Source organism: Rhinolophus sinicus, linkage group LG01 (genome assembly GCF_036562045.2).
Source record: "Rhinolophus sinicus isolate RSC01 linkage group LG01, ASM3656204v1, whole genome shotgun sequence".
Taxonomy (NCBI): Eukaryota; Metazoa; Chordata; class Mammalia; order Chiroptera; family Rhinolophidae; genus Rhinolophus; species Rhinolophus sinicus.
The window spans coordinates 69,062,122-69,134,210 of NC_133751.1; the positions used below are offsets into that span (position 1 = coordinate 69,062,122).

At 35.6% G+C, this 72,089-nt stretch overlaps 1 protein-coding gene across 2 annotated transcripts; it reads left to right on the plus strand.

Moving 5' to 3' along the window:
* Positions 1-3,092: 3,092 nt before the first annotated feature.
* Positions 3,093-38,140, plus strand: CD200R1 (CD200 receptor 1). Of its 2 annotated transcripts, none has more exons than XM_074331927.1 (8): positions 3,093-3,575; positions 23,509-23,583; positions 28,856-28,903; positions 30,818-31,009; positions 31,130-31,378; positions 35,679-35,793; positions 36,332-36,374; positions 37,069-38,140. In XM_074331927.1, the coding sequence occupies exons 1-8, from the start codon at positions 3,509-3,511 to the stop codon at positions 37,192-37,194; spliced, it is 915 nt and encodes a 304-aa protein (XP_074188028.1). In that variant the 5' UTR covers positions 3,093-3,508; the 3' UTR covers positions 37,195-38,140. The 2 variants fall into 2 exon arrangements, with proteins under 2 accessions (XP_074188028.1, XP_019590440.2); XM_019734881.2 differs by having other exon boundaries at positions 3,106-3,575; positions 30,698-31,009.
* Positions 38,141-72,089: the final 33,949 nt, after the last annotated feature.

Here is a 72,089-nt window from a genome sequence, read left to right on the forward strand (position 1 = left end):
ATTTAGTGATTGTGCATGGAAGGAGATCCAAGATTTCATATGAGTCTTTAGAACGTGGGTCTGTGAAGTTTGTAGAGAAGTGAATTAGAGAATAGGTAAATAGGATATGGCCGGAATGAGCAGCCATTTTATGCAGTCATTGAATTATAGTGCCTCTGCAGTAATTCGTTAGCCTCATAGCTCTAATTATTGTGTCATGAGGGCAGGGAGGAAGTAAAATAAAGAGTAGAGTGTTGTGGAATGTGAGTTCCTTGAAATTCTTCACGTTGTTAGTCATTGTTCTTTCACCTGTGTGAAATTGTAGCATTAATACTTGGGCAGCAGTAGGACAGGGTAGATTGAGGGACTTGGGACAATTGTTTAGTAGTGTGTTTGTGTGAGTATGCACGTGAGTGCACACTACGGAGGGTAAGTGAGGTCATATGTCTAAGTCAGAGAGCTCACAGGAAGGAAAAATTATAAAGCAAGTAGGTATTGGGCAATTTTTGCAAAATACACATCCAGAGAATTCAGCTAAGCTATGAGAAACAGGCATGTACTTGAGTTCCAGGAAGTCAAGACTCAAATCCAGGCAGTGAAAGATCAGACGATGGAGAACAAGAGGTCAGGAATAAAAAGGTCGTTAGTGTCTGAGCAATAAGTATTTAAAATCCATGCAAAGCATCTGCATATTTATATTGCAAGACAGCAGTGGCTTCTAAGTGGTTTCAGGTGGTGGCTAAGTCTGACTATGACATTGGATACAAAGAAATACACCTGACTGGAAAAAATTTACTTCAAAAGCATTTATAGGCCGATAAATCAATTTGTGAGTAAACCAACAATGCAAATTTGGGGGCATTATGTCTTAAAGCAGCTCTGACTTATTAAAGCTTACTAAGCCTTTTTGTTTTGGCCACCACAACACATTAATCAGCACATTATTCTGTTAGTCTCTCGAGTACACTGATTCTTCTTCTTTTTTTTTCTTTAAACCTTTGGTGTACACTGATTCTTACCTGGTAGTATTGATGATTATTAGTTGGAAGACTGTTGGAATAAAAGTGTTAGATTTCTGGTTTGAGCTGCACATTTCTCTTGGTTTGGCTTGATCTTCTGCTTTCGTTTTTGAGTTCTGGTGCCCAAGGGACACAGCTAAGGAGAATCTGGGTCCTTTCGATTTTTTTCAGAGATGTGCATTTACTAGACAAGCACATTTTTCTCTTAATATATTGACTTTCATGGCATATCTTTGATGGACGATTATGCTAGCAAACACTCAGTCCCATTATTGTTCTTTCAAACCCCCGCTCTCCATAAGAGGTAAAGGTGGGAATTGAGAGTTTGGGGAGTGTGGTTTGGGGGAAAGGGGATAACAGAGTGAGGAGAGAAAGTCTCTTCTGCCAAATTTATTTCGAGAATTCTATGGTGTTTGACACCACTCATTTGACTCTTAAACTGCTGATTGTAGATTGTGGTCTGACCTGAGATGAATGAGTGCATGGGAGTGTGTCTATGAAAGTTGTTGCCCGAAATTTCAAACCAGAGGAGTTGAGTGGAAAGAACACAGAACGAGCAAACATGAAACATGAGTGTGACTCCCAGCTGTATCACCAAGTCACTCTGAGACAATAAGAAGGCCATGTAGCCCTTCTGTGCTTTAGTTTTGGCTGTGTCATGGAACAGGCATTAAAATAAATGACCACCAAAAATTTTTGATGACATAAAATGATGCTCATGTAAGTATAATATAAGTGGAAACAAACATTTACTGACTTGATTAAGGAACTTGCCTGGTATCATCGGACTCGTAATTGCCCAGCAGAGACTCAATCCAAGGCCTGTTAGAAAAACTTATGGTCTTAACTACTATGTTCCTTAACACTAATGTGGTAGAAGTCAGAAAGTTACATTTCAAATAACATTTCATCACTGATTTTCTGACACCTGGTAAAATATTAGAGGGCAGTGAAGTTGTTTTTTTCTGTAGTCCACCCTTGTCATATGCCTTATGTCTTCAGATATTCCGTATCTTGAAGCCTTGAAGCACCTGATTTCACTGTGTTAATCAGATTGGTTCACCGGAAGGAAAGCTGGAGAAAGGAAGGGGGAAATCTGTGTGGGTTACTATTTGGCAAGAGGAAAGATGAAACTGCTAACTTAAAAGAAAAAAATGCATGTTGTTTAGTCTTTTTCCTGTTTTCAATGTTTTCTTCCCCTTCCTGGAGAGTTTTGCATTGGGGTAGGAAATTCTTAGCACATAGAGCATTTCTTTTCTCCCAGACATAATCTACATGAACTAGTGCATTAAGGCAGAGGGTTTTTTTTTTTTTTTTTTTAAGTCCCAATTCTAGTTCTGTGACAACTAAAGATAAGTGTTTATTTGTAATTTGGTTGAAATGATCAGTCTAGCTCTTGAAAAGTGAAAATGAATGGACATCAGTACCAAATTGTGATAGGGTAATGGCCCCCCAAGATGTCCATGACTTAACCTCTGAAACTTATACACAGTAATCTTACATGAAAAAAGGGACTTTGCAGATGTGGTTAAGTTAAGGAATTTGAGATGGGGTGATAAATTATCTTGGTGGTCCAGTATGCACTTACACAGTGGAAAGTTTGAGAACTTAATTGTCTGGCCTCATAATCAGAAGGGTGTTTGTAAGAGGGAAGTAGAAGGGTTACAATCAAAGAATGTGACGATGGAACAGAGGGTAGGAATGATGTCACTACAAGCCAAGGAATGCTGGGGCCTCTAGAAGCTGGAAAAAATCAATGAACTGATTCTCTCCATGTATCCAGAAAGAACACAGCCCTGTGGAAGCTTTGATTTTAGCCCCATGGTGCACTTCTGACCTCTAGAATTCCAAGATGCATCTGTGCTGTTTTTAGCTAATTAGTTTGTGGTAATTTGTTACAGTAGCAATAGGAAAGTATTACACTTATTGATGCTTCTAGAGTTGTAAATATTATAGACAGTAATTTCATGCAAGAATTTTCAAGGGAAAATATCTTATTACAAACTTTATTACTGAGGCTGTTCACCTCTTTCTTCAGCCTGGAGAAAACTTCTAAAAATGATCATGACTGTGAAGTTTAAAGGGATAGACCAAAAATAGGTAAATATCCTGGTTTGTATTTCGTCCAAGTTTAGACAAATCCTTTTATCATGGGCACGTTCAATGCCTTACTGTAAAGTTTATCTGTCTACAGCAGAAGTGAGAGAAGGACCAATGAGCTGAAAGATAATCACTCTGCTTCCTCCGTCTTTGCTTCAGTGCTTCATACAGGAAATCTATTGCTGTGTCAAGCTCCAGAGGAGAGTTTCTTCTGCTCCAAGTTACTAATCAGGCTGAAACACAGCGAGTTGAAGGAAGGCGCTAGGAGCAAAGGAGTGTCCACTGATGATGGGCTAAGAGGATTCAGCACGGAGAAATCAACCAGAGAGAGCGTCACCATGTCCACAGCTCCTTTTGTACCTGTGGGGAGGAGAAGTACTGAGTGAAGGACAGAAAACAATAGAACAGAAATGCCCTGCACTTGGAAAACTTCTGATCTACAGTTACTACTGATTTTGACTGTTTTCTTAGTGGCTGGTAAGTTCGAATTCTCTTTGGGAGAGTGACAGGAGAATGACTGGCGAGAAACTTAATCTCAGCTTTTCCTGAGCTTTCTTTTCCTTTTTTATTGAGTAATATGACATAAATGCAATCATAGATATGGGGAAAGGGACTACTCCCAGATTTGTTTCACTTTATTATCCTTATTTTCCTCTTTGTTTTACTTATTTTGCTTTTTATCCTACTACAGTATGCACATCTCTATGATTTGCCGCACTGCCCACTTCCTTATTCCCTCCTCCCCCTTTTTTGAATGAGGCAGAATAAATTACATAATTTCTGGTCACAGTCTAAATCATCTGGGTTCTCTTTCTCTTCTTCTCCACTTATGGAAAAAATTTAAATAATGATCCCAATTTATTTAGGTCAATATTGTGAACAGTATAAATTAGGGGAGTTCATAGCTTTCTACCACTTTCTGTGACCAGGTGCTTGTTAAAATATAACATACTCATGGTTTAGTGGTGCATCTGTGATGTATCTGTATTTATTTTTAAGATGTGTAGACTATAAAAGACACTTTCTGTGCTAGAGGACACACTCTTCAACATCTAGGTTGCTGTAGGTGCTGTAGATAATTTAGACTATTGTGGGGGTGTCCTGGTTTCACTACAGAAGGTTGGTAGGAGTCGATGTGGGAGGGAGTTTTCGGGTTTCACTTTTAGTAGATGGGAGCAGTGGCAAGGAAATAGTGTAGTTGGTTTTAAATTTTATAATTTTGTAATTGAAAGATAAAAGGGTTTCTTTTTCCTTATATGAATGACTTGAAAATATTGCCTACCTTCCCAGAAAAATAATCTGTTTTCCGCACGATAATCCTACTGGTGAGCACACACAAAATTACCATACTACATGACTGTATTTTCTATGCAGAATTTTCACATACTTTTTTTCCTTTGATCTGCACAGCAAGTCAGTGAAGTACACGCGGAACACATTTCTTTATGAAGGTAGAAACTGAGGCTTAGAGAGGTGAAATGATTTGTCCAGCACCACTAGTATATGGCAGGGTCACACGCCATCACATCTGGAAGCATCACTGAACATTTGAACAGGCAATTTTCCTCTATATTTAGCCATTACACTTTTCACTGAAGAGCATTATTATTTATAACTCCACTGAAAAAAAATGTTGAGCCAATGCTTGGTTATAAACTTAGTGGACTGCTCATTTAAAAACTCATATGATCTGAATCTTTCAATAGTTGAGGCCTTGTTGTTGAAAGCTCTTACAGAAACCCGTGCAGGGCCCAACTTGTCAGGGAAGCCAGCTAGGCAAGGAGTTATGTACGTCAAGTTGTACTATGACTTTTCAGTAAAGGAAAAGAAAAATCAAGGTTAAAAAATAGTAAAGTCAGTATTAGTGTGCGAACTTTGCATGATGACAGACAGTTACTACACTTAGTGTGGTAAACATATTGTAAGATATGTAAATGTTGAATCACTATTTTGTACACCTGAAACTAATATAGTATTGTGTGCCAACTATACATTAAATAAATATTTCACTCCAAAAAAGATTAAAACATAATTGATAATTTTGAATTTTAATAGTGTAAAGTTTTAAATTTTAAAACTATTTCTAAACACAACTAGGGGATACTACATATACCAAATCTCTGAAGTCTGTGCTTGCATATAAAGTTATCTAAATATTTAGAATCAAGATATATAAAAGCAGATTACGTTACTTGCAGTGATTTGGCATGATAAATTCACCATGAAGTCATTTAGAATAATGAGAAACAAATCACTTGAGGCATGAATTTACATCTTTACTCCCAGCACTGCATTGTTATTAATACTGCCAAACAGAAATAACTCACTTTAATATACAAGATAAATTCACAAAGGAGCAAGGGAGCTAATGACCTCAATGGAAAACATAGCATTTAAAAAATTCTACTTACTTTTTTCTTTACTCATTTGCTTATAAATTCAAGCAATGTGGTAGTTCGTAGACAAAGTTCATTCAGAAATACCTGAGGGGAAAAATTAAAACATCCTAAGTCGTCCACTGCAGAGCAAATTCCCAACCCTGCTCTCTTTTCTCTGCATTCCCTTCACTCCACACCACTTCTTCCTCCTTATTTTAGCCAATTATCTTCTAGTTTTTTTTGTGTGTTCAAATTATATTTTTCTATTCCCATCAATAGTCTACCTTTTATAACAATCCCTGTTATTGAGATTATGAGTTACTGAAAAGAAAATCCTCTTTCTTTGGCTAATTTGATCACTTGTCAGTATCTTCCACTAGGGGGCAGGCAGTAATAAGACGAGGAGATAAAAATCAAGACAGGGCTATTTGGTAGCTACAGCCGGTTTGCAAAATATAGAAAAAAGGGTTAAAAGCAATTGAAGCAAAGAAGGGGTTTGTCCTCATTAATTTCTTTTTTTTTGGTTAAATTTATTAGGGTGACAATTGTTAATAAAATTACATAGATTTCAGGTGTACAATTCTGTATTACATCATCTATAAATCCCATTGTGTGTTCACCACCCAGAGTCAGTTCTCCTCACTAATTTCTGCCCTACATTCCTTTTCTACGTAGTTTGTGATAGTTGTGAATTTATATATTATAATAATTTTTAGGTGTCTTTTCTCTGGTACATCCACACTTAAGCAATTTATAAATAACCAAAAATCTTTATTAAGAACGTTGAGTATGTATGGAAGAGTTACGTGTGTGTGTATGTGAAAAGTGCCTAAAAGTTATTAGCAATCTAAATTAGGGAAATCCAGTTAAGATGACAACTTAAGAGAACATTTTAAATCAATCAGTCTTGAAACTGTCTATGAATCTAGGAAAAATCCAAAAATGGGAAAAATTACAGTGGGTTGGAATTGTTGAAGGCTTTATGAAGGAGGTGGATCTTGAGCTGGGACTTGATAGGTTTGGATCCATGAAGAAAGGCAGAGATACAGACTGGACGTGCAGCATGAACAAAGGCAAGGTGGTTTGGGGAGAGAAAGAATTCTAGCTTGATGGAACAGGAATTGTGTGTTATATAATCAGATGAAATAAGGCTGAATTTCGAGGGTCCTTCATAGCTAAATAGAGGAACTTGGACACTGCATTAAGCCTTGAGGAACTATCTGTTGTTTTATGAGTGAGAAAGTAATATAATAAAGCAATATTTCTGGAGAATGGCACGGCAGATGTTTCCCCTTCAGTGGGAGTGACAGTTGGTAAAATATTTATTTGGAACCAGGAGTCAAGAGTTCCTATCCCTGAGTTTCCATTTTAGAAAGTCCTGTGATTCTGCTGTGAGACATTGGTGGCTGAGAAGGGAAGTTGCAGAGGAAGATGTCAAATTCAGTACAAGGAGGGAGGACAATTAGCAGGAAAATTCCTATAGGTACCTGGACATATAGCACAATCTGTGGATTGCGAATCATTCATGGAGTGGAGGAGCCAACAAAGAGAGTACTCAAAGAGATAAAAATAGTACAACAGGGCACTAGAGATTTTTGTACTTGGGTCCTAGGAGCAATAATGATCTTTCCTCTCAATAACAGAGAGGAAGATCTGAGAAGAGCTCAAAAGGGAGATAATCTGGGGTACAAATGGAGTTCTTAACCTTAAATAAGAAGAGGGCAACTCTTCTGAAATGAGGAGTAATATGAGAAGTTAGATATAGGGGTGCTAATAGGTTGAGAATAGAAATAAGGAGATGAGAGAGTTCCATAGTAGCTAAATTGCCTCCCAATGAGGTCACAAGTATTTCAGTTAATGGTGTTCGTTAATAAGATAACTCAGTTATCATTTAGTATTATGTTGTGTCTGGAAAAGCAATCTACCCAGTGACTATCATTCAGTAATCAATGATATACTTACCCTCTTCTTCCTCCTTATCACTGACACACATTTGATAACTCCTTACCGAGATTAGGGAGCAGGACTGTGGTTATGAAATAATAGCTCTGGACTGTGTAACAAACTCATGTAAGAGTCACAATTAGCTAATTATTTCTGGGAAGAAACAGCATTGCTCATGCATTGACATGAAGCAAACAATTTCAAAGTTTTCTTTGTTATATACCTTATCTGTTCAAAACAGCCTAGAAACCATCTTAAGAACAAAATCTTATTTGTGTTTAAAGAAAGCAGTATAGAAAAGTACCAGAAACAGGACTGGAAGGTTTTAGAAGCAAACCATTTTCGTTAAAAATACCTGTTCCTTTGAGTTGTTGATGCTGTTGCAGGCTCTCCAGGAATCCAGAATCTGAGAAAGAGTTTTGAGTAGAGAATATTTATTAGGGAGGACACTTGGAAAAAAGGGCAAGGTTGCAGAGGGAGAAGTTCATCTGCATTCTCAACACCCTTGACACCCTCATTTGACCTCCATGGGGAGCTGTGGGTTTAGAATGGCCTTAGACAGGCCCTGTATTGCATCAACATGGCTGGGCCTTTATATCTTAATCTCAGTCAGTCATTGGATGTGGGGTACCCTGAGAAGGATCTGACTGTGGACAAAGTAATTGAAGTGATCTCTGAAGATGCTGAGAACTGAAGACTGTCTGCCGATAGTGCTCCTAGTAGGAAGAACAAAAAGTTATTCCTTGAAGGGGATTCTGAGTGCATATGCTATGCCCACCATAGCTGCCATTTCCACTGCTCTTCATTCCTTCCTGAATTTCTGCGTTTGTCTGGTATTATTTCCCTGCAGCCTAAATAATTTCTTTTATCATCATTAGTAGCATAGGCCTGCTGGTGAGGAGTTCTCTTCATTTCCTTTTATCTAAATATACCTCCTTCTTCTTCTTTTGTTTTTAATTGGGGAATATTGGGGGAACAGTGTGTTTTTCTAGGACCCATCATCTCCAAGTCAAGTCTTTGTTTTCAATCTAGTTGTGGAGGGTGCAGCTCACTCGTCCATGTGGGAATCGAACCAGCAACCTTGGTGTTATAAACACTGAACTCTAACCCACTGAGCCAACTGGCACACCTAAATATACCTCATTCTTGAAGCATGTTTTTTTCTGGATATAGAATTCTGGGTTGACATTTTTATCCAGACTTTAAAAATGTTTCACCGTTCCTGATGAGAAGTCAGCAGACACTCAAATCATTGTTTTCCTGAATATAATTGTCATTTTTCTTTGGCTGCTTTTAAGGTTTTCTCTTTATTGTTGTTTTTTAGTACATATAATGTGTCTATATATGGTTATTTTTATATTTATCCTGCTTGGGGATTACTGAGATTCTTGAATCTGTAAACTTACACTTTTTAGCAAATTTTGGGATTTTTCAATCACTATTTCTTCCAATAAATTTTCTGCCAACTTTGTCTCTCCTCTTCTTATAGAACTCAAATTACACATATGAGTATGTTTAAAGAACTTTTTCTACTTCATCACAGTTCTCATAGTTATTTTGTTTTTTATTTAATCCTTTTTCTCTCTTTTAATCAGATTGGATAACTTCTATTGATATATTTCAAGTTTGCTAACAATTTCCTGTGTCATCTCCATTCATCTCTTAGGCCCATCCAGTGAATATTTTATTTTAGATACTGTATGTTTAATTTTAAAATTTCCGTTTATTTTTTAAGGTTATTTTTCTCTGTTGACTTTTTTCTGTCTTTGTGAGCATATTTTCCTTTACATCACTGAGAATAGTTCAATATCTGCTTTAAGATCTTTGATAATTACACCACCTGTGTCACCTCGAGGTTGGTCTCCCTTTAGTATTTTTTCTCATAAGAATGGGCCACATTTTCCAGGTTCTCTGTATATTGAGAAATTTTATTTGGATAGCGTATATTGTATTATAGGGACTCTGAATTTTGTTATATTGCTCTGTTGATTTTTCCCCCCCATAAAGTGTTTAACTTAGTTGAACTCAAACTGCAAACTCTGTCTCTTGGACAGTGACTTAAATCTCAGTGCTTTTACCTTTAGTTAGTTGGCTTCAAGAGTGCCCTACTATACGTGGCTTAGGGTCAGCCAGAGAGATGTTGGTAGAGTTTACAAACAGAACTTAGAACTTTTTCTCTCTGCTTCTCTCAATTTCCAGAGACCAAGGTTGCCGCAAAATTTGTCCTCTTGTTCTTGAGAAACTGTGGGTTTTGTATTCGTGTTTTAACTGTCCAGTGTGGTGTCAACTGCATCCTTCTCCGAAACTAAAAGTGTTAAAAATGGGAAGAAAGGGGAACCCACGCTCCCAACCCTTCTTCTAAGAGCTGAAACTCTTTAAGAATCTTCTTGCTTTTTTCCACTCTCTAGTGGCTTCAAATAGTTGCTTTTATGTTTTGTCCAAAATTTATAGTTGTTCTATGTGGAAGCTTACTTTGCCATAAAGGAAGTGGAACTTTCTTCAAACCCATATGTTTTTAATATAATTTGCTTTTACCAATAATAATGATTTGGTTGGTTATATTGTCTTGGGCGTTGAGATTGAATGTATTGTATTATTAACCTTTTTTTCTTTCTTTCTGAATTTCATCCATGCATTGAATGTTTTGGTGTTTTTCACATTCTTAATAAAATCTTATTCCTGTTTCCCACAATTTCTAGATTCTTATATAGGTCTAGATTCTTATATAGGTCTTTGTTGGCTTTAAAGATATGCCATGGGATATAATTCTAAACACTAGCTGTGTCATCTTTAAGAAATTGCTTACTCTCTTTAGACAGTAATTGCCTCATTTGTGAAGTAAAGTAAATGTATTGAACTATTGAGAAGTGCAGAGCTTTCAGAGAGGAAGGAGTTTAGAAACCTTTAAATTAATTTTTTAATTTTGTACATGAGCAAATAAAGCCCATGAGTGTTCAAAAAATTACTAAAGACATCACTCAACTTTTTAGTGGATGAGCTGAGCTTGAAACTCTCCCATAGCACCAAAATAGGAGGGAAAAGAGATGTGGCAAGTATGTGTGGAAAATCTATGATTTTTAGATGTGATGCCCTTGAAATGACAGCAGGCATTGGAATGGAAAGAAATAGCAACTAAAGTGTTGAGATTCTTGTTTGGGAAAAAACAAGTCAAAGCTCCATATGGGTCAGTTGTTCTGTCAGTCAATAAGTAAGGGAGTATCTGTCATGTGTCAGACACTGTGCTTCACGCTGGGGATTCTTAAACAAGACAGAAACAGATTCTGCTCTCATGGAGCTTAGAATCTGGGATGAGAGATATGTATTAAATAAATCAGTACAAATAATTAAATGATATATGGTATGTAAGGAGAAATAGAGGGTGACATAGAAATGTGTAACTGGTGGATCTAATCTGCTCTGAGGGCTAGGGAAGACTCCCAGGGGGAAGTGATGTTTAAAATAAAGACGAGCAAAACACAGCTAGGCAAGAAGAGTTGTGGAGATGAGAATTCCACACAGGTCAAACAGCCTCTATGAAGGACAGGGGGAGTTAAGCTGTGATTAAAGTGGTGACACAAGGAGAAATAACTGTGTAGAGGCCCAGTTGAAGTTCTGGGGTTGGGGTAGGGGGTGGGGAGTGATGAGAGAAGACATAAGGAGAAAAAGGAGCAGGTGAGACTTCAGGGAATACTACATTAAGGTGCCTGAGGAGACAAGCAGGTTGACAGAGAAGATAGAGAAGGAGACAAATAGAGAAAAGGGGAGGGTCGTGGTAGAGGTGAAAAAAAGGGGTTTTAGGAGAGGAAAGTGGTGAATTGCATCAGAATATGCCAAGAAATCCAGGACAACAAACACTGAGGACCAAAAGTTTGACTATAAAGGTGCTGGTGACCTTCAAAAGTATGGTTTGAATGGAAGGGTGTGGGAGCCACAAGATTGCTGGTATCACGAAGAGCGTGGGTGGGGAGGAAATAGAGGCTGTGGGCACAGATCACTCATTCTAGAAGTTGGGCAGCAAAGAAAGAAAAATGGATCATAGCTAGAAGGAGAAAGCAACATCTAATATGTTTTCCCTATCAACATAGGGGAAACCTGAGTGTGTTCAAAGAATATCATTTGAGAACATTCAGTGATTCTGTAAAGGTATTTTTCCAAATTGGGTGTGTGCATATGTAGCTTTAAATTGTTGAGTGATTTCTTTTCTATGTCCATACCATTGTGTCAACTTACCATGAAATGCTGTATTTCCCCAAAGGTTTATCTACTACAGAATATAAGACTATCTCATTATGTGATCCATTTTGTGGTACTGACGAATTTTCAAAAAAATATCCAAGTAGGAAATAGTGGTAGATTCAAAAGAATGAAATCCATTTATTTTTATTCTCCAAAAAAATCATTCTGTCTTATCTTTCATTGGCTTCCTCCCCAGGGGTTGTTTTAAACCAGTAATTTTAAGCAGATGGCCAAACAGAGTTGCCTGTAGAGCCTAAATTATTATACTGTGGTTCCAATTCAAGCCTACTTAATCAGACTTTTCAGGGTATAGAGTCTGGGCAGATGGACTTTCACAAACCTTTGCAGGTGATTCTAATGGAAACCAGAGTTAAGAACACTGTCCTTGGTTTTTCTTCATCACCCAGCCTCTCCCTATTGTCCCTCATACTCAGGGCCTGGCTGCTCACCTTCTGATTTATCCATCATCCAATGTGGACTTCTTCAACTCCCCTAGATGATGAGGTTTCTGAGGGCAGAGACCTTGCCTCATTTATCCCATATTCCCTAAGCTCTGCATAGCTGCCTGATGCTGAGTAGGAATCCTCAGAAAATGTCTGTCAACCTGAACTTCTTCAGCATGTCTCTTGCGTCTATAACCACTCTTGCCTTTTCTGCTCCTCTTTCAGAGGCCGAGGATCAGTCTTTTCAAAAGCAAACCTCCTCTTTGTTTCATCTTCTCCCGCTGCCTCTAGGGTCCTGCTTTACCAGGTGGCCTCCTTCATTCTCGTAACCTTCTAGCTCACCCTCTTTCTATCTACAAATAGGCTGTATTTTCCTCTATTCTCAAATACCCTCTCCGCCCTCATAGTTCCAGATATTGTCCCATCTCTGTCTTTCAGGTTTGACATGAAAGGGTAAAGCCATCATCTCATTCTCTCATACTTTCTAGGTCAAAATTCTTGAAAGCGTTGAGTCTATATTTGTTGACAATTGCTTCTGCTTGGCTCCTTGCAATCTGGTTCTGTTCCTCCCTCTGTACGAACACACTAGTACAACTCCTAAAGGTCTCTGGCCCCTTCTTGTTAGCAAATCATAAAGCTTCTGACTCCTTACTTTATGACTTCCCCCACATGATTTGATCTTGATTATTCCTGTCTTAAAATCTCCTCTTTCCCTGGTTTAAGGAAACTGTGTTTACTGTCTACATTTTTTTTTCATCATTTTTACTAACTCCTCTTCTTCCAATAGATTCCTAATTTTAAATGTTTTTAAGACTGTTTTTGACCTCTTCTCTGATTTCCTGATACATTAGAGACTGCAATTTGGTAGCCCATGGGCTAGCTCTGGCTTGCAGGCACTTTTAGTTGGCTCATGTAATATTCTTAAAAATTTGAATTAATTGCCAACATTTTAAAATTAGGATATTTTACCCCAAACCCCTGACCTAGTGTCTAGGGTTGCTACGAGGATTAAGTTAAGTGATGTACATAAAGCACTTAGAACTGTGTCCGCATTTTACAAACATTCAAAAAATGGTACCTTAATTATCATTTTGCAGTTTTCAAAGCTCTTCCATAGGAATTATTTCATAACTTGTTTAATTAGCCTCTACAGAGTGACTTTTGGGTTGTTTCCAGTTTTTTTAGAATTAGAGACTATGTTGGAATTAATATCCTAATACATATATCTTTGCAAAATTGATATGCATACACACTCACTATCTAGCCATTAAACACATACATTGTCCTTTGTCACTGCTGATACACATTTGTATAAAATATGCTATGGGCTAGGGAACAAATTTGTTTTCATTAACCAATTTTGGACTATGTGATACTAATTGCCTCAGTCTTCCCCGCAAACCAAAAATGAAACCAAATCAAATCACACGAAACAAAAAACACTAGCCCAACAATATGGCTTTTTTTTAGCCATATTGTTGTCCTGACAAACTCATACAGGCTTTGTGATTATCCAAGAAAGGAAGGAAGGAAGGAAGGAAGGAAGGAAGGAAGGAAGGAAGGAAGGAAGGAAGGAAGGAAGGAAGGAAGGGAAGGGTGGGGGTGAGGGAGGGAGGAAGAAAATTAGGCCCAGAAATATGGTTTTTATTAGTATTGTGTCCTAACCAACTGACACAGACTTTGTGATTATATTGCTTTGAAAAACTAAGATCAGATTTGTTATTTTTCATAATTCCATTTGCTTTCTAAATTTCATCTATCCACTGAGTTCATTACTGAAGTCTTATTTTGGAACTTGTTACTTTTCTAAAACATCTCTCCTTTTTCCTTGCTATAAACCATCTGGGTATTTTATTTCCCTCTTTATGTTGTATCTGAAAAGTATAATTACATTAATAGTTATTAGCTAGGTCACCCTTCAACACATTACTTAGTCTAATCGTCAGTCAGCCTTTCGTATCTTTTGCCCATTCTTTTCTATTGGGTTGTCCATCTCTTTTTTATTGGCTTCTATGGTTTCTGTATATTTTTTGGATGGAAGTAGCCTTTTGTTTATCATAACTTGTGAATATCCCACAAATTTTTGCTTGTCAACATTAAGGCTTTTTTTTCCATATAGAAGTTTTAAATTCTTTCTATAGTCAAATTTCTCAATATTTTCCTTTATGGTTTCTATGTCTTGTGTCAGGGTTACAAAGGTTCTTCAGTTAAGGTGACCACTGTTCCAGTTTGCCTAGGATTTTACTGGTTTCCAGGACACTGAATGTCCTGTGTTCCAAAAAAAACAGTCACAGACAAACCAAGATGTTAGTCACCTTATCTCATGTTTAAGATTAAAAAATTACCTGTTTTCTTCCAATATTTCTTCTCTCTCTCTCTCTCTCTCTCTCAATCTTTGATTCATTTATTTTATTTTTGAGAAGTGAGATAGGAACTCAAATAATGGTACTTTTATTTGGAATGTTGTTTTCTTTCTTGCTATCTTATGAATGGCTTCTCGTCCACTGGATCTTGTATTAATTACCTACTGCTACCTAATAAATTACCCCCAAACAAATATTTATTTTCTTACACTGACCCATGAGTGACAAAAAAAGAGCACACTAGCACAGAAGCCACAGTCTTTTTATAACTTAATCTTGGCGGTAACATCCATTACTTCTGCTGTATTCTGTTTGTTAGAAGTGAGTTGGTAAGTCCAGCTCACACCCAAGAGGACAGAATTTTACAAAGACATGAATACCAGGAAGGAAAAACACTGGGAACCATCTTGGAGGCTCCCTACCACTTCAGCACTAGGATAAGTCACTCAGGGTACATTTTCCATACTTTTCATTCCTTGATATTGCAATTTTACATAACTATTGTATTTCATTATTTGGTTAATATCTATTGTCCCCATTAGATGAAAAGATCCATGGTAAATGGGCATTTATTGCGTGGCTGGCTGTTGCAATTGAATAGATGAATACGAATATAGCTTCTAACTTCCCTCCACCAGTCCAAAAGCTCCAATAGATGTGATAGATGATTACTCAAGTGCCATATGAATGACAACTACTTGTGACAAACTGATCATCATCTTGGAAGGCAGAAAAGGGAACATTTCCCTTACTTCCAACATTTATCATTAAAATAAAGCATTAGTCTTCAGGTAACTTTAGTAGAGAAAAAGATCACGTGTCTCTTATTCCAACCATTCTTATTTGCTATTTAGAGCCTAACAGAATTTGGGGAAAGTTGCTGATGCTTTCAATTATTCCCACAAGTGATAGATACTACTTTTTACTCATATACCAGAAATGAAATTATAAATTGTGCTCTGTTCCCCAAAAGTTACAAAGTTCATGGATATCCTGGCTGCCTATCATAGACTTTCACTAGTTCCCAGATCACAATGTGAAAACCACTGCATTAGAGGCAGAAATACCTATAATTAGCCTGTCTGGATGACAATTCATCTTATTTTCAGGACCTCTGAAAAAGGAGACAATTTATTGCCACAACTTCTTGCTTGAATCCATTCCTAACTCTAAAAACTATCGGGAAATAATACTTTTACATCTAACCTATATCTATAATATGCAGTTTTAGAAAAGAGAGTGCAAAAATTCACTAAGTTGCTTTCTGGAGCCAGAAAGCTATAGTAAAGGCTTCTGTACTATATTGACTTTACCACACTGTGAACAAAAAAGTTATGTGCTCAGTGTAGCTAAATAAATGTTCTGGCAATGTAATTTGAATTTCTGGATCTTTGTGTGATTAAGATCTCAGTTTCAAAATTGCATTCATTTTAAATAAAACCTTGAGCCTTTAGGAGAGGTGTACTGCTTCATTTTTCCTGGGTTTAAGACCTTAGTTTGTAATGTTCTTTGAATACTTTTCCTGAGTTATTCCTTACTTGTTAAGTAAGAATGCTAGTCTGTGTTTTGTAGAGGGGAGAACTAGAACATATAAATTCATTTAAGTACCTGAAATTATTCAGGAAAGAAGGAGCAGAGTAAGAAGTAAAACTCACATCCTTCGTATTTTCTAGCCATTGATTAATCCATAATAATACAGCTTTATATTTGTTGTAATAACTTACAGAGTTTTGAAGTTTGAAAGCTTGACACCAAATGAAGAATGAAGTACTTCTATCGTTTGGTTTTCCTTATGTAAAATATCAGGATATTTTCACAGATGTCAATGTATTGAAATGTATCTCAATGTGTTTTTTTTTTTTTTAAGTAGTAAGTTCATTAAATGTCAAATAATAAAGATGACAAATAAGGATGTGAAGAGCATAGTAAGCAATAAGAATGACTTTCATTTAGTTCAGTACTAGCTTAGAGGCCTCAAGTACTGGAGAGAAATAGTAAAAGAAATGTAAAAATAAAAGTATTCCACATTATTCTGTTTTACAGCTATATGGTCATCTTGTTAGAGCATAGCCAAATATTTTATGTTGCAATTTTGTCCTGATTTAAGAATTCTTATAGTTTAAAAATCATTTCATCAGACTCCTTATTCATTTTTTTGTATTTTCCCCTAAACCTGCAAATGAATGAAGGGGCAGGAAATCTTTAACGTTTTTGTTTCCCATCTCCATACACTAGAAATAATAAATAAATATAAGCAACTATATTAATTTTTTTGAAGTATGGTATAATACATGTTCTATTTCAGTTAAAAGCAGTTACTGAATCAGGGGTTTTTATTGGGAAGGGTGAAATATCAGAAGTACCTATCTCTAACTTTTATAATCAGTAGAGCATAGTAGAGCACGGGATTTTGCAATGGACAAAAACTGTTTAACGTCACAAGAAAACCATGTGCCGTTTCTGAGCGCCTTTTTTCCCTCACTGAAGGAAGCCTTGGGAGCATGGGTTTGCACAGTCATGCCTAGACAATGTCTGTTGCGTGGGTGGTATGTGCTTGCTCAGGCATATGACAATTATGATTTGGGAAAGGAAACTTCTGGTGCTCAAAGTGAGTAAGAAGTTTCATTAGTAGTAACATCACAAGACATTCTTACTTCTACTGATGATTTTGACTTAGATGGAAAAGTGGTTTTTTTTTGTATGTTTTTTTTTCCAGTGTCAAGGGTTTTTCTTTGTGTGGATGCATGCTCTAATGTTATGTGTATTAAAATCTGACATTTCTTTTCTGATGTTATTTTTAATTAAATTGAAGGATAATTTATATACAATTAATTGCATCCATTTTTAAATGATACAATTTGATGAGTTTTGACAGCTTTATAAAACTGAATCGTCACAAACTAGGTAAAAACATTTCCATTATTTTCAAAATATCCCTCCATGTATATTTGCAGTTCATCCTTGTCTTATCTTCAGGCAACCATTGATCTTTTATTTGTCACCATAGATTACTTAACATTTTATGTTAGCAGTACTTTTTTCTGTCGTATGTTTTATGTACTCTTTTGTGTCTGACTTGTTTCATTCCATGGAATGATTTGAGATTGTTATGTGTTCCTTTTTATTGCTGAGTAATTTTAACTGTACGCATAATTTACTCATTCATGGCGTTTGGATTGTTTCCAGCTTTTGGCTATTGTGAATAAAATTGCTATGCATGTTCACGCATGAGTCTTTGTGTGGACGTATGTTTTCATTTCTCTTGAGTAAATACTTTGGATTGGACTGGCCGGGTTGTATGGTGGGCATATATTTGACTTCTGAAAAAACTGCCAGAATTTTCCAGTGTAGTTATATTTTACGTTCCCACTGGTAACGTATAGGAGTTTCAATTGCTTCACACTCTTGCTGATATATACAATCATTCTCTTTCATTTTAGCCATGCTCGTTTGTAGGTGTGTAATCGTTTTCTCACTGTGATTTAAATCTTTATCTCCTTAATGATTACTAATTTTGAACATTTTTTGTGTATTTATTGGCTATTTGAATATCTTTTCTTTGTGTGACGTGTCTATTCAAATCATTTCATTAAATGATTTAAAAAATTATTTAATTGTGAAAGTTCTTCACATGTTCTACATAGTCCTCTTTTTGTTAGATACATGTATTGCAAATTCATTCTCCTATTTTGTGGCTTGCCTTTTCATTTTCTTAATGATATTTTTCAAAGAGCATCTTCTTAAAGATATTTTGGTAATGTCCATTTCATCAAATTTTATTGCATGGTTTTTCTTTTTGCAGTCTAAAAAAATCTTTTTGTATATGCCAAAGTCACAGAGATTATCTCCTATGATTTCTTCTAGAAGTAGTACATTTTTAGATTTTACATTGAAGTCAATTATCCAGTTTAACGTAAATTTTGTGTATAGTGCTAAGTAAGGGTTCAGGTTCTTTTTTTTTTTTTTTTTTTTCCATGTGGCTATCCAGTTACTCCATGATCAGCTGTTGAAAAGACATTACTTTCCCTTTAAATTGCCTTAACACCTTTGTTGAAAATCTATAGACCATATAGGTATGAGTCTATTTCTCGGTTCTCTATTCTATTCCATTTAAGTATGTGTCTATCCTTTAGCCAATAATCAGACTACTTTGATTATTGTAGCTTTGGAAGAAAGCTGAAATTAGGTAGTATAAATTTCCCAAAGTTATTGCATTTTTTAAGCATTGTTTTGGCTATTCTAGGTTTATCCCATATAAATTCCAGAATCAACTTCTCAGTTTTACAGAAAACACTATCAGATTTTGATTAAGACTGTATTGAATCTATAGACCAATTTGAGAACTGACCTCTTATAAATGGAATTGATTTTTAAAATTTTATTTTCCAATTGTTGCTAGTATATAATACTATAATCGCTTTAAAATATTATTAGCATTTTATACTGTGACCTTAGTATATTCAATTAGCTCTGGGAGTTGTTTTATAGATTCCTAACAATCATGTCATCTGCAGATAGAGTTTTATGTCTTTGTTTCTGATCTATATGCCTTTTTTCTCCTTGCTTTACTGCAATGGCTAGGACATCTAGTACAATATTGAAAAGAAGTACTAAGAGCAGACATTCTTGCTTTGTTCCTGATTTCATCGGGAAATATGTTTTTATTATAAAGAATGCTATTAGCTGTAAGATTTTTATAGATGACCTTTAACAGTTTGCGGAAGCTTCCTTCTATTTTTAGAGTTTAAAATTTCATGAATGAGTGTTACATTTTGTCAAGTGTTTTTCTACTTCTGCTGAATTGATCACATGTCCTTTCTCCTTTATTCTCTTAATATTGTGAATTTTATTGCTTTCTGAGTGTTCAATCAACCTGCATTCCTGGGAGAAACTTTATGTGATCATAGTGTAGTATTCCTTTTATGTAGTGCTAGATTTGATTTGCTGATATTTTGTGAAAATTTTTTGTGTCTTATGCTTATAAGGGTTACTGATCTGTTGTTTTTCTTATTTGTAATTTGTTTATCTGGTTGTGGTATATGGTTAATTCTACTCTCATAAATGAGGAGGGAAGTGTTTCCTCCTTTTCTGTTTTCTGAAGGGGTTTGTTTGTAGAATCAATATTATTTCTTCCTTAAATGTTTGCTAAATTTGTCAGTGAAGCCAATTTGGTGGGAAGATTTTTATCAACAAATTCACTTTTTAAAATAGATATAAGGCTCTTCAGATTATCTGTTTAATCCCAAATGAGCTTTGAAAGTTTTGTCTTTCAATGAATTTGTCCATTTCATCTAAGTTATTGAATTTCACTAGCATAAAGTAGTTAATATTTTTTCATTACTTTTTACAAACGTAGTATCCGTATTAATGTCCCTTACTTCATTCCTGATACTAGAATTTGTTTTTTCTGTTTTTTTTTTTTTATTTATTGCTAAATCTAGCTATTGGTTTATAAATGTTGAAGATCTTTTCAAAATACCAGTTTTTGATTTGTTAATGTCTGTCTTGCTTGTTTTCTATTTTGTTAATTTCTGCTCTTACTCTTATTATTTCCTTCTTTTTCTTTTGTTTTTACCTTCTTTAGGTGAATTTTAGACATTTCTGTTTCAAAAAGCATTTAAAGTTATTGATTATCCTGTAAGTATTGCTTTAGCTGCGTATCACAAATTTTGATATGTTGTATTTTTACTATCATTCAGTTCAAAATATTCTCTAATTTCCTTTTAGGTTTCTTCTTTAACCAAAAGGTTACTTAGAAATATGTTTAATTTCCAAATACTTGGGGTTTTCTTAAATATCTTATTGTTATTGGTTTCCAATTTAATTCTGTTTTAATAGGAGGACATGGTACAATTTCAGTTTATAAACGATTTTTAAGACTTGCTTCATGGCCCAGAATGTGGTTAGAGTTGGTGAATATACCACGTGCACTTGGAAAGGATGTGTATTCTGCATATGTTGGGTAGAGAGTTCTAAAAATATCAATTAGGTTAATGCAGTTGTTGACTATGTTAGTAATTATCTATTGCAATGTAATGAACTATGCCAAAACTTAGCAGCAGCTAAGGAATATATATTTTAAAAGACAAAATACATTATGAGTTGAAATGGATACTTTTGATTCAAATTCAGGAATCAGAGTTTTTACTTAAATTTATTCATTTTTACATCTGTATCTTTTCTCCCATACTGAAAAATTGGATGATTCCAACATAAAAACTCTTGACATACACAAAAGTTTGAGAATAAAATACCAAACACTACTGCCAACAATATGAGTATTGAAAATAGTCTCAGATTTTTTTTTTTTTTGCAATTATTTTTGCAATTATTCCACTAGAGCCATAATGGTGAAATTACTGTTTTAAAAGTCACTTGAAATAGCTCCTCTATATGTGGTTTTGCAACCAGTTCCACATGCAGTTAGTTTCATTTGTCATTTTGCTTTATAGTTTTAGTATTTACAAGTAATTTGATTATGTTTTATAATTATGCAAAATTGTTACATGGTTCCAAAGTCAAATCTATAAAATCAGGTATAGTCAGAGAAACTTTATTTATATTTCTGTCCCCATTTTAGCCTTTCAGTTTTGAAATTATAAGCAAGAAAAGACAACACACACACACACACACACACACACACACACACACACACACACACACTTGTTTTCTTCCCATCATGACTTAGATGAATGGTAGCATACAATATACACTTTTTTCCACTTCCTTCACTTAACACTATATCCTGGAGATCACTCCATAATAGTTTATGGAGCTATCCTTCATTCCTTTTAGGAGTTTCGTTGTACTTCATTTTGTGGATGTACCATAGTTTAGGCAACTAATCCCCTATGGGTGGCTATTTGGGTTATTTCTAAAAGTCTTGCTATTAGTACAATGTTGTAATGAATAGCCTTGTGTATATATTCTTTTCATACCATTGCCTGAGTATGCTTGGGATAGATTGTGAGAAGTGGTATTGTGGAGTCAAAAGGAAACTGAATATGTAATTTAGCTATATATTGTCAAATTTCCCTATATTAAAGTTGTAACATTTTACATTCTCATGAGCAGTCTATCAGCATGCCTATCTCTCCACAGCATTGCAAATAGAGAATGTTGTCAAATTTTGGATTTTGACAATCTTGTAGGTGAAAAATGGTATTTCTACATAGTTGAAATTTGCATTTCTTTTACCACAAATGGTGTTGAGCATCTTTCTATATGACTAAGAGACGTTTGTACTTCTTTTTCTAAAAAGTAATTGCCCATACCATTAGTCCAGTTTGCTACAAGGTTGTGTTGATCTTTATTTTTTAACCCAGTTTGAGCCAGCACATGCCAGGGAGCTATGCAAGCCACTCTTCTAAGCATTGTGGGTACAGAATGAACAACACAGTTAAAAATCCCTGCTCTCACGGAGCTCACAATCTAGTGAGAGAGTGATGGGTTTGGCCCATGAATTTTGACAGCTGTCTCAAATTTTCTTCCATAACTTAACTAATCCCGTTTTGATCCAGAATTCATAATGCTTGAATGCCATTCACATGCCATTAAAATCCTGATCCTATGGACTTGCCATTTGATGTGCTCTTTCAGACCTTAGTGTCTCAGTGTTCCCATAAAACATAGCTGGGACTTGCTTCACCAACTCTCAAGTTTGGTTAATTTGGATAGTGTATTTTTCCTAGTGTATTTCTTGGGATCCAGCCCTTCATTTCTACTCACTATTATTTGTGCAAAAATAATTGGACAACTGGAGCAGCTTACAAGCTGGGTGGACTTGGCCAAATGGTTTTATCACTACATTTCCTTATCTGTAAAATGATGATAATAAAACCTGTCAGTATGAAGAGACGGAAATAAATAGCATATGAAAATTTCCCAAACTTTGTTCCTAGTGTAAGTGCTCAAAAATTATTATTTTAAAAGAAAATAGCAACTAACAGGAGCACTGAATTCAAAACTTCTCCAGAAAAACACTGTGCGTTAAATTTTCTCTAAAATGTTTCTCTTTGCTGGTCAGAAACACTCACTATAGACGCACTCATGGGTATCACTTAATTGTGAATATTTTCTAGGAGTCTCTGCTTTCCACAGTTACAGCCTGCCAATATTCAGCTTCAAATCTAATCACACATCTTTTTGTTTTTCTTTTTCGCTTTATGACAATACTGAACTATTTGTAGTTCTTTGAAAATCCCATGTGGCTTTATGACTTTTTCTAAATGCCATTCTGTGTGCAATTTTCTTTTTCCTTCCATCTTCCTGGAAAATGCCTCATCTATTAAGATCCAGCTCAAATATCATCTATTGTAAGGAGTCTTCCCTAACCTCTTACCCATACTGCTTTAGAATGAAACATCGCTTTTTAACTTCTTGGCATTATGCATGCTTCTACCATCACACTGAAAACTTTACATTATAGTTGTTTATATAGCTGTTTCCTCACCTGGACCTGGCTCTTGGAGAGAAGATGCATTGTTTATTATGATGTCTCTATGCCTAGCAAGTACTTGGCCAGTATTTGCTGCTCAAAATATGTTTATTAGCAATTCCCACTTAGAGCTTGCCTCATAAAATTTGAAGTGAATAGATAGCTGTCTACATGATGTAATTTCAGCAATGCTTAGGCAAGTCCTTTTTTTGTTCCATATAAGCATCTAATCAATACAGCACTTCAAAACTTTTTCTACCTACTCACTGTTGCCCAAAAAGTCTGTAACAGGTAGTAAAACCCTTTTGTCCACTAAATGCAAGACTAAATGCATATAAACCTGGGAGAAGAAATACTTTGATTTGAATATAAAGGCAGGAAAGTGGTGAGGGGCATTCTGGGCCTAAAGTAGCCTTATGAAAAATGGGCAGGAAAATCAGGTCAAAAGTCCATACTGGGGTAAATGTTTTGAGACTTTTGCTTGCTTGTCATAACTTGTGTTTTTATTGACAACTACAATCCAAAAATGGCCTCAACTATGTGAAAAAATGTGGTTTTAACTAGTAGTCAGAAATATTAATATATATTTCTCTTTCCATCCCATTTTAGAATGCATAAGTGCAAGAGTGGAAGGTCCTGTAAGCAACTCAACGCAGCAAATGGGCAAGAATAATTACAGTTTGGGTAATGCTAATCTTTTATGATAATTTTAATAGGAGAGTGCTTGATGCTTGTATAGTTTTTATGTTTTAGGGTTTTGAATTGTCATATGCATTTACAGACTGTATTGTCTAAAATTATCTAACGAAAATGCTGCTTATGTTTAAGAGTGTTGGTAAATTTTTCATACTGAAATTATTTCTGTGCTTATTTAGTACCTATTTCAAGAATGTAATCACTAAACAAACCAATTTCCAAAATTTTTTCATTCAGTGATTGAAACAAAAATTATTACTTTAAGAATTAAAAAAAAACAGGTCTTAGCAGATGTTAGCAATTTAGTTTGTATACCCCCCACACAGCCCTAAAAAAGTCTTCCAAACTTTTGTTTGCCATTTTAGTTAACTTTTTCCTTGTATTTTCAAATGTTATTTTTATGATATATGTTACATTGAGCATTTCATGTAAAAATAATTCCAATGATTTCAAAATGCATTCTTGGACTCAATAAATACCCTTTTAAATTACACTCAATTATTCACTATCTAGAAAAATTACAAAATAAACTATATTTACAGTCAACCACAGAATAAAATCAGTAAAATAACTATATAAATCATAAATCCCAGGGGTGGGGATATTGCATAAGCGTAGTTGGTTGAATAGTGGCCTCCCTTCCCCCCGGCAAAGATATGTACACCTGGTACCTGTGAATGTCACTGTATTTGGAAAATGAATCTTTGAAGATGTAATTAAGTTAAGGCTCTTGAGATGTGATCATCCTGAATCAGAGTGGGCCTTAAATCAAATGTCAAGTGTCTTTAGAAGAGAAGAGAAGACAGGGGAGAAAGTCATGTGAAGATGGAGGCTGAGATAGAAATGGTACATCTATAAGCCAAGGAACACCAAGGACTGATGGCAGTGACCAAAACCTGGAAGAAGCAAGGCAGGATTCTCCTGAGAGCCTTTGGAGTTAACATGGCCATGCTGATACCTTGATTTCAGACTTCTGGTTTCCAGAAATATGAGATAATACAATTCTGTTTTTTTAAGTGACCAAGTTTGTGGCTATGTATATTAAGGAAGCCCTAGGAAATGAATATAATGAGTAATTAAGTTACTTTTTTTTTTTTTTTTAGTATAAATGTGTTTTAAAACACACAATTCACATTTGTCTCAGTCTATATATATGTACATTGTATAAGAGTTAAATTAGACTTCTGAGGTTAACAATGTAAAACTGTAATCTTTCTTCTTTTTTTTTTTAAATCTTTCTAAATTGAAAAGAAAATTTGGTTTCAGATGAAGAAATTAAAGAAGGAACACAGGACCACTGATCAGAAGTTTTAAATGTTTGTTATACTACTTTGGTGTATACAAAGCTTCAAACAAGATTGTGTAAGAAGGACGCTTTCTATTTTCATTGAAGATATGATATTTGATATGAAATTGGCATTCTATAGCAACTAGCTGCCAATTGAGATGATAAAACTAAAGGACTTGGTTTAGCAATTAATGAAGTTTTTTAAAAATGTATCCAAAATTATAGAAATAATCAGAGGAATATTTGTGAAAATAAGCTTATTTTTTTCTCTTCTAAAAACAATCATTTCTGTACACTGAAGAGTACATTGCACCTTGTGAGTTTTATCTCTGGTATGAGAAGTTGTAGAGATAATTTATTGAGAATTTGAGAGGCAGATTTGAGGCAGATTTCTCCAGGTGTCTCTATTCACTGGAAAAACCTTTATTATGCAGAAGGTCTCTTCCACATTTCAGTCCACTGGGAGATCATTGAAACTCAAAATACTTGAAGACTTCATTCAAGTCATTTATGAAGACACCTCGCAATGCAAGACCAGGCTTATCTAACAGAATCCTGTAGTATCCGGACACTTATTTAGTTATATCTGATAAGAACTAATGTGGCCAAATTGCCAATATTCACAGACAAGTTTGCTAACATGAGAATCCACTGAAATAGCAACAACTTAACAGTTTAGAACATGAAAATTATTTGCTTTGTCACTAAAAGTAGTAATATCTATAGGGCATATGATGTAAAATCGAAAGGATAGAAGAAAAGCTTTTAAATATTCCTTTACAGGCATCAATGAAGGCTGAGTTCTTCAAACTTTCCATTGACAACAGCCTATACCTTTAAAATAGGCAGCAGTTCTCAGGGCTGCAGAGGCCAAAATGCACACAAGAGAAAGCTCTCAGCTACTAAAAGTAAACTTTGTCTATCATGCTGCCATCTCTTGATCACCAGATAGCTACATTAGCCAGGAATGGGGCAGGGCACGTTGTAGTTTTTCATCAGAATCCTATTGGGTACCCTCAATACTTGCCACACTTTGTTTAAGGTAAGATAAGGAAGGGAAAGAAGGGAGGTAGGAAGGGAGGAGGGGAGGAAGGGAGGAAGGAAGAAAGGGAGGGCGTTGCCACTTATGGTAAGAACAGAATAGGAAATTCATTTAATTTGAGGGAGAACTTGGAGTTAATAGAGATTTAGTTTATTTTTAAAAAGCAAATTAAGAAGAAAACAGAATACTCAATGGATGTTTAATGTTTTTAATTCTGGTAAATGCAAGAAATTAGAACAAACAAAACTTTAAATCAAAAGTCAGCCAACTATGGCCCATGGGCAAAATCTAGCCAGCTGCATATTTTTGTAAATGAAATGTTATTGGAACAAGGCCACACCCATTTGTTTAAATATTATATATGAGGTTGGACAAGTAAGTTCATGAACTTATTGCAACGATGCTGCTAACCTTTTTTTGATATCAGAGGGATTATTCATTATGAATTTGTACCAACTGAACAAACAGTTAACCAAGTTTACTATTTGGAAGTGCTGAAAAGGCTGGGTGAAAAAGTTAGATGACCTGAACTTTTCACCAACAATTCATGGCTCTTGCATCATGACAATGCACCAGCTCACACAGCACTGTCTGTGGAGTTTTTAGCCGGTAAACAAATAACTGTATTGGAAGGCCCTCCCTATTCACCTGATCTGCCCCCCAGTGACTTCTTTCTTTACCCAAAGATAAAGGCAATATTGAAAGGAAGACATTTTGATGACATTCAGGACATCAAGGGTAATACGATGACAGCTCTGATAGCCACTCCAAAAAAAGAGTTTCAAAATTGCTTTGAAGGGTGGACTAAGCATGGGCGTCAATTCATAGCTTCCCAAGGGTAGTACTTTGAAGGTGACTGTGGTGATATTCAACAATGAGGTATGTAGCACTTTTTCTAGAATGAGTTCGCGAACTTAATTGTCTGTGCTCCCATGGCTGCTTTCTTGATGCAATAGCAGAGTTGAATACTTGCAACACAGACCAAATGTTTACTTTTTGGCCATTCATGGAAAATGTTTGCAGATCCTGACTTTTCTCTTCCAGTAGCCTTACCCCACCTTACTTACACCCCTTATTCCTAAAAAGCAAACAACAACAACAACAAAAAAACCTTTCAATTTTCCTCTTGATGCTTCCAAATGGAAACTCCAACAATACCATCCTAAAGCACCCATATCCTAAATTTTCTTCCACTACAAATACTCAGTCTTCGTGGTGAATTTGACAAGGGAAGAAACTGACAGACCCCAGAACCCTTGGAAACCAGACGTGTTAGGATGGGAGAGGTCTGGACAGGCTAAGCTATCTTGCGTACTATGATTTTTAGAGCTTTAGAATCTAGACTATCTAAGTCATAGCTTGACCTGGTAAGCCCTCTGAGGTCAGCTCTGACTTCTTATCTGTTTCTGGAATAGATTCTTGAGCCTAGTATGAGCTAAATGTAATAGTTAGAATCTCATTATTTGCCTTCTTTCCAGTCTAAGATAATAACAGCTGCCTAGAAGAGCCAGATTATTTCAGAGGCCTGTTTGCTGCTCATTTCTAAGGTCTTTACTGAATTTCTTTGTTTATTTTTTAATGTGGTAGAACTGGGTGCAAAATTAGAATGGGGTGCAAGAAGTATATTTTTATAAGTGAAGGGCTCATAAATGCTTACTGAATGGTGGTCTTATAAACCCAGAGGAAGAACTTTTTTAGGCCCTTAAATCACAAGAAATATTTTAAAATCATTGTTATTTTTAAAGAACAATACTATAAAACAGAAAATTTCCAGAAACCAAGTAGATTAGGACTATTTTGCTAGTAACTATGTAGAACCCAAGTGTAAGAAAACATGGGGGTCTTAGGAACTATGGAATTGGAAATTTTAGCTAGGTGAAGACTGTTGTTCGCACTCGCACTCGCGCTGTTCGCACTCGCGCTCGCGCTGTCTCTGCTTCTGCTTCATCCTTCCCAAGACAGATGTATTAATCAGGGTTCCTCAGAGAAACAGAACAGCAATGTGTGTGTGTGTGTGTGTGTGTGTGTGTGTGTGTGTCTGTGTGTCTGTGTGTGTGTGTGTGTGTGTGTAGATTTATTTTAAGAATTGACTTATGTGATTGTGGAGTCTCAGAAGTCCAAAATCTGTAGGGTGGGCCAGCAGCCTGGAGACCCAGAGAAGAATGGCAGATGGAGTCTGGAGGCAGTCTGCTAGCAGAATTCCTTTTCTGGGGTGGTGGGGGTGTGGTCAGTCTTTTACTATTAAGGCTTTTGACTAATTGGATAGGGCCAATTATGGAGGGTAATTTGCTTTACTCAAAGTCTACTGATTTAAATGTTAATCTCATCTAAAAATATCTAGAATAATGGAACATCTAGAAATAATGTTTGACTCAATATCTGGGAACTGTAGCCTCGCCAAGTTGATGCATAAAATTAACCACCATAGTAGGAAAAATGGGGAAAGGAGAGGGACGAACTATTTTTATCAGTTCTGGTTCAAAAATTCTCAAGAAAGTATTCTGATTTGTCCAGCTGTGTGAGGTACCCACCACTGGACCAAACAACTTTAATCAGGGGTTGGCATCTGGAGAAAGGACTATAAACAGTCCAGTTCACGTGAGGTGCTCATGATGGACCAATCCATTGTGGCTAGGGAAGGGGTGGAGGCAGGGTTACCTATGCAAAATAGTTGTCAAGTATAAAACAAGGTATCTCATAAATGGTAAATCATTGATTAATAGCTTATGAATGTAATTTTCAAATGTTAACATGTTTTTCCATTTAATGATGGAATAACTCTAATTCATGTTTTGCAAGGCTTTTAATGTTAGTTATCGGTAACTGATTTTCTATCATGTTGAACATAAGTTTTTATGGAGGAATAGCAGCTTCTACTTCATTTAAGTACCTAAAATTGATTTCACTTACTTTTCTCAATATTTCTCTAGCTTTGTCTATGGATGGAATGCAGAACGATTCAAAACGTCTTGCAGAAGGTAATACACTTTTCTTTTTTTTGAAGCCTATTATCCCTATAGGTATAAAAAAAAGTAAAAGGAATGTAAGGAGAGGATGAAATAATGGCAATATCATAAGAACTATCATTAAAAGAGAAGAGTGATTGACTGAACATCATAAAATGGAGGAAGGTGAAAGAACATAGAATATCCACCATGCTTGGAATCTTCACCATTGGAGTTACTTCTTTGGATACTGTGGCCCTGTTAAAATGCGTATGTTTATTTGATTCGCTAGTATTTTCTTTAAAAAAAGTCAAATCAGATTTTGAAGATAAATACTAGGCAAAAACATTAATGCCTTACAGTGTTTACAAACTAAAGTTTGGACTCCTGAGAACACAGAAGAGCCTTCACAACTTGCTCCCTCACCACTCTTTTATTTCTAGTTTTATCTTCAGACCTTTCCCTTGTGCACATATATGCCTACCCACATCCAACTCTAGTTCTCCAACAAGTGATCTTGGTTGCCTCTAAGCCTTTGCCAAGTTGGAGGTTCCCTCTTTAAGAGGATGCCACTTGGAGTGCTAGGAAGAGCGTGGATTTAACTGCCTCTCAGATCTGCTTTAAAATCGTCTTCCTTCAACTAGCTATGTGATCTATTTAGCTGTGAAATTCAAAGGCTTGAGTAAATCACAGAAGAGGCAGGTGACACCTAAAGAAGAGAGGAAAGATATGAAATGTAGAGTTTAGCACAAACAAGCTTCATTCACATAAAATTTTTGCCCCGCTATAGCTGGTTCTGTTCACGTTGAAGTGAAGAAATCACTGACGCCCTGTTACAAGTGAGTTGTAAGTTACACCTAATCACCTCTCAGCAAACCTCTGCCAGTCGTGGACATAGCGTGTCAGTTTATGGAAAAGCGTAAGCTTTCATGTTGGAAAATACTTGTAGGTTGCAGGGCTTAATTTTTACTTTAAAAGACGGGCAAAGGAACTTAACTTCTATATTTAATCCTCATAATTAGATTGAATGTATGGAAACAAAACCCATGAGAAAAGTTCACAGTTGAATTCTTTGGGAGTGTGTGTGACTGAACAGGAAGGAAGGAAGGAAGGAAGGAAGGAAGGAAGGAAGGAAGGAAGGAAGGAAGGAAGGAAGGAAGGAAGGAAGGAAGGGAAGGAAGGCCTGTTGATTTTGCTGATTTTCTGATACTCCAAATAAAAACATAAACTTAAACATTTCCTATCTTGCTCAACCTGAAGGCCATATCCTTAGTATTTTGAACACTATTTACTTTCCATATTTATGTTTGTCTTAAGTGCCAGCCTTAGGGATAGGCATTTAGCTCTGATATTTCTGATTTATTCTCTCTCACCAAAACTTAGGAGGACACAACCACATTACTAATTATTGTATTTTCTACCCTGAGAGGTATGAGTTCTAAAATAAGTCTAATAATCTCTGACCAAAACATTTATTGTCTTTGTCTCTTAATTGAGAATTATGTTTTCTCATTTGTTTCATAAATATCAAAATTCCTGAATTAATTTCAAAATACTTAAAAAATTTTTCATACATATAATACATGTTATTTACCTAATAATACATAATATAGGAGAAAATGGGTTAACCTTTGGATTTGGTTTAACATTTTGTATACATTTTGTAAGTGTTTAATTTTTTAATGTAAGTCTAACATTTTTGGAATAAAACTACCAGCAAAGTAATGTTCTAGTTCAACTTATGTAATATGTTGTGGAAAATATAACACATAAAGTTATTTAGCAAGCTTTTTTCATTCGTGTGTGTGTGTGTGTATGTGTGTCCAGTTAACAGTTCCCAGCCTGTATGGGTGGATACAAAGGTTGTGCTCTCTTGCCAACAAATCCCAAAAAGTGTGTTGGTAACATGGGAAATACACCTGAGAGACAAGCCTGTCTGCACCATAGCCTACAGGAGTGATAACAACGTGACGAAGGAAACAAACTGTACTGACAAGAGAATAACCTGGGCCTTAAGACCTGACCAGAATTCTAGTCTCCAGATTGATCCAGTGGCCATCACTCATGATGGGTATTACAGGTGTCTAAAGGTAACACCTGATGGGAATTTCCATCGTGGATATAACCTCCAAGTGTTAGGTAAGGAACATCACATATTGTGGTATTTCAGATAATCATAATTGGGACTCAAAGAAATGTCTCTCTAAATTCCATACCTCATGTATGAAGACTGAAGAGTTTTCCCCTACACCTCTGCAGTGGCCCCTGAGGTGACTCTGTTTCGAAGCAACAATGGAACAGCAGTGTGCAAGGCAGTTGCAGGCAAGCCAGCTGCCAGGATCTTCTGGATCCCAGAGGGCGATTGTGTCCCTAAGCAAGAAAATTGGGGCAATGGCACAGTGACTGTCTGGAGTACATGCCATTGGGCAGATAACAATGTGTCGAATGTGTCCTGCTTTGTCTCCCATCTGTCTGGCATCAGGAATCTGACCATAGAGCTGAGTCGAGGTGAGTAATTCTTCTAGTTTTGTGTTTGCTTTTTCCATTCTTTCAGAGGAGTTATAGTAGGAAGGAAAAAGGATTGTGCAGAGAATTTCATTCAAGGATGTTCTCCCCATCCTCTGTTTGATCCCCTACACCAGGGGTGTCTAAACTTTTTTCAACGTTTTTCACCAAGGGCCATATGCGGTAAAATACACAAACAGCCGGGCCACTCACTCGAGGTGAGGTACGTATTGCCTCACCTGGTTTATTTAAGTAAACTAAATATATTTTGGAATTTGTTGTGGGCCAATTAACAATGGATCATGGGCCGCAGTTGGCCCGTGGGCTGCAGTTTGGACACCCCTGCCCTACACCAAATAAAAGGTGTATCTAGAAGAATAATACAGAAATTTGTTGTAAGAAGCTCTATTTTAGAATGAGGTTTATTCTTTAATAATTAAAATAAAAAAGAATGTAATGTTCTGTTCTACCTAGTAGTAAATTGGCTTGAGTAGTGTACTTTTAATTTAACTTATGGTTTTAGAAGGACAAAGTGTAACTTTAAACAAAAACTTATACTTTTATTAGAAGTATAAAGTTACCCATAAATTTTCTTCACAAATTTTCAGTCTGTACAATTTTTTCTTCCAGGTTACTTCTAGATTTTCTTAAATATATTAAAATAGCATCTACCATGTTTCCCCGAAAATAAGACCTAGGCAGATGTGTCTTTTGGAGCAAAAATTAATATAAGACCCGGTATTATATTATATTATATTATATTATATTATATTATATTATATTATATTATATTATAGACCTGGTTTTATATTATATTAAAATAAGACTGGGTCTTATATTAATTTTTACTCTAAAAGACGCATTAAAGCTGATTGTCTGGCTAGGTCTTATTTTCGGGGAAACATGGTATGGTTGTTCATTAATGTTCAGTTTCTTCACTCTCCTCCCATCTTACTCCCCTTTCTTGTTATTAAAAATTTAAATATTATTTTAATCGTCATATACATAAAGTCAGATTGTTCTATAAGGCTTAATGAAGAAAAAGATCAGCCTTTCTCCCGCCTTTCCACCTCTCCATCCTCACTGAACTCCCTAGAAGCAAGTACATTCAAATCTCTAGGTGTTTTTTACTGGCAATTAACTTCATTTTTATAAATAGCGTGCTCATACTGATATTTCTTAACATATCAAATTTAAACATTACGTGCCCACTTTCTCTTATAATAATTGAGGATTTAACTTTAACTTCCTCTCTCCCCACATCTTTTATTATAATAATATATAGCAATTTTGGTTAAACTAAATAGCCGTAGTTTACATTATTTTGAACATGTAATTTTGGAAAGTGCTAAATCAAGAAATAAACTCATAATTTCTTTTTTGAATAACTTTTTCTTTTAATGATTGCTTTACTCTTTTGTTTGTTTAATAATATGTGTTCCTATTGTTAATTGTCACTAAGTTCACTGACAAAATTAGAAAACTCCTATGAATGTTATTTTCCACATGGTCAGATTTATTAGGTAATCCATCAGTCTCATTTTTTATCTTGAAGATATCCTTCCCTGAGTTTTAACATTTCTTATTCTAATCTAGCCTGGTTGGTCACTAGACCTCCTGGTCTTGGATGTCCTCTTTTCCTTGATCCTCTGCTTAATTCCATGTCTATTTAATCTGTGTTCTTTCTGCCTTCAAGATATTTGCTAGTTTTAATCTCTTTCTTTCACATATGAGGCTTTCCTTGACTCTTTGGTAGTCCTTCACTACCCATTCATTTCAAAGTCAGCATTCAAAAGTGAACTGATTAAAAGCTGTCTTATCTGTGGGTAGGCTTGTCAAATAATTTCAATAGAGTGGTAAAAATTTAAAAGGTAGTCAATGAATTTAAAAATAATTGGGAAGAGAGGTGGGGGGAGGTAGAAGAGGGGAAAGGAGGTCGAATATACATGTGGTGACAGAAGGAGACTTGCTTTGGGTGGTGAACACACAATGCAATATACAGATCATGTATTATAGAATTGAAACTTGAAACTTAAGTAATCTTATTAACCAGTGTCACCCTAATAAATTGAATAAAATTAAAAACATTTTTTAAAATTGGAGCTTCCTTAGTTATCTGAAGATGTTTTCTTTGAGGCTATTCAGGTTCTGCGGAAAATAACTCTCCAGTCTCTTGTCTTAGAGGGCTAAGCCTGACTTATCAGAGTTCTGGGAGCAGGGAAGAGGGGTGTGTGTGTGTGTGTGTGTGTGTGTGTGTGTGTGTGTGTGTGACTATTTAGAAGTCTGACTTTCCTTTAATACCTCCCTTCAGTCTGACACTTCATCTACATCCTTCAGTATGTCTGGATTCTTGACTCTGGAGTCTCTCCAGTTCACCTTCTTTGGGTCAAACTTCTGTTTTCTGCTGATTTGGGAAATTGTAGTGACCTGGCTGCACAGGGTAGGAGGAAACTTGGCATCTACCTGTTCTCAATACAAACTCTCAAAGAAGCCTCCAACTTTTAGCCCACACTTTACCCCCTACATACCCTTTTCTCTATGTTTAGTTCTTGCTACTCTAGAGTGCTCCTGGAGTTCTGTGGGCGCTGAGGTTTTTTATTTATTTTACTCCAAATTATTTGCCATTCTTCTGTTCCTTTTTCACCTGAAAACAAGTTAAAATCTTTCATCTGCTCTTGACTTCATCCATGTTCTCTTTGTCTTTACAAGTGTACACTTTAAAAATTTTTTTTACTGATAATTTAGTATGTGTTAAGAAGGGAGAAGAGACAAACCCATGTGTTTTAACTGCCATTTTTCAATATCCATTCTTGACGTGCTGTCTGTTTTTGTTTTTGAAGAGTTTAGCAGTATTTACCTGGAAGAGTAATTGAGCCCTGGTTAGGTATGAAATCCGACCACCCTGGTATAATATGATGTCATATTTACAGTGTCTCAGAATTGAAGGGACTGGCTAGACCACTTCCACCCACTGCAGGGATCTTTGTCTTCCCTGCAGGGTGGATCTCAGCCTCCGCTGGTACACTTCCAATGAAAGAGAGTGAATTGGTTTGAAAGAGAGGGTTTTGGAACAATATTGTTATTTTAAACTGTAAAATCAAGTGTTTATTTTCCAAATGAAACACGGAGAAGTCCAATGTTTCAAGATAAACTGTTGAAGGAAAGTGGTGGGACTGGATGCCAGCTTGCTCAGCCTCCACTTCACTTCCCTCCGCTGCCCCAGCCACATTCACCGAACACCAGGAGCGTCGTCTTAAAACCACTGTCAGGCAGTCCCTTTGTTGACTTGGCCTTTTGTCAGACTGAGCTCTGTATTGCTGCCAACAGTTAATAAATACTTTAAAGTTGCTGCCATGCATTCATTTTAGTTTCAATGCCCTAGTAGAAAGGTGACTTCAAAATTAGGGTTATTTTTCCTACTACCTCCCTTACAATTTCCTATTTATTTCTGAATGACAGAGATGAGAAACACTACTATTATTATAACAGAGATATCAAAATTTCACATCTCTCCTACAGGATCTCACCATTCATGAATCCTTGAGGCAACAAAATCCTGACATAAGATGATGTCATGCTGGAAACCCTGGAGTCTTAATTGATAAAGCTATTTTATTATAACACTTATTTGAATGATTAATGGGTCAGAAGTGTTTAAAATAAAATCACAGAAAGGAACTTCTCATACTGTTCAACTTCCTTGAACTATATATATGTACATGTATTTTATTTATTTATTTTTTAAATAGACTTTATTTTTTTTAGAGCAGTTTTAGGTCCACAGCAAAATTGAGCGGAAAGTATTACGAGTGCCTATAACACCCCCTGCCCCAACACATGCAGTCTACCTTCTGTCTACACCCCCCAATCCACAATGGTACATTTGTTATAATAGATGAACCTACATTAACACAGCATTATCAGCTGAAATCCATCGTTTACATTAAGGTTTACTCTAATTGTATAGTCTATCTATGAGTTTTAACAAAAGTATGAATGACACGTATTCACCAGTATAGTATCATACAGAGCTGTTTCACTGCCCTAAAAAGCCTCTATGCTCCGCCTATTCATTTTTCTCTTCACCCTGACCTCTAGCAATTCCTCATCTTTTTATTGTCTCCATAGTTTTGCCTTTTGCAAATATGCTTGGAATCATATAATATGTAGCCTTTCCAGATTGGCTTCTTGCACTTAGTAATATGCATTTCAGGTTCCTCTGTGTCTTTTCATGGCTTGACAGTTCATTTCTTTTTAGTGCTGAATAATATTAAACCATATATCTTTGTGTCTATATACGCAGGTGCCCAAAAATCAGATGGCATAAGCATTTCACGTGTCCTTCTCTTTATGCTTATTAGCCTTATTCTGTTGGCCATTGTGGGATCCATTTGGCTTCTGAAAAGCAGTGGCTGCAGGTACTGACTGATGTTTTTTGCTTCTTTAGATGCATTGGGCTAGAAAGGGGCCAGAAGTAGGGATGTGAATGGGTAAAATTGAGGTGTTAACACAATTTCTCTCATATCCTGAAGGTATTGCACTTGTACTACACTGAAGATGAGAGGGATTTTGCTAGTTTACCTAGGCATGCAAGCATAGTAAATTAGACCATTTAGTGCAGGATTTTGGGAGAGACAGTACACGCTAATTACTATTTGGGAAAATAATTAACATACTTCATTTCATGTCCTAAAGAGGAGGTGTCACATATATTCTATTACATCAAGCTCCTGTAGCATAATTTCATTTTCTTTTCCAAAATCCAGAATTATCTTGTTTGGGTGTTATTAACAACAAATAGCATTCTTCACTCATTTCTAGTAGTTCATCTCTGATTTAGTATGGCTTCTATCAAAATGAACGATAATTGTCAATAGTATAGTGTTCTGTTTTTTAATTTTCAATCTAAATAATGATGTTTCCTGCATTCACTCTAGCTTGTTTATATTTTTGCAGAAAATGTAAGTTGAAAAAAATAGAAGGTACTCCGGTTGAAGAGGTAAGATAAGATTCCAAAGAGTATTTGCAAATTTTTAAGCCATGTAGTCTGAAAATCGAGCCACATAATTTGTAATATACCTCAGTATTCATGTTTTAGTTGAAAAGTAAAAATTCTGATTTTACAATGCTAATAGTTAAGTGTACTTACTTTGTTATTTATCTACCAAGTAGTATTTATACACCACCCCAAATCCATATTTTCATTTCATGAACTGTATCTTACAAAATACATAATGTTTGCCTCATTTAGGATGTAATCTTAGGTGAAACTGAATTGGTGTTTCCTCCCTTATGAAATCATCTCTATTTTTTGACTTCCTTTTTTTAATACCGTCATCCTGTCCCTCTTACGCAAGTTTAAAACCTATCCTACTCCTTCATCTCTTATAAAGAGCAGCTTACTAAGTCTTTGATCTTCTCCTCTGAAATACTTCTCATATCACTTCATTCTTCTCCCTTCCTACTTTCACCCAATCTTTATCATCTGACATTGAGACTTAAGTAATCAATAAATATTTTTTGATAAAGTTTTAGAAAAAAATCTTGCTCCTTGTTCATTTAAGCCCAGAGACACAAATATAAACACCATTGGTAGATAGTAAAGCTGTGGGCACCTGTTAGAAAAACATAGGTAGTTTCTGTAATGGTTTTTGGATTTTTTTAATTGATTTTGACTTTGAGGTCTTTTTTAGGATGAAATGCAGCCCTACGCCAGCTACACGGAGAAGAAAAACCCACTCTATGATAATATAGAGAGGGTGAAGACATCTCAGGTGTTACAAAGTGAAGTTGATGGGACAGAACTCCATGCTTTTTAAGTTACTGGAATCTAGCACCGGGAGAAATGAATCAAGAGACAGTACTGTTACTGTTTTGATTTTCTTAGAGTTCTAGAAAGGAAGACCTATTTTGAAATTATTTTCAAAGATTCTTAGAAGACAGACATATTTTAAAGGATTTGCATTCATATCCTTGCACAATTGAAATTTTAGAATATTAGCTGCTACCAGCTAGTTTTCTGAAGATCTGACATAATTGCAAAGAAAGCTCATGGTCATGATAAAATATTCAAATTGTTCAGTACAGTAGATAATGAAAAATGAGTTTCCTCAAGAAATAACTCTGCAGAAGGAACAATTATCAACAATTTTTATGTATTCTTTGAGAAAGTTTCTATGTGCATATGACAGATCTATGTATACCCACAGTATATGTGTTATATGTCTATTGACATATAAATACACAAATGGGAACATACTCTAATGCTGTTCGGTACTTACAGAAAGCTAATAATACAGTATTTCTTGGAGATCTTTTATCTTTTATCAACATAAGCAGAGCTACCTCATTCTTTTTAATGGCTACATAAAATTTCATTGTATGGTTGTGTCATAATCTAAGTAACCACAACTCTAGTGACAGACAGATTGTTTTAAGTTTTGTTTATTTGTTTGTTTTGCTATTGTAAATAATATCCTATAGAATGTTTGCTGTGGACATGTCTCTGTATTTGTTTGAGTGTATTTATAGAGTAATTTCCTTGAGTGGAATTGCCAGGTCAGGGTTTTGTGCATTTTCAGTATTGATTGATATGTCAGATTGTATCAGTTTACATTCCTTCCAACTGTGTTTGAATGTGCCTTTCCCTATACTGCATTTTAATATCTGTAAGATTCTCACTTCCTGTTTTTAATCAATCCTTTAACTAATATGATGTAAGATTACAATAAGAATTATACTATTTAATAAACCAGATTTCTATTTTTTCTGCCATATTTATGACTGAAAGAGAGAGAGAGAGGGAGAGAGAGAGAGAGAGAGAGAGAGAGAGAGAGAGAGAGAATGAGAACACATATGAGAATGTTAGCTTCCTCTGAGCTCATAACTCTACAGAGGTATTGCTGTCTGATATCTAATGCTTAAAGCTTTTGTAGATACAATAAACTGGAAATGTATATTTTTATAGTATACATTCTATTGTGATGTATTTATCAAATAATAATTGTTCATTGACTAAGCAACTAAAAAAGCATTATGGAGGGCTTGCAAACCTATAAGATATGGTCTATGTACTAAAAGAATGGCCATGGGATGACATGACCCTGCCCTCCATTTTTCTGTGGAATAAAATATTAGAAATGTGTGTTTAATCATTTTTAACATTATAAAAATAATTTTTTATCTATGAAAAACTATGGGAAAAAAGTCTATTTCTGCACAGTAGGAAAAACATTAAAATTTTTCATCATGGTAGAAATTAAAACAATATCCATTCATTCTTCAATGCATATGAAACATTTAAAATAGCTATTTTGTTTCCCCCCAGAGAGTTTGGTTACTCTAGGCTTTATCCTTAAAATAATTTTTAGTCTATTTGGATGTAAAACTAATACAATGACACTTGGCACGTGATATTTGACCAAACTGTTTTGATATCATTTTGAGTCGGCCGAAAAACCAATCCAGTAAGTTTCCCATACAAATATTACCAAGCAGTGTGCACAATAGATATCATAACCCAGCCCTTGACCTTTTCTTAATTTTTCAATCATCCCTAGTTGAGAGGAGGCTCACAGTTAGCTAGTTTCAAGAATATCTGTTTAAATATTACTGAAAAACAAAACGAAACTGTGTTTACATCTTAACTTGATAATATCAAAACAGCCATGTCAAATGTCACCATAGAAAAGACTTTAAGATGATTTCTAAATGCTAAATTATATTGTACAGAAAAAAAATGTATTAAAAGCTTCCACTACAGAGGTGCTAAATGTGGTTGAACATCAGAATCATGTGAGAAAATAAAAAATTACGGTAGTCCCCTTTTATCCATGGGGGATATGTTCTGTCATGGAGGGTGTCAGGAGGGATCGCTGGTCCCGCTCCCCACATAAGAACGCAGGACATGGTGAGGCCAAAAAGGAACACCCACGGAGCCATAAATAGGGAGTCATACCATTATATTCTCGCTGGCGGCTGGATTGGAGACATAGGAAGCAGGAGCCACATTATCCTCAAACTGCCGTCTACTTCTCTCTGCCAACCAACCTCACTTGCTAGCTGCAATCTGCTGTGCTAACTGCAATCTGCTCTTACTAGCTCAGCCACCATCTTCCTGCTAGCCCCCATTTTTCTGCTAGTGTAGCCACGGCAGTTATATTAGTGGCCAATGGCTCACTGGTTATAGCTGATGACCAACCAGCCACAGCTGATGGCCATCCAATCACAGTTGATGGCCATTTACTACATGAGCCAGCACCTTTACATGTGAGGCCGAAAGCCTGGAAACTGCACTCCTGGCTCTGTCCCCACATGTTCCAAGACCTCCAGTGGTTGCATGAAGCTAGCTATCGCTAGTACTGAACCCCATATATGCTGTGTTTTTTTCCTATACATACATACCTTTTCACTTAAAGGAAGTACTTTACAGCTTCTCTTTGACATTTCTGAATTGCAAGCATCACTACTCTTGGCCATTATTAAGTAAAATAAGGATTAATTGAACACAAGCACTGTGATACCATGACAGTTGATCTGAAAACTGAGATGGCTACTAAGTGACTGACAGGCAGGTAGGCTATACAGCATGGATACTCTGGGAAAAGGGATGATTCATGTCCCAGGAAGGATGGAGCAGGACAGCATGAGATTTCATCACACTACTCAGAATGGTGCACAATTTAAAACTTATGAATTGTTTATTTCTGGAATTTTCCATTTACTATTTTCAGATCACAATTTACTACAGGTAACTGATAGTGGGGAAAGCAAAACCTTGGATACGAGGATGATGTATATAATTCCCCAAATCCACTTTAGACATGTCGAATCAGAAAATCTAGAGATTGGACCACATGTATAGTTAGGTCCTCCAGCAAGCAGAGGTTAAATGGAGTGATAAATGTTAGAAGTGAGAAGGTTAATTGGGGGAGAGAGGTTATACCTGTGAGAGATTAAAGGGACAGAAACTAAGATATGGGAGGGAAAACCTTTAAATCATGATGCTGATCTGAATGAAACTTGTGAAAAGGAAGGAGGAAAGACAGCAGGTTAGACGAGGGAGAGCCTAAGATCTCCATATAGAACGTCAAACTCTTCAGGGACAGAACTGAAGCCCTGGAGCAAAGATTGCTTCAAAGAGTCTTTCATGAGTAGAAATGGCCAAACTCTAATACCTCTTTATGTGTACTCTTTGGCTGTGACGAGTATGGCCTCTGCTCAAAAGCTGAAATGGATCCTGAACGTGTTAACAACTTGAGATCATCAACTAATTTCATTCATTGCAGCTGAATGGTAAATACTTTTATTTATTTATTTATTTATTTATTTATTTATTTATTTATTTATTTATAATTTTTAATTAGTTTCAGGTGTACAAAACAATGTAATAGTTAGACATTTATCATTTATTCTTTTCTGATGGGAAATCTGAATAGCTCACCACCTTGGCTGCCCAGTCTATCATTTCATTGGTATTTGTCTGTAATGTCATCTGTTTCTTTATTTTCAACTTTTTTGTGACATTTTATTTTAAGCATACCTGTTAAAAAGAAACTATAGCTTTCGTATAAAGAAGATATAGTTGACTTTATTAGCTCTTTCAGAAGTTTAACTTTTTTCTTTATCTGTGGTATAAAACTGAGAATTTTAACTTTTAATAAGATAATTTAAACCATAAACATTTGTTGTGATTACTTACATATTTGATCATATTTATACAATCTTACTTTATATGTCTCATTTACTATGTTTTCTACCCCTGTCCCATTTTATTGTGTCTTTTACTCTGCTTTGCTGGAATGGTTATTTTTTTGTCTTTTCTTTCACCTCTAGTAGTTTAAAAGTTATCAATTGTAATACATCTATTAGTGGTTATGCTTTATTGATGAACTCCTAAAAACAGCTTTGTTGTGGCATAATTGATACATTTAAGGCATATAACTTGTGACATTTTGCATATATTTCAAGTGTACAATTAGTTAAGTTTTGACATAGCTTTACAACTGTGAACCACCAGCACAATCAAGATAATGAACTTAACCCATCACCCGCAGAGTTTTCTTATGCTTCTTTTTAATCCTATCCCCAGAATCTTGCTCCCCTCCCTCCTAAGGCAACCACTGTTCTACTTTTTAAAACTATATACTAATTTACATTTTCCAGATTTTTATCTAAATGTGATAATACAATATGTACTCTTTTTTTGGGGTGGGGAGGGGTCTGGCTTCTTTCACTCAACATAATTATTTTGAGATACATCCACACAGTAATAGTTCATTATTTTCATTGCTAAATAGTATTTAATTATATGGATATACCACAGTTTATCCATTCATCTGTTGATGGACATTTGGATTGTTTTCAGTTTTAGGCTATTGCTAATAAAACTGCAAACATTCTTGTGGAAGTATTTTTGTGGATAGTGGCTTTTATCTTTCCTGGGCAAAAACCTAAGTAAGAGTGGTTTAGCTGGATAATATGGTTTAACTTTTAAAGAAATTGTCAAACTGTTTTTCTAAGTGGTTGTACTAGTTTACATTATGTAAGGAACTCATACAACTCAAGAGCAAAACAAAACACACAAACACAAAAACCAAACCACAAACAAACAAAACAAACAAAAAGCCCTCTTATTTAAAACAGGCAAAGGACATGAATAGACATTTTCCCTAAGAAGGCATACAAGTGGCCAACAAGTATATGAAAAGGAGCTGAACATCACTAATCAGGGAAATGCAAATCAAAATCACAATGAGATATCACCTCACACCTGTTAGGATGCCTACTATCAAAGAGAAGAGATAACAAATTCTGGGCAGGATGTGGAGAAAAGGGAGTGCTTGCGCACTGTTGGTGGGAATATAAACTGGTACAACCACTATAGAAAATAGTATGTAGGTTTCTCAAGAAATTAAATATAGAATTATCACATGATCCAGCAATTTTACTTCTAAGTTTATATCCCAAGAAATGAAACCATTATCTTGAAGAGATATCTGTACTTTCATGTTCATTGCAGCATAATTCACAATAGCCAAGATATAGAAATAACCTAATTGTCAGCTGATGGATGAATGGATCAAAAAATGTGGTATATACATACAATGGAATATTATTCAGTCTCAAAAAAGGAGAACTTATCACTTGTGATAACATGGATAAACCTGGAGGCCATCATGCTAAGTGAAATAAACCAGACAGAAAAATGTTGCATGGTATCATTTATATGTGGAATCTAAGGGAAAAAAGTCAAACTCATAGAAACAGGGAATAGAATAGTGGTTATTGGGTTGGGATATGCAGGGAATGGGGAGTTGCTGGTCAAAGGGTATAAGCCTTCATTTATAAGATGAATAATTTCTGGGGATCTAATGTACAGCACGGTGACTATAGTTGATAATACTGTATTGTATACTTGCAATTTGCAAAAAGAGTAGCTGTTGAGCTATCTTACCACAAAAATAACAAGGTAATATGTGAAGTTATAAATGTGCTTAAAACTTTCCAATGACTGATGTTAGAAATGGTATCTACCAGCTTCCAAATATTATATTAAATCTCAACCAGAGATACTAAAGAACATTTTTGGAAGGATATGAAGTGCAGTGATGAATTACAGAATATCTTAATCAGTTAGAGGTATCCCTTATGGATAGATCACACATATAATAATTTCTCAAATTATTGTATTCTATCCCTGAGTTTCAGGTTCTGAAATTAGACCAGTAAGGTCTATAATTTTGCAACCAACTTCCTTTTCATTGTCCCAAATTTACCAATTTCAAGATTCAAGCTATGTACCTGACTTTCACTTCTTTACTTGAAAATTTTTTGAGATAATTATTGATTTACATGCAATTATTATAATAAATAATACAGAGATAACAAAGATGATTATCATATTGTATCATTTAAAATAACACAATAATTCCTGTATGCCATTCCCAGTTTACCCCAATGATAACATTTTGCTAAATTATAGTATACTATCACAACCAGGATATTTACATTAATAAAATCTACTAATTAAAAAAAAAATCCCACCTTTTATCTTCAAATGTGTTGAGGAATTGTCTATCTCGTGTCAAGAATCTGAGCCTGACAATAATCAAAACAGCATGGTATTGGCAGAAAAACAGACACATAGACCAATGGAATAGAATTGAGAACCCAGAAATAAAACCACATAAATACAGACAGATAATTTTTGACAAAGAAGCTAAAAACATACAATGGAGCAAAGACAGCCTCTTCAATAAATGGTGCTGGGAGAATTGGATAGCCACGTGCAAAAGAATGAAACTGGACTGTTATTTGTCACCATGTTCCAAAGTTAATTCAAAATGGATCAAAGACTTAAGCATAAGACCTGACACAAGAAACTGCATAGAAGAAAACATAGGTACTAAACTTATGGACCTTGGGTTCAAAGAGCATTTTATGAACTTGACTCCAAAGGCAATGGAAGTAAAAGCTAAAATAAACGAATGGGACTATATGAAACTTAAAAGCTTCTGCACAGCAAAAGAAACCATTGACAAAATAAAGAGGCCACCAACTGAATGGGAGAAGATTTTTGCAAACAGTGCCTCCGATAAGGGGCTAGTATCCAGAATATACAAGGAACTCATGCAACTCAACCACAAAAAAACAAACAACCCAATTGAAAAATGGGCAGAGGACTTGAAGAGACATTTCTCCAAAGAGGACATACAAATGGCAAATAGACATATGAAAAAATGCTCAACATCACTAATCATCAGAGAAATGCAAATCAAAACCACAATGAGATATCACCTCACCCCAGTCAGAATGGCTATCATCAACAAGACAAATAGTAACAAATGTTGGAGAGGCTGTGGAGAAAAAGGAACCCTCATACACTGTTGGTGGGAATGCAGACTGGTGCAGCCGTTATGGAAGGCAGTGTGGAGGTTCCTCAAAAAATTATGAATACAATTGCCATATGACCCAGCAATCCCTCTCCTGGGTATCTACCCAAAAAATCTGAAAACATTTATAGATAAAGACACATGTGCTCCAATGTTCATTGCAGCTTTGTTTACGGTGGCCAAGACATGGAAACAACCAAAATATCCTTCGATAGATGAATGGATAAAGAAGTTGTGGTATATATACGCAATGGAATACTATTCGGCGGTAAGAAAAGATGATATAGGAACATTTGTGACAACATGGATGGATCTTGAGAGAGTAATGCTGAGCGAAATAAGTCAGACAGAAAAAGCAGAGAACCATGTGATTTCACTGATATGTGGTATATAAACCAAAAACAACAAAAGAACAAGACAAACAAATGAGAAACAGGAACTCATAGACACAGACAATAGTTTAGTGGTTGTCAGAGGGTAAGGGGGGTTGGGGGTGGGGGGTGGGAGATGAGGGTAAGGGGGATTAAATATATGGTGATGGAAGGAGAACTGACTCTGGGTGATGAACACACAATGGGATTTATAGATGATGTAATACAGAATTGTACACCTGAAATCTATGTAATTTTACTAACAATTGTCACACCAATAAATTTAATAATAAAAAAGAAAAGAATCTGAGCCTGGTGATAAGTATGTAGTTTTGAAAGTTAACAAGCACACAATCAATTCCTACCTTTTTCATAAGAAGTTGTCATTAACCCTTCCTTTGGGTAACCAAACTGAAACCATTGCTAGCCATTTGTTAATAGAACTCATTCTAAAGGCAGGATTATTGTCTGTTCAAGAAGGAGAATTTATGAGCAGAAGCTTCTGCCAACCTGTTGGCTCCCTCAGTCTTCACCTCACACTCCATGTAGAAAACCTGTGTTAACATTACATTGGATCCATAGATTGCTTTCCCCTAAACCTCTTCTCTCTTGTTTGTGGCAGAAGACAGACTATCCTAGAATGCAATAGCCAGAAACAAACAGAATAAAGAAGAAAAAAGAAAGAAAGTAGAGATTATGAAGTAGAAGAGTCTAACACTGTCAGCAAGGTATGACAGTAAGTGTGAGGGTGAGTGCGCAGGCAGGTCAGGTGGAGACAGGCAGGAGCTGGTATGGCCCACGAAGGATCTGAACTTGCGCAGTGGGCAGCAGCATCCCCTGTTAGTTTGCCACAGGGACAACATTCCACTAGGGCCACCATCAGGAAGAGCAAGGGGCAGCTGCATGTGCAGAGTGGTGGAGCCATGTTGGATGTGCCTGAGAAATGCCAGGCCAGCATTTTCTTGATGTCTGGTCCCCTCTCTATCCGAGCAAAACGGAAGTCCAAGGCTTGTGCATGGGATGTGCTCGATGGATTGAAGTAAAATTTCTCCTTTGGCTTTAATTCCTGCTTTCAAACTGACCCATCACCCCAGCCCAACCTTTTGTACTTTGAAGGGGGTCACATGTATGGAGAACTATTCATATGATGGTCTTTTTGAGTGTTTTACTTTTAAATGCCATCTATCTCAGTGTTTTCTACATTAAAGTACATACTTCTAGAGGGAGAGATCACATTTGGCTTTTCTCATAAACCACGCAACAAATTACCAAACAAATATACATAGACATACAAAAAATACAATGCAAGGGATGGGAAACTACCCATGAAAAGATTTTGGTTTCTGTCCTGATTCTACAGCTCTATCATTAACTAACTTGGGATAAGTTATTTAACCTCTCTCTACTTCTTTATTTATATAATAAAACAGAATATAGTGATACATATCTCATAAGAATTATTTTGACAGTATCTGGGATATAGCTCAATAGATTACAATCTGGTCTGAATATTGGGTTGAATGTGCATTTTTCTTTGGAGAGAAATAAATTTATGAAAGCACAAACCAGGAAGTGTGGCCATTATCACCTTGACTCTCTAAGCAGGAAATGTTTCTTTGTAAATTTCACATGACCAGAAAGAAATGCAATGAAGTAAAACAGTAGGGGACTTCTTATGAGTTCTTATGGGGCAGAGCAAGAGAAGTAAGAAAACCACAGCTAGGTATATTGTATGGTGGAAGGAAAAAGCAGAGGTGAGGACAGGAAAAAATAGAAGGGAACACCCTTTGGAAGATGCCTTCAGCTTTTGGGATACTGTTCACAATGTTTTTCCCTTTTATAGCTGGTAAGTGTGTCAGGAAGTTGTGGGGGAAGGGTAAACGGTGTTGGGGTGAAGTAGAGGAAACCACGATAAGAAAGATGCTTTGGATTGTTTTCCACCAGAATTTTTCATGTCTTTTTAAAATACTCAATATTCCTTTTTTATTTTTTCTAGCTTCCCTGACTAGTTTTAGAACAGTCCTTGTATGGGGCCTAATGTTCTACATTTCTTTCTTTCTTTTCTTTTTTTTAAATTACAGTTTATTGGGGTGACACTACATTTCTAACAAGCTTCCAGGTGACGCTGCTGCTGATGGTGTGCAGATTACACTTTGAGTAGCACAACTTTAGGAAGTCGTTTTTTTTAAAAGAGAGGTTTGTGACAATTCTTAGACTACCTTTGTGCCATTGCCAAAAAAAAAAAAAAAAAAAAAAAGTCTAAGAACAAATCCACACATAAATGTAAATCTCCTTATAAGTGACTTTGTGCCATTTACGCCACTTTAGGGGAGTTTTTTGTTTTGTTTTGTTTTTAAAGCACTCTGGAGGCAGAATGACATAGAAAAGGCATGGTCATTCACTGGTGTTCCTTCTTACCAACTGTGGAACCTTTGGGTTTAAATCTTTGCTATCCCTTTGGAGTCAGATTCCTCATCTGTAAAATGGAGATAGGCATTTCTCACTCCTAGAATGTTTGTGAGTACTCAATCTTGAAGTGCTTTGCACATAGTAGGTGCTCAATAAATATAGTTTTCTTATCTATTTCCTATCTTATCTTTTGAAGAATATATTCATATATTTATAAATAACTGTACCATTTTTACATTCAAGCTAACTTCAATTTTTTTATCTGTTTATCACTTTGTAGTGCATTCTCACAATGTATTTTAATTATTAGGTTGTGTTACTGTACATAATCAAAACTAATAACACATCATTTATTTTAAAAAGCATTTTGTAAGTACTTAAGCTAGAGTGATCTTTTCACTTACTTTGAATTATCAAGAAAGCTTTGATAGTGATAAGAATACTGGGCTTAAGGTCAAAATATCTGCCTTTGAGACTTAGAGCTATCACTTACTGATCATGTTGTTCAAATTATTTCACATTGATTTCCTCACCATAAAGTGCAGACAATGTTATCTATCTCACTGGCTGTTGTTAAAAATAAATGAACTAATAAATGTAAGAATACTACATTCTGGGAATGATGAATTGCCACTATTAATTATTAAGAATCCTTTGATTAATATGTTCATTTACTCTTGGTAGTCCTCATTCATCATAAATGCACCTCATTGGCTTGGCATGAGTTTATTCAAATCAATTTTATCTCCAAGAGGACATAATTATGTTTTTTCCTGTGTAATAGAAAAAGCGATCAATTTCACTCATTGTGGCCAGTGAAGAAACTGGACTATAGTAAAATTGATGAACATTTGCCTTGAGTTACATAGTGATTCATATTGATTTAACAAAAAAAACCTGTTTTGTATCTTAGCTTAGTGCTCTATGATACATGGAGAAGTAAGTCCATGGAGAAATGAGAAAAATAAAAATAATGTAGTAAAAACTTTACGTGAATGTAAACTGAATTAATTTAAAGAACTCTAAAAATTATAGAAATGTTAAATTTCTAATTTTTGGATTTCTCACTAAAAATGAATTGACAGTGAAAGTTATTTTTAAATGTCCTTATTTAAAAATCTTTTCATTTAAGGAAATTTTACTAATCTGACATGCTAACACCAAAGAACTCGTTAATCCAGAAGGACACTACAATCAAACAAATGTTTTCAACACGGGTGTTGTCAGAGAATGTGCATAGCCTACAAGGAACATGATTACTACTCAGTAGAAGTTCGTATTTAGACCCTTCTTTGCCCACCTTTGTCTATGTCGTTTGCTGCTAGTTTAGAATTTCTCAAGTATTTAATGATATAAAGATGCATTGCAAAGATTTTAAAGTGGGAAGAGTCCAAGTTTGCAACTACCCTGATTGTAGAACAAAGGTAATTCTAGTAGAAAAGAAGGAGGTAAACCAACATTCACTAGGTACCCTTCCTAATTTATTTTTACTACTTCTCTTTCATCTCTCAGCTCTTTGGGTCCTTATTTTTCTGGAATTCCTTCACTTATGTTTCACAGAGTACAGTCTTCTACGTAAGAGATTTCCCTAAAATTAATTGTTTTGTTCTTTTCAAGTGTCTGTGGCATAACAGTCTTTTCCACTCTGCTTCCAGGAGGCATCTGTGGATTTGCACCTCACATGCACAGCAATTCATCCACACGTACAAATCCTGGAGTTCAGTATCTTGTTGTTCCAAATATCTCTGCATTCGGTAATATGCTTTCAGATAAAACAGTTGACATTGGTAGCAGCTGGCAGTGAAGGATGGGAATTTTGGCCATTCTACCTAGACAGATGCATGCATCTGTAATCTCCTTTCCATGCCCCTGTCATAATTTATTATTCTTCCCCTGGATAGTGGCAACAGTTTTCTAACCTATCTCCTGGTCTCTTTTTTAGAGTGATCTTTCATGACTCAATCAGTTCTCTTTGTAAAACATCCCTCTGTTAAAAACCACCCTCTTCTTCAAAACTCTGCTAGCTCTGTTTATTGTGCCTAAGATAAAGTGCATATTTCTTGGCATTGAATTCCAGGCCCTCCATTACCCAACGTATCTTTCCATATGCTCCTCCTGCTGTGCTCTTCTGATCTAACCTCAGTGAACTGCTTTCCTGGACTCAGTTCATAACTTTATCTCTATATAAGCTTGCACGATACAATTCCTTCTTCAGTGCTTCCACCTTGAAAATCCAGCTCAAAAGTCATCATCTTTTTGACATCTTGATAACTAAAACTGGGTCATTTATATCCCACTTATGTGGGATGGCACTGCCGCTTTTTTAGACAGAGTGTTATTAAGGTAAGGCATATGCTTGTTAACTTACAAGTTTTTAGTTATGGAGTAAAGAGGAGATGTTTGATTCTTTCAGGTAGCTGATAACAGAACCTTGCTCTCTTTGATACCAAAGTATGCATTCTATTCACTAAGCCATGCTTACTGTTTTGTACGTTTAGACCCTATTCCTTTTCTTGATGAGAGTACATGATGAGAGTTCTGACACAGCATGTTTGGTAGGCTGTAAGTGGCAGTGTTTTAGTTTGTTGGGCTGTAAACATTGTCTTCTCTGTATCTTCATTTGTATCCTATTTGCAGAAAGGAGATGACACACTAGTGTTTTAATTAATATGAGTCTCTTAGACATTGTACAGAGGAGTTCAGTTATTGAAATGATCAGGACTGTGCAAAGCACCGAACATTTTATATCAAAATCAAATCTTCAGAGTACAGTGACGGATATGAAAAATCATGTAAAGGTATTAGTATTAGGATAAAGTCTTTCCTTATATCCCAAATCTTTTGAAAGAGTAATTGGATGTATTGTTTGGCTTGAAGAAGTGACTTGTTCCTTAAATTGTTTTCATGTAAAGCTAAAAACAAGGAGCAAAATAGAATTTGAAAAAATAGTAGCTTTCTAAGACACAAAATTATTTTCCAAAGTGACTATCCTAACAACCTTGAATGATAAAATTCTAAGTTTTGAAAAACAGAGATGTGCATGTAACCTGATGATTCAGGATGATCCCAAATGACCAAGAAGGAATTTTAATTTTTGCTTGTAGACTATTTCAAATAGCTATTCCTTTAAGAGCAGGTCTCAGGAAGGAAAATGAAATTGGTAACTAATGAATATTGAAGCAGAGAATTTGAGATTGAGAAAGGGCTTCAAGGGACATCTAATCCAGGCAGCTACATAATTACCTCTGTCCAAATTCCTCCCAACATCATAGCTGAGCTATGGTTTGCCAGCTTCAGTTTGCACAGTAGTAAAAGGGAGGACACTACCTTCAATGACAAAAGTAACATACTTATCATGAGACATTGGGAAAGTACAGAAAAGAATTTTAAAAATCACCCCAATCCCACCAGTAAAAGTGCTATAATTTTGTTGTATTCTTTGTCATTTTGCGTCTAAGCATGTTTTTATTCATTTTTGTTCACTCAACGCATAACATTTTATATCTAATACTTTTTCTTGTCTCCATGTTTTACCAGCTCTTTGTAGACAGTAATTTAATTTTTGCACATGGTGGCAACATTAAGAAATAAACTGTATAGCTCCTTCTTCACTCTTCTCTATTACTAATTCATTCTCTCTTAAATGCACTTAGATTAGGCTTTTACCCTCACCATTTCACTGAAGCTGCTCTGGTAAGGCCACTGATTTTGACCACCAAGATGCTAAATCTAAAAGTCTGTTGTTCTCAGTTTTTATCTTATTTAGTTCATCTTCTGATTTCACATAATTGATCACAAAATCTTTTGCTTTGCTTCTACTTCAGGGTTTGCTCCTTCTCAGTCTTTCTTGCTGATTCCCCTTCCTTTCCTAACCTTTCAGTTTTGGATGTTTAACAGACAGCTCAAATTTAACATCCCAAATTGAACTCTCTTATCTTTCCAAACATACTTCACTCTGTCTTTCTCCTCTTTGTTGATGGCAAATCCATTTTTTTTCAGTGCCTCAGACTAAATGCCTGGGATAATCTTTAAATCCTTTGTGTCACATTCCATATGCAAACTATCAGCAACACTTCTAGTCTCTACCTTCACAATTCATCCAGATCCCTACCTCTTCATAACCCCTCTACAACTACCACCCATATTCAAGCCACCACGAGGCCTTGACAATTTCATTGCATTAGCCTCATAACTGATTTTCCTTCTCTCACTCAGTCTATTCTTAACAGAGTAGCCTGAGTGATCCTGTTGAAACATAGGTAGACTATATCATTCCTCTTCTTCAAACACTCCGGTGGCTCTCCGTTTCACACTGAGTAAAAGCGCAAGAACTTACAGAGTCCCTCCAGGCTTTATGTGATCTGCTTCCCACTCCCTTTATCTCTCTGACCTCATTTCACTTCCTGCTACTCTTCCCATTGCCCACTCTGCTCTGGACACTCGGGCTTTTTTCTTTCCTCAAACCTGCCAGTCCCCATTTTCTGGGGTTTTTGGATGGGTGGCCCTTTTCCCACATATTTATATAGCTAACTTACCTATTTCAAACCTTTGTTCCAATGACACCTAATCTCACCACTGTATTTAAAATTGCTACAGATCCCTACCCCCAAACCCTCACCATATCCAGATGCCCCTTACAATACTTTATTTTCTTCATAACTCTGAAATCACTAACATACTTTTCTTTGACCATTTTCTTATTGTTGAATACACTACTGTTTAGAGAAGTCAATTCTATTGTTGGATAATTTGTTTAAAAATTATTTCAAACTGAACTGGAAATTTGCATCGTACAAGCTGTGTATCGGTCACCATCTTTAAGAGTATGACACAAGGGATGGCTTATGAATTCTTTGCTGCTTTGTTTTTATTTTAATCCTTTAAATATGGCCTATAAATTCAAAAAAAGGAAACCTATTCCAGATATCAAAATGGTAAATAAAGAAAATGCTTTGGATGATTTGCATCATGTTAGAGGTAAGCAGTGTATGATTTCCATGTTCTGTAATTTTGTATTGGATTCTACATCTGTGCAATGCACACAGGTTATAGATTTTTCATTTCTATGTGTGCAATTTTGTGGTGTCATCTCAGATTTGCATGACAAGTATATGGTGTGCAATTTGTCAAAGTTAACATGTAAAAAGGCATTAAATCCCATGAGTTTTCATGGTCTCTTCCAGGTGGGACTAAGCTTGTTTGAGCTGCCAGCTTTCTCTAAACACTTATGTAAACACGTTTTATGTGTGACCTTTACATTGTGCGTGTGAATGTAAACATACCCGCATTACTATAGAGAGGATTGGAAGTGAGTAATGAGTAACCTAATTTCTGTTATGATAGCCTTTATCTTTATCTTTGTGATTCTGACTTTGATTTACCTGGATTAGGAGCAAACAGATTTATATCAACTCACATGAAGAATAAATCTCAATGGAGCACTTAGCAGAGCAAGAGTCTTAGGATGCTAGTCTTTGCTTAATGTCCTGCAGGCCTGTATTAGTAATCTTATTAGCTATTTGTGGGAGCAGAAGGGAAACAGTGGATTTGACAGACCCTCAAGCTGCCCTGCTTGGATTTGCATTTACCTTGGATTTGTTCAGATATTTGCAATAGCAGAGACTTGTGGCTATTTGATACTTTTGCCCTCATTATCTGCATTCCACCCCTGAGTGGCTTAAGATAGTCATGAATAATGTTTATTGAACAATATGAGGAAGCATAGGAATCACAAGATACAATATATGTCCTCGAGGAGTGTGTATTCTATTTAGTTAGCTTGTTTTAAAATCACCAAATGCTGATAAATTCCACTAAAACTATTTTTTTTTCTTAACAAGGATTGAACTAAAGATTGGGAGCAACTGACCATTTATGTGAAAGCTTTTACGACTTACATGCACATTTTTAAAGATATGTAAGGGTGCAGCTATAATCTTCCCAGGGGAAAGTAACATAATCAAAAGAAACAGGTTTCTTTTTAAAAAGCGCAAATAACTTTTTATTCACAATTGCTTTGTTAACTACAGTTGATAGATGAAGAATAAGTACAAAATCAGATTGCATTTTTTCTTTTTCCTATATTTTCCTCCTCCCTAACGTTTTCACAGACAAAAGAATAAGAGAAGAATGAACTTTGGGCTTTCAAGCTTGTTTTAGCTTATCTCTAGCCAAAATGTGGTCCAAGGACCTTATAAAAGGTCCTCAAGGTTGTTTCTACTTTCATAGTAATACTAAGATGTTATTTGCTTTTTGTACTTACAGTCTCTCATGAACGCAAAATAGAGTTTTCTAGATGCTACATGGCATATGCTGATATTGCTTTGATAGTTTCAGGAATGAGTACCTGTGTATTTGTGTGTATGTTTCTAGGTTTTTCCAAGGTAAGTTCTTTGGGATTCCCCAATAATTTTTAAGGGTATGAAAGGATACTGAGACCAAAAAGTCTGAGAATTGCTGTTTTAGGTGAAAAGTAATACATATTAGGACCACTTAAGATTTAATTAGTTTTAAGTTTGGGAAACATCACTTGAGAAAATTAAATAAAGTTATAAAGTGTTATCCAATGTAAAAGAAATTAATAAAAATTCATAAATTGTATCATTTGGTTTATCTGAATTGCCTATAAATTACTGAGTTCCTGGCTGTGAGTCATATTTTCAGTTATAAAAAGTTCACGTGATTCCTGGTGGTTAAGACTCAAACTTGTTCCTTAGCTGCAGAGCTTGCTCTCTTTTTCTCTGTTTGTCTTGTTTTATAAATAAAATGATTTCTGGACATTTTCTTTAAAATTAACACAGCAAGGTTTTTGTTGATTATTAACATATATACCCTCCACACTTAACAACCTGCCTTCTGGACAAACATCACATGTTTAAGCCAACCAGTCTGTGGTATTTTGTTATTGCTGCCCTAGCAGACTAGTATACCATGGGACTTGGTCTAACCTGTCTTAAGTATGGGTCATGTTTGATGTAAATACCCATTTTTAGCCTAAACAAACATTTGACATATTCTTTTTTTTTTAATTAAAGTTTATTGGAGTGACAATTGTTAGTAAAGTTACATAAATTTCAGGTGTACAGTTCTGTATTACATCGTCTATAAATCCCATTGTGTGTTCACCACCCAGAGTCAGTTCTCCTTCCATCACCATATGTTTGATCCCCCTTACCCTCATCTCCCATTCCCCTCCCCCCTTACCCTCTGGTAACCACTAAACTATTGTCTGTGTCTATGAGTTTTTGTTTCTCATTTGTTTGTCTTGTTCTTTTGTTGTTTTTGGTTTATATACCACATATCAGTGAAATCATGTTGTTCTCTGCTTTTTCTGTCTGACTTATTTCACTTAGCATTATAATCTACTTATCCCATTTATTGCCCTTATCTTCCCAAATCGAGATGTTTACTATATCTTTCTACGAGGTTTTTCAAGTCTCCTATTGTTTTTCAAGATACCTTTCTAAGACAATTCTGAAAAACATGTCATAAATCAGCATTAACTTTACAGTGAGAATATTTATGAATGGCCCTTTAGGTATATATTTTTATCTTTTTTTTTTTTAAATTTTAAATAGCATTTTATTTTGGTGAAAATGAAACATGCTTATTATAAGATTCAAGAAATAGAGAAAATCATAATTAATTCAAATTCCATCACCCAGAAACACTTACATTAGCTGAACACTTTTTATGAGTATATGCCAAAAGAAAAAAAGACAGAAGTTATTTCACAAAAATGCTTTCATATAAATGTTACTTTAAATAAAAAATATTACATTTATTGTTACTTGATTTTAAACTAGAGAAAGAAACAGAAGCAATTACTAAATTTGAAATTAAAATGTCTCTACCATGTACAATACCAACAGTGACCATTAATGCAAACTATGGACTTTGAATGATGATGACGTTCAATGTTGGTTCATTGATTGTAAAAACTGTACCACTGTGGTGGGGATGTTGATAATGGGGAAACCACATATGCATGTGCAGAGGCAGGGGTTATATAGAAACTCTGTACTGTCTGCTCAATTTTGCAGTGAACCTCAAACTGCTCTAAAAAATAAAGCATATATATGTATAAATAAGTTCCTTTTCAGAAGCAGTATTTTCTCGTTTAACATAATGATGTATAAGGCATTCAATAAACTAAAAAAAACAAAACCACAACTTGCCAAGTAGAGAAAGCAAATCTGCATACGTGTTTATTCCAATGAGTTTGGACCATTTCCCCCTACATATTGAAAAACATAGTCTTTACCAGATAAGACGCTAATTTCTGAAGGAGTTCTCCATCTTTCCTTGTACTTTCTGATTTTTTAGTCATATATTACTTTTACATTTTGAAGATTTAAATCATTTGCATTCCTTTCTTTAGCCACAATTCTCTCAAGTATTTAGTCTTAACTATATGTTAAATGGGTTTATTGTTCATTACCAATCATGATTTCTTATGCACATATTTATTTTGTTTGTTGAAATATCACTATCTGGTATTTTTTTGTTGTTGTTTTACAACTGGAGGAGTATGAGATTGAAGAGGAAGGATTAAAAGAATGAGAGTTTGTATCTGTTTTGAAACTTTCTTGTGTTCTCTGTGGTACAAATCTGAAAGCAATATGAAATACAACCCATCATAACTCACTCTAGTTCAGAATTTGTTAATCTTTCTCTCATGCTATTGATTGAATGTGTGGTAAGATATGTTGTTTGACAATGTAATCATGGAATTATTAACAGGGATAATTTTCATTCTAAATGAGAAAAAAGAGATTTAAAAAACCATCTCAGGAACAAAGCAAAACAAATTCTTACTCTTTATCGAAATCATTTGGTGGCCACTGATTAAGCAATATATTGCTAAAATGTTAGAACAGATATAAAAATGTAGATTTCAAAATAACTGAAACCTTGGGGCAGCCAGATGGCTCAGTTGGTTAGAGCGTGAGCTTTGAACAATGGGGTTGCAGGTTTGATTCCCACATGGGCCAGTGAGCTCTCCCCTCCAAAACTAGATTGAAGATAACGAGCTGCCCATGAGCTTCCGGAGGGGCAGCCTGATGGCTCAGCTGGTTAGAGCGTGGGCTCTCAACAACAAGGTTGCTGGTTCCCCGTATGGGATGGTGGACTCTGCCCCCTGCAATTAAAGACTGAAAACGGCAACTGGACTTGGAGCTGAGCTGCGCCCTCCACAACTAGATTGAAGGACAACTACTTGGAGCTGATGGGCCCTGGAGAAACACACTGTTTCTCAATAAAAAATTTTAAAAAACACACAAAAAAACTGAAACCTTGCCTGTGGTTCAGATGGGAAACAAGCAAAGAACAGTTTATTCTAAATCATTACGCTTATGATGACCACAACTGACCACATTGTGAGAACCTAACACTTGGTTTGTTGGTTCGTGTGTGTGTGACATATTTGCATTTGTGTGATCAATGCTATTAGATACAATGTTTGTATTGGTAGAAATGTCTGAGATAACTATCAACCTGAACAGGAAATACATGTGGGTAACGATTTTGTATTAAATACGAACTTTAGAGACAGGTGGAGGAGAAAGACGATAAAACCTGCCCGGAGAATTGGGGTGGGGGAAGGCACAGTGAGGCCAGCTGGCTGTGGAGGGTGATGGAGTGCTTCGAGCTCCAGATCTAAGCAGAAACAGCTAAAGCTATGCTTGATGAAAAGCTGTGAAGTCACTAAAAGTAACCTTGAAAGTGAACCAATTTTTGGCATATGGAAATAGGTTATCTCCAGGGCAAATAAAAATGTCTAACCATTAAGGAGAATAAAATTAGAGACTATGACATAAAAATGGTCTGAGACCATCTAAAAACAAATATACTTAGTGACATTACCAAGAATGGCAGAGTAGGGAGCTCACTCCCTCCACTAAAGCAAAAATTAAGTTAGCTAAAACTGTCAGAATTAAATTTTTTATACTTCTAGAATCTAATGAAAAACTTTTGATGAGTAGGGGAATACTAATTGAAGAGAGAAGCTGCTAAATTTCCGTAAGAGTGTAATATGGCATTTTAACTTATCTGCCTACCACCTCCACTCCCCAGCTGGGCAGTGGCTAAAGGACAGTAGCCCACACTTCTCCTGTGACTTGCTGATGTCAGAGGGGACAATACAGATGCTCTTTAAGAACTGTAGTTGTGTGTTTTGACCTGTCTGGTGGCTCTCTGAGGAATTGACTCAGGGGTTTGCCTTGTTTCTCCCACCTTGAAACTATCTCAGGGCTGGAGCAGCTTTCCAGGTGACATTTGTCAAAAGCATTTTAAGACAAATATATAGTGGCAGCTACTTGGGGGAAGTGATAAGTGATTGGTCAAGCAGTAGACACAGCAAAAAGTCTAAGAAGGAAGAGTTTGAAGGAAAAGGTACATAGGAGGTTAAGGATCTCGAAAAGCTCCCATGTATATTAGGGAATCTCAAAGCCCACCCACATTCTCAGGACTGGACACATTCTCAGAAAAGATCTGAGAAGGCCCTAAGCTCTCTTCTCTCACTGACATTCGGACTCTGTACCAGCAGGAAATGAAGGTTAATGCAGAGTTGTAAGCTGCCTGGTGAATGTTGAAGGTGTACTCTAACACACACAGAGCCCATTCGCAAAGACTAGATTTTTGTTTTGTTTTGATTTAGATGCTTAAGGGAATTACTGTCACATCACTAGTTCACCAACAAGCTACTAGAACAGAGACTTCACACAACAACAAAAAATTCAGAGGCCACACACAACAAAAAATAGTTTAAAAAATTAGTTCAAAAAAGTCACTAAACAAACAAAAAGAAATATGACAAGCAGCATCAACAAACCGTGAAGAAGTAAAGAATTTTTTTCCATAGTTGCTATGTTATAATATTTAAAACCTTCAGTTTTCAAAAAAAATCAAGAAAGTATGGCCCATGCACAGAAAAAACAGAAATTGTTTCTAAAGAAACACTTTTACTTACTACTACAAGGCTTTAAATAAACTACTTTAAATATGCTCAAAGAGATAAAGAAAACTAGAACTTACAGAAACCAGGAGAATGACATCTCATCAAACAGAGAATAGCAATAAAGAAATAAAAATTGAAATGGAATACTATTCGGCGGTAAGAAAAGATGATATAGGAACATTTGTGACAACATGGATGGATCTTGAGAGTGTAATGCTGAGCAAAATAAGTCAGACAGAAAAATCAGAGAACTATGTGATTTCACTGATATGTGGTATATAAACCAAAAACAACAAAAGAACAAGACAAACAAATGAGAAACAGAAACTCATAGACACAGACAATAGTTTAGTGGTTACCAGAGGGTAAAGGGGGTGGGGAGTGGGAGATGAGGGTAAGGGCGATCAAATATATGGTGATGGAAGGAGAACTGACTCTGGGTGGTGAACACACAATGGGATTTATAGATGATGTAATACAGAAGTGTACACCTGAAATTTATGTAATTTTACTAACAATTGTCACCCCAATAAATTTAAAAAATAAATTAAAAAAAAAAGAAATAAAAATTGAAAAAAGAACCAAGTAGAAATTCTGGAGCTGGATAGTATAACTGAAATGAAAAATTTACTAAAGAGGCTCAAGAAGAAAGAAACAGAGAATTTTAAGAGAGATCAATCCATTTGGAGGAGTATATAAAAAAAAAAAAAAAAATGAAGGAAAACATAAGAACCTAAGAGGCCTGTGGAACATCACCAAGTGTAGCAACATATGCATAATGGGAGTCTGAAAAGAAGAGGAGAGAGAGAAAAAAAGGGGAGGGGGCAGAAAAAATATTTAAAGATATAATGGTCAAAAGCTTCCCAAATCATTACATCTAAGAAGCTCAACAAATTTTAAGTAGAATAAACTTAAAGAGATCCACACTGAGCCATATTATAATTAAACTGTCAAAAGCCAAAGTCAAAATTAATCTTGAAATCAGCAAGAGAAAAATGATTCTTCATGTACAAGGTTAGTCTCATGCTAACCAAATAAGATTAACAGCCAATTATCCATCGGAAGCCATGGAGGCCAGAAGGTAACAGGATGACATATTTAAAGTTCTGGAAGAAAAAAAATGTATAAACCAAAATTCTATATGTGGCAAAACTGTCCTTCAAAAATGAAGAGGAAATCATGACATTCTGAAATAAACAAAAACTGAAGGATTTCATTCCCTGCAGACCTGTCCCACAGGAAATGTTAAAGGGAATTCTTCAGACTGAAATAAGAGGATACTAGACAGTAACTTGTAGCCATATGAAGAAATATAGAACACCAGTAAGGTGGCTACATAGGCAAATATAAAAGCCAGTATTGGTTATATTTTTGTTTTCCTATGTGATTTAAAAGACAAATGCATAAAATAACAACTATAAATCTGTGTTAATGGGCACACATATATAAAGACATAATTTGTGACAATACTAACATAAAGGGAAGGGATGAACTTTACAGGAGCCGAGTTTTTGTTTACTATTGAAGTTAAGTTGATATTAATTCAAAACTGGATGACTATGAATTTAAGATTTAATGATAATCTCCAGGATAACCACAAGAAAATGACTAACAAACACACCAAAAATTGAGAAAGGAATACAAATTACATTAGAAAAAAACAATTTAATAAAAAAAGGCAGTAATAAGCAATTGAGGAACAAGAAATGTTTAAGACATAGAGAAAACAAATACTAAAATGAAATGATAAATTTCTTTATCAGTAATTACATTAAATGTAAATTAATTAAAAGACAAAGATTAAAAGACAGCAATTAGCAGAATTGGAAAAAAACTCACATGATCCAACTATATGCTGTCTATAAGAGACTAACTTTACAGTCAAAATTCAAATAGGTTGAAAGTGAAAGGATGAAAAAAGAAACTCATATCCATGTAAATATAACCAAAAGAGAGCTAAGGTGGCTATACCAATATCTGAAAAAATAAACTTTAAGTCAAAAATTGTTATAAGCAGCAACAACAACAAAGAAGGACAGTACATATTGATAAAAGGATCAATATGTGGGATATAGCATATGCAGGATATAATTATTATAAACATATACAGAATTGAATTGACAGAATTGAAAGGAGAAATAGGCAATTTTACAGTACTAGTTGGAAACTTCAGTACTACATTTTCAGTAATGAAAAGAACAGCTAGACAGATAATCAATAAATAGAAGATTTGAACAACACTATACATCAACTACACCTATCAGACAAATACAGAACACTTCACCCGCAAACAACAAAATACACATTTTTCTTGAGTGTACATAGAAAATTCTTGAGGATAGACTATGTTTTAGGCCACAAAACAATCTCAATAAATTTAACAATATTGCAATTATACAAGGTAATTTTCTGACCAACATGGGATGAAACTAGAAATCAATGACAAGAAAACTGGAAAATTCACAAATATGTGGAAATTAAACATCATTCTTTTAAAACAACTAATAGGTCAAAGAAGAAATCACAAGGAAAATTATAAAGTAAATTGAGATGAATGAAAATGAAAACACAACATACCAAAACTTATGGGATGTAGTGAAAGAAATGCTCAGAGGGAAATTTATAGCTGTAAACTCATATATTTAAAAATAAGAAAATCTCATCTTATATACCTGTTACAATACTGCTGACTATGTTACTTATGCTATACTTCACCTTCCCTGAATATATATATATATATATATAAAATTTATATGTATATATACACATATATATATTTATATATATATATATACACACATATATATAATTTTTTTCCTTATAGTTGACATACAATATTATTCTACTCCAGCTTTAGTTGTGCACTGCATTGATCATGCATCTACATAGTCTATGAAGTGGTCCCCTTTATAAGTCCAATGCCCATCTGGCATCTTACATAACTTTACAACATTGTTGATTATATTCCCCATACTGTATTTCATATCCCCATGACTATACTTTGTCTACTAATTTGCTCTTTCTAATCTCTTCACCTTCTCTCGCATCCCCTTGTCCCTCCCATCTAGCAAACAACAGTTTTTTTCCTATATCTCTGGGTCTATTTCTGTTTTGTTTGCTCATTTATTCTGTTCTTTAGATTCCACATATAAGTGAGATCATATGGTATTTGTCTTTCTCAGTCTGACTTATTTTACTTAGCATAATATTCTCAAGGTCCATCCATGTTGTTGTAAATAGTAAGATTTCATTCTTTTTTATAGCTGAGTAATACTCCATTGTATAAATGTATCACAGTTTCTTTATCCAATCATCTATCGATGGGCATTTCAGTTGTTTCCATATCTTGGCTATTGTGAATAGTGTTGCAGTTAACATAGGGGTGCATATATTTTTTTGAATTAGTGTTTTGGATTTCTTTGGATAGATACCCAGGAGTGGAATTGCTGGGTCATAAGGCAGTTCTGTTTTTCAGTTTTTTGAGGTACTTCCATACTGTTTTCCATAGTGGTTGCACCAATCTGCAATCCCACCAACTGTGCACGAGGGTTCAATTTTCTCCACATCCTCAGCAATACTTATTGTTTGTTGATTTATTGATGATTGCCATTCTGACAGGGGTGAGGTGGTATTCCATTGTGGTTTTTATTTTCATTTTTCATCATTTTGCTAAATTAAGTTCATCTACTGAGTTTTTATTTCTGATTTTGTATTTTTTTATTTCTAGAGTTACCATTTGTTTTTTTTATAGTGTTTTATATCTCTGCTGTGATATCCTAATGTGTTATTTAATGCTATTGTATATTTCAAGTACTTGAGCATAATTTAAATCTTTAAGATCTTTGTCTACTAATTCTCATATTTAGATGATTTCATTGTCCTTTTGAGATTATGAATTTTATCTTAAATATTGTGAATAATATGTGTAGAGGCTCTAGTTATTTGTTAGTTTCTTGGGAGAGTATTGGTTAATTGATTATTTAATTATTTTTGGCAGACAAATAACTTGGATTCACATAAACTGCAAACTTTCTCTTCATTGCATTGGGTAGAAACTCATATTCCAGACAAGCTCTTTTAGTCTTACATTTAGCTATTTGGATTCTGCCCTAAACATATTAAGGTCAGGGGTCAACTAGAGTTCTTACACAAAGTTTAGGGCTTCTTCTCTTTGGCTCTTTTGCAAAATTTACCGTCCTACTTTTCAGTGGTTTATGTTTCCCCAAACTTTCTCTTTTTGTTCTTTAAATCCCTAAGACAGCAGGTTTTCTATTAGAGTTTAAGTGTTTTACCTGGTGCAGACTTGGGCCTGCCCAAAGGGCAAAACTTTTAAAAATGGGAAATTTACACAGGGCCATTCCCTTTTTCTAGTTGTTGTTTCCCTTCTGTATATACATGCTCTTTATTGCTCTCTAGTGCATTCAGATAGTTGTTATTAATATTTTGTCTATAGATTATAGTTGGTATCTATAAAAGTGTTGGTCTTTCAGAAGTTATATGGCCATGCATAAAAGCAGAACCTGAGATAGTCTTTTAAATGTATGATTTTTGTTGTTCAGTAATTAGATTTTAACTGACATTTTCTTAAGCGTGTGGGGAAATACAATCTTTGGAAAATAATTTGCCTATATGAGGTCTGATAATTAACTCAATGAACTGGTAGCAATGATGTTGCTAACCTTTTTTGATATCAGAGGGATTATTCATTATGAATTTGTACCAACTGGACAAACAGTTAACCAAGTTTACTATTTAGAAGTGCTGAAAAGGCTGAGTGAAAAAGTTACATGACCTGAACTATTAGCCAACAATTTATGGCTTTTGCATCACAACAATGCACCAGCTCACATGGCACAGTCTATGAGGGAGTTTTAGCCAGTAAACAAATAACTGTATTGGAACACCCTCCCTACTCACCTGATCTGGCCCCCAATGACTTCTTTCTTTACCTGAAGATAAAGGCAATATTGGAAGGAAGACATTTTGGTGACATTCAGGACATGAATGGTAATATGACAACAGCTCTGATGGCTATTCCAGAAAAAAAGTTCCAAAATTGCTTTGAAAGATGGACTAGATGCTGGCATCGGTGCATAGCTTCCCAAGGGGAGTATTTTGAAGGTGACCATAGTGATATTCAGCAATGATGTATGTAGCACTTTTTCTAGGGGGAGTTCATGAACTTAATTGTCCAACCTCGTATAGTGATACTTTAAAGAATAGGACTGCTCAAGTATTGGACAGACTCAGAAAAATTGTGTTAACTGCTCACTCTTTTTTAAAGTTTAAATTTCACATGTTATTTTATCATAATTTATTACCCCAAAGCGCTTTTTGTATCTTGGAGTGATGTCAACAATCCATATTCTGAAATCCTCCTTCTTTCTGCCATCCTTTACATTTGTATTTGTCACTGTAATTTTCCAGGTAGGATAAATAGAGAATCAATGGGTAATTTGAAGTCCATTGTGTTCTCCTAATCTGCCCAGCTGTGTTTTTCTTTTATGAGAGCGTATTTTTCCTGTTCTTTAAAAATTTCCTCTTTTATTTCTTTAAACATCTTCAACAAATTTATTTTACAATCTACATTCAATAATTCCTATATCTCAATATATGTCTTATGTTTCTCTTTAGGAATAAGAGAGGGCAGCCAATAAAGGGTACATTATCTCATTTTGTGGTTGCTTGTTTCTTCCTGTATTTTATAATTTTGGAATGTGAGTCCATGATTATGTGGCTTTGAGTCTGAGAATTGGTTTGAGACTTGGTGAAGGATCATGATTTTTCAATATGGCAACTGACCTCAGCTTTCATTCACTGCTCTGGACTAAGTGTTTGTATCTCCCCCAAATTCTTATGTTGAAACTCTAATCCCAATGTGATGATATTTGAAGGTGGAGCCTTTGGGAGGTAATTGGGTCATAAGGATGGAACCCTCTTAATGGGATTAATATCCATATGAAAAGAGACACAGAGAGCTAGCTATCTCTCTGTTTTTCTCCCAATCCCTCTGCTCCTCCCATATGAGGATACAGTGAGGAGGCAACTGTCTACAAGTCAGGAAATGGACTTTTTACCAGATAGGGGGCTTCTGGTGCCTTGATCTTAGACTTCCCAGCCTCCAGAACTGTGAGAAATACATGTTTGTTGTTTAACCCAGTGTATATTTTCATTGTAGCAGACAAAACCAACGAAGAAACTTACTTACCCTTGAAGCGGTTTTATAAGGCAAACTATACCTCTTTGATTGCCCTCCAATATTGCCCCTAAGAATAGTAAGGTTTATTTCAGTTTTTCCAAAAGTGCTTCAGGTCAGAGTCTTGTTTGTCATTCTGACCTTGTTACTGTTTATGTTAGTTATATCCACCTTGAATATAAAATAAATTTCTAGGCCAATTTCACTTGTAAATGTAGATGCAAAGATTCTATATGTAATATTAGCACATCAAATCTACAGTGTATTCAAAGAATTAAACCAATGACCAAGTAAAATTTTTAGAAATGTAAAATAGTTGATGGGTGATATGAGGTAATTTATTAATATACTTTACCTCATTACTAGATTAAAGGAGAAAAATAATCTCATAAACAGTTCATTATATATTATAAAGGTATTTGATAAAATTCATCAACTCATGACTTTAAAAGAATCTTAAAAAAAATGAATCTTTGTAAAAGTAGGATAAAAGATACATTCATAAAGCGATAAAAATTTCCCTGTCAAACCAATAACCTCATTATGGTTAATGGTTAGACACTGAAAGCATTTATTTCCACTAAAGTCAGGAAGTGTGACTGTTTCACTTAGCACATACCTCTATTTTACCTAGCACATACCTCTATTTCACCTAGCACATTTATCTGCCATTAGTATTTGTATACATAATTTTAGACCTTAGACAAAGAAATGAAATAACACACACACACACACACACACACACACACACAGATTTTGGTACCAAGAAGTGAGGTGCTACTGTAACAAACAACTAAAAATGTGGATACAGTTTTGGAACTGGAGGCTAGAGGAGTTTTGAGGTGCATGCTAGAAAAAGCCTAGATTGTCATTAAGGGTGTAGACTGTCATGTAGAAGTATGGGTGTTAAAGAAAATCCTGATGAAGGTTCAGGAAGAAAAGAGGAGAGGTGGAGAGAAAACCTCTATCTTCTAGAGAACACATAAATAAATTTGTAGAAATATGGGTGAGGTGTCTGATGGAAATGAAGAACATGTTATTAGAAACTTAAAGGAAAGTGATTCTTGTTACAAAGTGGCAAAGAATTCAGCTGAATTTTATAGAAAACAGAATTTGTGAAAGATGAAATTGGGTACTTATTTGAGATTTTTCGGCAAAATATTGAAGGTGAAACCTGGGTCCCCTGGCTTACTGTTAAAAAATGTGAGAAAAGAGAGATGTGAGAAAAGAGAGATGAATATATGAAAAGAGAGATGCAATGAAGAAGAAAACAGAACTTCACAGCAATCTAGGGTTTTTTTCTTTGGGAAAATTTTTACTGTCCATGTGGCAAAACAATGAGAAAGTGTATGTTGAAGAGAACACAAAGGTATGGATGGATCATCACTGATAAATAGATTATAGGATTATATGAGCAGAAATTATATGACTAGTTTGAACTGAAGGGTACAGAGATGGGACTGAATGAAGGAAAGACTTAAATTTTCCAGGACTGGACAATAAACACCTTTGCTCTACATGTCTTGTATCCTTCTGGGGCTAGTGGGTTACCTGGGGCATGTTCTCACGATGAAAACAGCACAGAAAGTCAAGCCCAACTACGCAACCTCATTTCAAGTCTTTCCTACTGTTGGGTCCACTAACAGCCACCGGCCAAAGCAAGTTGCTGGCTAAGCTCAAGACCAAAGGGATGGGAAAATATTCCCAGCCTCAAGTGGGAGGCAGTGCAAAGTCACATGACAAAGGGTGTGGATACAGGAAAGAGTAAATAGTTTGGGACAATACAATCTATCTTCTTGGTCAATTATTCACATGCCTCCCACATATCAAGTATGCTCAGCTCCTCCTCAAGACATCTCCAAATTTTATCTACTCACAGCATTAGTGTCAAAGTTAAGAACCTTGAGATCTATTTAGATCCAAAATAGATCCAGCAACCAGAAAAATAAATAGACAAGTTATCTGTCTCCTCACACATCCTACGATACAATGGTAGAACAAAAATATGGGAAATAATATGCACTATACAGCAGCCACCGGTTGACAGCAATTCTGAAATCCCACTAGGCATATGTTTGCAAAATTCCTCACCCTGCACATAAAGTTTCTTCTTTGATGAGCTCCCCAGTTCATTGTTCTTCATAGCTCTAGGCTCTGACTATTAGGAAGTTCTTTTTCCATCATCATTTTTGGCTACTTCTTAAGAGAGCATTGTGGCCAACTGCATTCTCAGTCTGCTCCTTGCCTTTGTAAGCTGGGAGCTAAGGAGCCTTTTCATTTTCATTTGCTCCAGGCTAGTGGGACGTTTGCCTGTATTGCTTTCTCTAAAATTTTGGGTGTTTTCTATATTTGATTCTAGTCAGTTGCATGTGTCAAGACCCATATGTACGATTTTTCTTTTTTCTGAATCATACCTCTCTCTCTCTCAATTATAGGTACCACATCAGTTTCGGCACTTCAAGCTTTTACTGTACCACATTCTTAATTTTCTAGGAGGGTTTTTGTCTAGCTTAAAATGTCTAGTATTTGTCACCTTATTCTTCCGGACAGCATGTCCTTGATTGGATTTATACCCCTAACATATATGTTAATAGCTACATCCTTGATTTGATCTTTGTCCCCAAGTTGGATCTTAATTTGAGAATCTTTTATTACAGGATGACGTAGAGAAGAAAAATAGTTCCATTTTCCAACCCAGAAAGTCCTGACATTTCTGAGCTTTAAATATTCTATCTCAATTCTGAGGCCATCTCTTCTGATTTGATCTCTTTTCAGCATTCTTCTCAGAAACCACCTTGTCCTAGATCACTTTCTACGTTCCACGTTATTATAGGCAACAGTGATATGCCAGTGATATCTACCTACATGAAACAAACTACCTTTAGAAAAGCCTTTTATACTGGTTTCCTTGTCAATTATCACCTGGTCCCAAAGCCAATGCCACATATTATCATGTTTTTAGTATTAGGTTGGTGCAAAAGTAATTGCGGTTTTTGCGATTATTTTCAACCTTTTAAACTGTAATTACTTTTGCATCAACTTAATACAATAATATTCCATTTTTAGTAGCCTATTATCCCAATAATGATGCATAACAAATCACCCCCTCTCCTAATTTAGTGACAGATAATACTAAGCATTTATTCTCATGTTCCTAGGTTTGTGGTTTGGCTGGGGCAGCTCTGATTCAAGCTGCAGGTCTGCAGGTCAGTTGGGGTTCAGCTGATCTGGTCTGTAATTTGTTGAGGCTTAACTCAGGCTAAGAGTTCAGGCAGGGCCTGCTCCATGTATTGTTTCTTCTGGTTGGGCTATCTAAGCTATATCCCTCTCCTGCAACAGTGATGCCTCCTAATGTCAAAGCCCAGAATTGGTCCACATTGTCACTTCTGCCTAAATTTCATTGGGCAAAGCAAATTACAGGGCTAAGACCAACATCATTGGGATGGAGAAACATACTCTGCTTCTAGTTGTGATTTGCAGGGACTGCAAATCACAAGGCAAAGGGTGTGCATACAGGGAGTGGTGAGGAATTAGGAATATTAGGGCAACCTACCAGAAGGGATACAAAAAGTTGAATTATTTGTGGGTAGGAAAAATAACATATAATAGAATCATTTGTCATTTAGTAAAATCTAAATTCAAATTCCACTGGGAATTTAACTGGACAAAATCTATATTTAATACCAAAGAATAAAATGATCATATTAAAGTATATTCTAACTTTAATGCTGGTGTCAGAAGGTTGTTGGACATAAAATAGAGTAGATAGTTCAGAGTCAGATAATTTTATAGACAAATTTAGTGTATATTAAAAATGGCATTTAAAATAATGGGAAAATGATGGACTGTTTAGTAAACTGTATTAATTCAACTGGTTAATGAGCCAAGAAACAATTAAGTTAGATGTCTACAGCACACTTTCACTGGATTAGAGTCCATTCTGCTCCGGCCACACTCATTTTTATTTTTTATTTTTTCTTGAATACAGCAAACCCGGGCCTTTTCCAAGGCACTTTACATCTGCCTGGAACATTTTGCCCCAGATATTCCTATGGCTAGCTCCCTTACTTCCTCCAAGTCTTTTCAAAAGCCACCCTATTTAAAGTAGTAATCCCCAACTGCTATGAGAGCCATCCTCTAAGATAGTCCCCATGTTCTTCACCATGTAGTCATACCATTGGATAGTCCCATCCCATATTGTATTAGGGTTGGTCTCTGTGACCAGTAGTATACTCAGAAGTGATGGTATGTCACATCCGAGATTAGGTTATTAAAGACATTTCAGCTTCCATCTTCATTTCTATTTTTCTTGGATCATCTTCTCTGGGGAAGCCAGCAGCTATGGCATAAGCAGCCCAATGGGAGGCCCCCATGGTGAGGACTGAGGAACTGAAGTCAATAGCCAGGAGGAACTGAAACCTTCTGCCAACAGCTACAGGAGTTAGATTACTGGCAACCCTCCAGCCCATTGAAGTCTTCCGACAACTGCAGTCCTGCTGGCTGAGATCTTGACTACAACCTCATGAGAAGAAACCTTGTGCCAGAAGCACTCAGCTAGGTTGTTCCTAGATTCTTGGTCTCAGAAACTGTGTAAGATAATAAATTGTTGTTTTAAGCTGCTCCCTTTTTGGGTGATTTGTTATGTAGCAATAGATAATATCGATTTTGGTATGTAGGGATGGGAAATTGTTACTACAAAACTATGAAATATGGGAATGGCTTCAGAACCAGGGAGCAGCTGGAAGGACTTTAAGAGAGTGTTAGTGAAAGCCTAAATCGCCTTGAACAGTCTAGTCTGTTAGTAGAAATTTGTAGTTTAGGAGGTGGCTCGTGAGGGCTTAAAGGAAAGTGAGAAAATCTTACTGGAAGCTGGAGGATCCTTGTTATAGAGTGGAAGAAAGTTGGCAACACTGTGAAGGTAGAAAATAGACCTAATGAGCTGAGTGCTCTAGTAGGGAGATTTTTGGCTCCAGGGTTGAAGATTGGTTCTTCTTGCTGCTTACAGTAAAATGCATGAGAAAAAAGCCATATTAAAGGAAGGACTGTTAAAAAGGAGGCAGACTTTGCTGGTTTTGAAGATTTCTAGCCCGGCAAACAGTGTTAAAAGTAAACAATGGCTTCTCAGCAAAGCTTAAATCCAGGGCACTCTCAGGAAAGCATGACTTAAAGCCAAAGATGTGAGTGCAAAATCCTTTGCAGGACCTCAGAAAGATAAAAGGAATTTACTCACAGTACCCTTCAGTCAGAGTCAGGCAAGTGGGCTTGTACAGAGTTTAAGAGTACGCTGCACAAATCTTCCCAATGAAACAATAAGGCTTCTGGAAAGCTGAAGGGCATTGTCATCTCAGCCGAAGCCAAAGGTAGAGGAAGAGCTATCCCTAAGAGAGTAGTGAGTATGGCTATTTTCTAATTAAGTGGACCCCAATAAAATTCACAGGGTAGCCAAAATTTCTAAAAGAATTACACCAGCAGAAAGGCCACCAATTTGCGCTGAAAGTTACAAAGAGAGTACAAAATAAAAACAGAATGTTGGGGTCCTTTAATTCTACTGGCACAAAGCAGGCTAAGAAAACTACTCAGGTGCAAACATGTTGCCTTGCATAAGAAAGGAAGGGATGACTCAAAAGACAGAACTAAGAGTCCAGTAGAGGAAGTAAGAGTCATGGAGAATAACTTTTGGGCCGGGGTGGGGCTGAGTACTAGTCAAGAAGCTCTACACATGGATTTTAGGACTTCTACAGGCAAGTGAATCTGTGTGCTTCTTGTTCCCCACCCCCTCCCCTATTAAGTATAATAAAACAAACCACCTATGTTATTATTTCATAATTTCTAATGTTAAAAATATGACATCGGAATTTGCTAGGAACTTGAACTGTGTTGCAAATGAGAAACTACTGTCAGTTTGACTTCCCCAGGACCAGGTGATTATCCTCATTCACTGGAAATAAAATGATGGTGTATTATTGGCCATGTTTTAAAAACTACACTTGAATGTTGCAAAGAGCATTGAGAACTATTATCAGAGATAAAGGAAATCAAAAAGTAGTTTAGAAATCCATCTTCTGCTAGTTCTCAAATTGAACAACTCGCCTCCCAGTTATTCAGTATGGCATATTTGTTTTCTTAGCAGTACTCTGAAGTTAATTCTCAGTGAGAATTCTTGTCCTGTTTTCTGGGCCCATATTTGGTCTAAACATCCAGATGACAGAGTCACAGAACAATTGTTGCCATTCCTGAAGACCTACCATTGTAAATAAGAAGAAACAAAGAGAAAGAAAAGAAGCACTTTAGGTAAAACTTAACCTGCGTCTCAAATGATCCCTAGGACATAAATGACTTGGAAATGGACTGCAAGCAGAGTCATCACTCCTATGGATAAAAAATAATCATTAATTCTAAAATTATATTTTATTTTCCTTCTTTAAAAATAGTAATTAAAGCCTTATAAGTTGATAGTTTCAATGAGTGTTAAATAGCCACTTAGTTATAGAAAGCTCCATTATAATCTTATGGGACCACTGTTACACATGTTGTCTGTTGTTAACTGAAATGTCACCTACCCTCCTTTTGTAAGTTTTCTCAGAAATTGTAACCAAAAAGACTCCTGGAAAAGTTGTGCCTGGATAGAGCCAACTTAATGTAAAAATAAACAAACAAAGCAAGTGTATTTGAATGGTACGAAGAGGGACTGCAGTACATGATTTGGGTACCCCACTTAGATTTTTTTTACCAGGCAGATGCACTCATCTCCCAACTGCTGAGAATGTTGGGTATTAAAAGCTCACAAGTGCCTCCCTTCTCTGGTGAATTGTCCTCAACTGAATTGGAATTGCCTCACCTGAAAAAATACACACTGCCCAACCCTCACCTGTCCCAGCAGTTGACAGCCAGTATCTGAGTGATACAGAAGTATAAAAAGATAACCCCTTTCCTTGAGGTAAAGCCAACTCTGAGATACATTTTATGTTACAAAGTTCCAAGAGAGAGCAGCCTGAAACTAGTCTCCAACTGAATTCACATCCTTGCTTAGCTTTCTTCCCTTGTTCTATCTTGCTTCTCTCACTTCCACACTTCTAAGAGTAATAAACCTCAGTAAACCAATTGCACAAGACCATATTTCTATGCTACTTGTACTACGACAATTTGCTTTTTGACTAGTAAAACCATTTCCACCTTTTTCTGTAGGATTCTGGTTATAGTAATTTGCTTAAGAAATTCTTCTACACTGAGATTATAAAATATCTCCCAATATTTTATCTAATGTTTCTATAGTTTTCTTTTTGTGTTTTGCTACTTAATCTATCTGGAATTTATTTTGATTGTGATATGACAGGATCTTTCCCTTCCTTCCTTCCTTCCTTCCTTCCTTCCTTCCTTCCTTCCTTCCTTCCTTCCTTCCTTCCTTCTTTACTTTCTTTCTCCTTTCCTATGTATTTATTTCATTGTGGATAGTCAAGTATCCCAATATCATTCATTCAATTTCTATTATTTCAGCTTTTATCTTTGAAGTAAACTAAAAAATACAACACACTATGAGAGTAAATATCCAAAATATATAGTGAACTCCTACAACTCTATAGCAAAATAACAAATAACCCAATTTTAAAAAGTGGACAAAGGATCTGAGTAGGCATATTTCCAAAGAAGACATACAGATGGTCAACAGGTACATGAAAAGGTGCTAGATCACTAATCACCAGGTAGATGCTAATCAAAATCACAAGATATCACCTTACATGTTTTAGGATGGCTATTATCACACACAAAAAAGAAATGTTAACCAGAATGTGGAGTAAAGGGAACCCTGGTACACTGCTGGTGGAAATTTAAATAGATAGAGTCACTATGGAAAACAGCATGATAATTTCTTTAAAAATTAATATGCAGA

Coding starts and splice junctions, on each gene's coding strand:
- CD200R1 (XM_019734881.2), top strand. CDS start 3,509: ATGCCCTGCACTTGGAAAACTTCTGATCTACAGTTACTACTGATTTTG. Junction 3,576..23,508: donor GACTGTTTTCTTAGTGGCTG/GTAAGTTCGAAT, acceptor ATCCCATTTTAG/AATGCATAAGTGCAAGAGTG. Junction 31,010..31,129: donor ATATAACCTCCAAGTGTTAG/GTAAGGAACATC, acceptor ACACCTCTGCAG/TGGCCCCTGAGGTGACTCTG.